Source organism: Urocitellus parryii, chromosome 1 (assembly GCF_045843805.1).
Source record: "Urocitellus parryii isolate mUroPar1 chromosome 1, mUroPar1.hap1, whole genome shotgun sequence".
Lineage (NCBI taxonomy): Eukaryota > Metazoa > Chordata > Mammalia > Rodentia > Sciuridae > Urocitellus > Urocitellus parryii.
The window spans coordinates 255,566,067-255,638,155 of NC_135531.1; the positions used below are offsets into that span (position 1 = coordinate 255,566,067).

The following is a 72,089-nucleotide window of genomic DNA, read 5'->3' on the forward strand; positions in this document are numbered from 1 at the left end:
AGATTAAATGACTATCATTTGTCTAAGATTGTTTACAGTTTTAGCAAGAAACAAAGCTCTTGTATGTTGTGAGCCAAAGAAATGGAACTCTAATTATGTAATGTCAGGTTTAAGAAGACAGAAGGGAAACAGGAGACTATGCTTGTTGGTGATCACACACTCCAGCCACTTGGGAAGCCTAGCACAGAGAAAGTGCACAGCACAGGGTCAATGCACAAAAATATTTTCTGTATCAGCAAAGACCAATCAGTACATCACTTAGTGAAATGAAAGTTCACAAGTTGTATACCATAGACACTTTGTGTCATTAAGGGCCCTCTGGAGTTGTGCATAAGACTCATTAGAGTAACAGAAGAACATAATCTACCTGTAGAGAATTTGCTTACTCCCTGTGAAAAAAATTAAAGTTAAAGTATTTTTGAAATAAATGTTACTCTGGCTGAAAATTTGCACACTTGGTAAACGATTCACTCTATTAGGCAGAAATAAGCATAGAGAGCCATTGACTATCAGCTGCTTAGAATTAAAAATAGGAAGAAGTATGAATTTCTATGCCCAATTTCTTGCATTCCTCCAAGAAGAAGATTCTGTCATTTCAAAGTAAAGATATATGTAGTCTCTAGCTTTGAGGGAGTTTCTCTTGAAGCTATTGATGATACCGAAAAATGAGTGGTCTGTACGACTGTGGACAGAAGCCCTATTGTGGAGGGCTAAAGACGTCATAATCTTTGTAGAGAACAGAAAGGCAGGTATGTGCTGTGTTCTTGAGCATTCATTACTTCGGGAGGACACTGTCCCTTGTTCCCTGTAATTACCCTGATGTGCCACCAAGCAATGCTAATAGATCAGTAAGGCTCTCACCCTGGCTCCAATGGTCCATCAAAGTCGGATATGCTTAACTTTGCTGCTTTTTTAGTGGTTTTGTGTTTACTTCACTCTTTTCCCATCTTTTATGCATGCTTCCACGTGACACTTATTGATATCACTGTTGCTAAGTTTGGGCATGCTGCCAGAGAAGCTCGGATTTGCTCTTCCTTTTGCATCCAATAAATTCATCTGTTAAGCATTGGGAGAAGAATTCTGGAAACTCCATCACTAGTTGGCAACTATCACATTTCTTAAGAGAAGAAAAATCTTCAATCTAGTTGAAACCATATTTCTTGTGCTGGAATGGATTTAAGACCAAAAAAAAATATTACACATTTGGGCATGGACCTTGATTTTTCAACATACATCTTTCATGTGTTAGGAACTGATGATGCACTTTTTTTTTCTTCTGAGGATCTTCCTTTACTTAAGGCATTAAACTGCCTGCGCAGATGAAAAAGGATCTACCACCTTGAATGAATGTGCGGATTAGGAATGTTGAAATTTATGTACATTACATTGAGAAGGAAGGGGAGATTAAAATCCTATTCCATTTATGTAATTTGAGTTTTAAAAAAAAGGAAAAAATAAGTTAAAGTAACTTCTTTTGACCATCTGATAATTTAGAAATTAAAGTGATGCATGTATTGCCCAAAAGGAGGTAAGCAAACTGTCATAACTCTCCAGCAGATATTTCCTGCAGTAGCTTTTAAGCCTTGCCACCCATGAGCACCTGAGAAAGCTCTCATGGTTAGTCTTTGTATTTGCCCATGCCTGTAATATTCATCTATCCAAGTACAGCATAGCTCACCTTGTAGATTTCTACTACCAAACAGTTCTTAAACCTTAGCAAGTCTAATGATTTGCGACATTTCTATTACCTAACTCAGAGATTCTCCATGTATATTCTCCACACCAGTAGCATCAGCATCCTGGAAACTTGTTAGAAATGCACATACTTGGGTACACAGTTCCAGTCCTACTGAATAGCAAATTCTGGGAAGATGCCCAGGGATGTGTGTTAATAGGCATTTCAGGTAGTACTGAAATATGCCCTAACCAGAAAGGACTTGCCTCCTAACTTGAAAATGAGGATGAAAAGTTGGTTCTTTAGTTCTCATCCAAGGTGGCAAACAAGTAACCACAAAACAAATATTAAACCCATCCTAATCAATGAGGGATAATTCCTTGCTCTTGAGGGTCAGTCAAGAACAGTGTCACCCCAGACACTGTTTCTGAAAATCAGCCAGTCCCTAAACTCCAAAGCTGAAAGTCAGCCTGCTTCAGAGTCTGCAAATCTGTGAACCCCACACTTCCTAAAACTCTTTATGATATTAAGTCTGGCTTTATTCAGAGATTGAGATTTATAATACTAGCTATTCATTGCTTAGGAAGCAATATATTTAGCTTCTTTGTTTCATCTATATGTAATGGAAAGTTTTACCCTTCAAACAAAGTTATCATTGTAGATCTTGAAAAAGTCAAAATTTATATCAAGAGAGGTTTTCACCAGCACTTCAAAACTCTTGTGATGCTGACTTTAAGAAACAAGATATGTCTTGTCTAAGATAAGAGCCAACTATAATTTAGAAAATATTTATTTTCTAATAAAAGGACAAATATATAGAATGAAATATAATTGTCCATTGCTATACATACATAGTTATAAAGTAAAAAATGAATTATCACTTCAAAAAAAGCTGTCACATAGTAATATCAAAACAACAGGGAGAGAAGAAATGAAGGCATGGGATTGATATTGATGCTACATCCTAATTTCTGTAACAGAAAGCCAGAATAAAAAAGAGACAGGAGGCAGAATTGGGAGTAGATAACAATAAATGATGTCACAGTGGACATCAATTAAATTTTAATGCAACTCAAGAAATATTTGCTAAGCACATACCTTGTACTGTTATATGCTGTAGATAAAGAGATGGAATTGTGTTGGAAGAGATAGGCTGTAAGTAATTTCATTGCAATCCAAAGAAAGATCAATTGAACTCTGTCAGTGGTGATGGTAGTGAAAAAAGCCTGTCAAGAGGAGGTCACAGGAACTAAGACTTCTAAGGTTGAGTAAGTGTTTTTTAGACTGAAAATAGATAAGGCTTTGTGGCATAAATGGGCAAAGTCAAAGATGTCTGAAATTGGGGGTGGAATTGGGGAAGTGGTGATTTGGAGAACTGTCTGGTAAAAAAGGCTAGAAAAGCAGGTTGGGGCAGGATACAAAGGGTCTTGAATGCCACAAAGAAGAGCTTGGATTGATCCTCAAGGCATCATTTTCATCTGAAGGGAGTCATGCATTAATGCCTTGGCATAACATTGAGCTGAAAAGGACTAACCCTTGCTGTTTTTAATAGGGTGTCTTTTGGACTGAATAGTGTCTCCCTCATATATTGAAACTCTCACCCCAATATTACTGCTTTTGGAGTAAGGAAGTAATTAAGATCCAAGGAGGTCATTAGGATAGAACCCTAATCAGATAGGATGAGTGTCTTTATAAGAAGAGACCTTAGAGATCTCTTTCTGCCACATAAGGGCATAGTGAGAAGGCAGCCATCTGCAAGTCACAGAGACAGCCCTCACCAGAAGCTGAACCCTGTCAGAACCTTGATCCTGGAATTCTCGCCTTTGGAATTATGAGAAAATAAAGTCCTGATGTTCATGCTACCCAGTCCATGGTATTTTGTTATGTTAGTACTGACAGATGAAGAAAGGATACTACTGGAATTTTGGTTAGAACAATCCTTCATTGTGCAGGACTATCCTACATGCGGTAGGATATGTAGTATCTCGATCTTCCACTCTGAAATATTAGTGATGTTTCTCTGTCACTATGACAATGGAAAAATGCTCCCTTACTTCTCCAAATGCCCCCAAAGTGGAGAGCAGTACTGACTGTCCCAGTATAAAACACAAAAGGTGGCCCATAAGAAGATTACTATAATTGACATAGTATTTGTCATATTGATTCCTGGTCTCTTAGTGATTAATGGTAGGACTTTTACTATTGTGAGTAAGGAATGTGGTATAACAACAGCAAAAAATGTCTTAATATTCTTCTCAAAAATCTACATGGTTGGGATGGGGTCACTGATTCTCAGAAGCAAAAGTGATCTCTAAACTGGCTACCTTGGTAGAAAAAAAAAACTGAAACAAAAATCCAAAACATAAAAAGCTCTTTACATCCTGAGATAAATGAAAGCAAAAGAAAGGAAAACCAATAAAGAAGCACTGTTTGATACCAGTCTTTAAAATAAACAAAACCTTGAATACTTCTATTAGGTTGCTAACTATTTAGAAAAAAGTAATCCCTGAATTTGACAATACTGAATTTAGCAGATATATGATAAACTTGGAGATATGATTGTGTGGGGAAATTGTTGCTTTTCTCATCCTGAACTTAACCATACTGAACTTAGCCTTGGTAACCTCATGGAGTTTTTTCGTCCAATACCTGCAGTGTCCTTTATTTGGAAAGTCCAGTTTTTCTAAACTCTTTCTAAAATCCTTCAAGCAAAGGCACTTGAGAACATTTCAAACTCAATAGAAATTTCATCGTATCCCTTTGCAATTGTCTTCTGATTTATATCAACTTAGGTACATTTTTTCTCTTCTCAGACTTCATGGAATCAAGAGCCATTATTCCTTTGACTGTTTTTTCTTGTTCAGCATGTTTTTGAGACCTACTCATATTGATGAGTGTATTTGTGGTTCGTCTCTTTTTGTTGCCGAATAGTATTCCCATGACTGAATATAACACAATGTGTTTATCTGTTCTTTTAAGGGATCTGTTGGTTGTTTCCAGTTTGGGGCTAATACAAGTAAAGCTGCTAGAAATATTATTACAAAAGCCTTTTTGTGGATATGTGTTTTCATTTCTTATCTATGTGTGGAATTATTAAGTCACAGAGTAGATACGTTTTTAACTTTGTCAGAAAATGTTTTCTAAAGTTTTTATGGAATTTTACACCCCACTGAAAAACCATGCGAGTGTTCTGGAAACTCCATATCCTTGCCTTATCAGTCCTTCTAAATTTTGCCCATTTTAAGCAGTTGTAAAACAGTGTCTCATTGTGGCTTTAACTTGTGTTTCCTTTACAACTAATGATGTTAAACATCTTTTCATATGATTATTGGCTTTTCATAAATTTCTTTTAAAATTGTTTTGTCTAGTTTTAGCTGGGTCATTTGTCTTTATATTATTTATTTGTAAAGAGGTTTTTATATTTATGGATAGCATTTTTTTTCACATATGTACATATATACTCTCTCTTTGCTCCAGTCTGTGTTGCCTTCGTTGTTGTTGTTTTGTTTTGTTTTTTTTTTTTTAGCATTGAGGGTTGAACCCAGGGCCTTTTGCATGCAAGGCAAGCACTCTACCAACTAAGCTATATCCCCAGTTCCTTGATGGTGTCTTTTGATGATGAAGCCTGTCTAATGTTAATGAAATCCAAATTATCACTCACACTCTTTCCTTTTAATGATAATGGCATGTGTTCTAAGAAATCTTTGCTTAATATAAAGTTCTGAAGATATTCCTTCATGAGTTCTGTTAGAAGTTGTGTTGGTTAGCTTTCTCATTTAGATCTATAATTCATCTCCAATATTTCTTTCAATGCGGAGCAAGGTAGAGGTCAAATTTGTCATAGCTTGAGTTCTTCATGAAACAGAATTTCATGTAGGAAGTTTTTTGGGGGGGCAGGTTCAAAGGAAAAATATTTTTGAAAGGCTCAGAAAGCAGAACTGGACAGAGGGAGAAGTTGAACTATGCTGCAATAAGGTCTCAGCTGCTCCTTTGGGGAACATGATACTTGAGATGGTCCTTTTGGTACTGGGACATACCATCATTGCTCAGGGAAAGAGGCTAGGCTATATGCTTGTCCACAAATATTCAAGGAGTAATTGGGAGGAAAATAGGTTTTATTTAAAGCCATCTTTGAAGGTAGATAGGTAACATGGTAGTATTGTCCCAAACAATGTGAGAGAGCTGGACTTTGGTACTTTAATTGGCCAGTTACTGGATTCTGGCTGCTACTAGGGACAGGTTATAACATTGGTTGGCCAGAACAGTTCCTGGACAGGAAGAGGCTCAGCTGTGAGCCATCAACAGCTGCCAACACTCCCATGACTGAAAAAAAATGAGTCACAGCAAAAGTGAGGGTGAAGTGGGGTGGGGCTGAGGGAGGGTAGGGGTGATGCATCACAGAACTCATGACAAGGTTCATTTGGGGTTTCTTTTTTCCATACAGATATAGTTTTCCTCCCCCACATTTGCTAAAAAGACTTTTTCTCCATTGAATTGTCTTAGGGCCTTGGTTAAAAATCAATTGTGTGAGTCAATGCTTCTAACTGTATATTCTTTTTCATTAATCTATTTTCCTCTCCTTATGGCAATATCAAGATGTTTTTGATGACTGTATTTTTATAGAAATTATTTATATTGAGTTTAAATCTTCCAAATTGTTGAATTTGTTCATTTAAAAAAATTATTTTGGCTCTTCTCAAATATTAGCATTTCCAGAAAACTTTTAGGACCAGCTTGAGTTTCTTTGAAAAACTTGGCTGAATATTTTTGGATTATGTCAAGTCTATAGATGAATTTGGGGAGAATGGACACAGTAACAATATTGAATTTTTCAATTAGTGAACACAATATATATATTCCAATTTATTTGTTTGTTCTTTAATTTTCTAAGAAGTCTCTTAATTTTTAGTTTATAGTTCTCACACATCTCACACAAAATTTCTAGTTATTTGATCTTTATTTTATTTTTATTTTTTTAATTGATTTTATTTTTTAAATACATGACAGTGGAATGCATTACAATTCTTATTACACATATAGAGCACAATTTTTCATATCTCTGGTTGTATATAAAGTATGTTCACACCAATTCATGTCTTAATACATGTACTTTGGATAATGATGTCCATCACATTACACCATCATTGATCTTTAGATACTATTAAAATAATTTAATAATTGATTTCATTTTCCAATTGTTTATTGCTAATAAAAGGGAATACAGTGGATTTTTAAATTGATCATGTATCATACTGTGTTGCCCAATTCACTTTTTAGTTCTAGTATCTTCTGATAAATTTTGATTCATGTTTTACATGCACAATCATGCATTTAATCATGTAATCTACAATAGTCAATTTTACATTTTTCTCTCCAATATTTATGCTCTTTATTTATTTTTCTTTTCTTATCAACCTAGACTAGATTTAGTACAATTTTAAATAGAAATTATAAAAACACCCATTCTTGTCTTGTTCCAGATCACACAGGAAAGATGTCTACAGTTTTATGATGTATAATATTGCCCATAGATTTTATGTATCTGACCTTTATCACATTGAAAAAATTGCCATTTTAGTCTTCCTTTGCTGAGAATTTTTATAATAGGCAATGAATTTTATTAAATGCTTTCTTTTTAATTATTAATGTAATTATATTTAAATTTTTTACTCTTTTACCATCAATCATTGAATTTTCAAATAATAGCTTTATGTTCCTAAAATAAAACCCACAGGGTCATGTTTTTTATGTATTGACAGATTCAGTTTGATAGTATTTCATTAAATTTATTTAAAACTATGTAGGGTATTGGTCAATAATTTTAAAGAATACTTTTGTCAAGGATTGTTACTGGGATTATGCTAGCATGATAAAAATTGGAAATGTTTATTCCTCATCTATTTTATGAAAGTTTTATTTTTAAAAATTTTGGTAGAATAATGAAATTGGAACTTTCTTTGTGGGACATTTTGATTGCAAATTGAATTGATTTACTGGATATTGAGTTATTTAATTTTCTGTGTCTTTGAATCACTTCTTGTAAATTGTATTTTTCAAGGAATAGGAATTTGTCCAGCTAACTTATTTCATATTGGGAGACAATTCTCAGGGTCTGTCACATTTCTGTATGTCCTGTGAGCAGAACATTGGCAGCTTTTGTACCAGATTATCTTTCCAAGCTGTTTGTGTGTTGAATACTCTTGGAAGACAGAGATGGTTTCTCTGACTGAAGAAGGAGAGAGGTTTGTTTGCTGTCCAGTATAATAAATATGACGTCTCCCACTGGGGCAAAGGTCAGGGAGGTTTATTTGCAGCTCCTTATTGAAGACTGGGTTTTCTTGGCCTTGAGATTTCTCAGCTCTGACACAAACCAGCTGTGAGCATGACATCCACCTGGACTGCTCATGTCATCCCATGGGACCTGAGGTTTACAGGGGAGCTGACTGTAATGCGAGGCTCATGCTGTGTCATGAGTAATAAAGTACTTAGTCTCTGACCCAGAAGTCTCGTGTCTTGGGCCAGCATACCTGACACAGGCAGGCTAACCCTTAAGCCTACAAACAAAGGGAAGTCTTCACAGGTCTTGACAATCCAATACATTTCCTGACAGTTAGCAGGAGTGTGTTTATCTCTTATCACCTTTTGAATGTTTATAGATCTGCAGTGGAAACTGCCTCTTTCAATCTCTCTCTCTCTCTCTCTCTCTCTCTCTCTCTCTCTCTCATATCTTTGATCAGTCTTGCTAAATATTTACTAGTTTATTGATTTTTTAAAATAAAAGCTTTTAGCTCCATTTTTTTATCTGTTTTCTGTTTCATTCATTCCAATTCCAGTATATGTTATTTCCTTTCTTGTACTTGCTTTGGATTTAATTTTCTCTTTTTGTTCTAACTTCTTAAGATACAACTAAGATTATTGATCTGAATATGCCATTCTTATCTTCTCGTGTAGGCATTACAGTAACAGATTGCCCCCTAATATTGCTTCAGTGTATCTCACAAATTTTGATAGGTTGTATTTTCATTACCATTCAAGTTAATAATGTTTTCTAATTTCCTTTCTGATTTCTTTGACCATTGGTTATTTAGATTTGTATAACTAACTTGTTAAGTATTTGAAGATGTCCTAAATGTTATATTATGATCAATTTCTAACATAATATGGTGGGCAAAGAACATGCCTGTACTCTATGTTGAATATTTGGGCATTTGTAAACAATGTATCTTTTTGATATGGATATTGGGTATTTTCTAAAATGTCCATCAGTTATAAGACTAATACCAGTTTTCATACTTTTTAAGTCATTACTGATTTTGTCTGTTTTATCAATTACTAATAGAGGGGTGCTAACATTTCCAACTTTATGAATTTTCTATTTCCCCTCTTAAATCTCTTAGCTCTTGTTCCATTTATTTAAAAACTCTTATTACATAAATGTTCATTAGAAGATTGTTATATCTTCTTGTAGACCTAACTCTTTTTATCATTAAGTAACGTCTCTCTTTAACTCTGGTTATGTTCTTGATCTTGAAATCTACTTTGTCTGATATCTCTGTAGTCACACAATCCTTGTGGTGTTTATCTTAGGTCATGTTTTTAGTTTTCATCTATTTGTCTTTATATTTAAAGTAAATTTCCTGCAAAGAGTATGGAGTTGGATCTTAGATTTTTAATACAGTTTGGTAAACTTTTATCTGTTAAATGGAACATTCAATTAACTTAAAACTAATAGAATTAACTGGAAAGGTTATGTCTAAATCTACTATACTGCTATTTAGTTCTCACTCCCGAACCTAATGTTTATTTCCCTGGTCCTTCTTTGATGAATTCTACTGCATGATTGAATATGATATTTTAATTAAAATTATTTCCTCTATTGATCTTTTAGTTGCACTTTTTGAGCATTTGCTCTAGATATTAAAACATGTCTCTTTAACTTAACATAGTCTACCCTTGAATAATATTTAATTATATTGCCCAAAGAATAGGGCCCTTCAATGATACAAGAAAGCTGATTCCTCCTCCTACCCTTTGGTCCTTGTGGTTATCATTTTTATTTCTACATATTCTAAAAGCCCCAAAATACATCACTATTATTTTTTGCTTCAGACAATCGATAATTGTGTATCTCTATATAAACTTGTTTACTATTTCGACTGCTCCATATTCTTCCCTACAGATCTTCAGAGGTGACTTTTCCCAGTTCTGCTGCCCTGTCTCTGACCTTCCAAGAGCTGACCCCATAAACTTAGTGAGGAATTATGGGAAAGAGTTTCTAAACTGGCACAGACTTGTTCTGTGGCTGGAGATCCTTGCATTTCAATTCCATTGTGCTAGTGTATCTGTGGATATTAAAAGTTCACTTCCATCTTTATCAGTATTTGTATGTGTGTGTGTGTGTGTGTGTATGTATGTGTGTGTTATAATAGCCATTCTGCCTGAGGTGAAATGGTATCTCATTGTAGTTTTGCACTGAATCCTATGAATAGGTATGCCTAAAACATGTTAATCAAAATTTTTAGAATGAAAATTAAAAAGTTTGTAATACAAAAAAAAAAAGTTCATTTAGATTTTGTCTGGCTTTTCCTTCCTCCTGTCTACATCAGATTTTCCTTCCCCACCACTCTGCCAGTAATGACTACACCTAGAATGCTCTTTTCTCCCTGGGAGGGCTTGCCACTCAGAAACTTAATTCATGCAGGTTTCTTTGTGTCCTTAGTTCTCTTACAGATTTAAAAAGAAAACAAACACCATCACACCCACAACTGTGGTTTAGTAACTTCTCTGGAGTGTTCTTGTTGCTACCATGAAAGCACCAGGCTCTTGTGACATTTTACATCCTTCGAAGAAGTGGAATTCTCACTAGGTCTCCCTAGATTTATCTGTAGATCTCAGTTCCTGAATGGAAGCTAATATAAGCCCCATGACATTTATGATCATTTTTAGTTAATAACAAGGTCTTCTAGTCAGTAGTCCAAATGTTTGATCTGATTTAATACTAGACACTTCCCTGTTGTCAGCCCCAGGCTACCTGTGGGCTGGACTCCAGCCATGGAAGAGGAGGACATCATCTACCTGTTCTTGTGACTTCCTTCCATTCTGTTCTCAGACCATTACAGGATGGGAACAGTGGGAAAGAGAGGAAGTGCTGAAGCTGGAAATGCCTCCTTTGACCAACACTGATTTGGTGTGAGCTGTGGGAGTTTGTTTGGTTTTGTTTTAAACTCACCTCTTCCTTGAGATCTTTCATGGATTCTTAGAGTCCTGTGTCCCACATTTCCCATTACCAAGAAACCTCTGACTTTCCCTCCATGAAGGTAGATCTATCTCTATTACCACTTACCTTTTATGCCTTTCTCAGTCCTTGTCTGTTTGCTGGTGACTTCAGCTTTGGGTTTGCTCAGGTTTGCTCAGGTGTTCCCCTTAAACAAAACCTAAGACACTTCACACTGTCCTTGCTTGGGATCTTCCATCAGTCCTAAGGAAATACTTTCACAATCTCGGCTGCTATGAACTCTGGCTCCCCTGTAGCCACCTCTACTTGACTTCTGAGCAGCTAGCCTAATCATTCAGCTAGCCTGGTCATTCAGATTTTCATGGTGGACTTTATGGTTTCCAGAATTTCAGGGCTTACATATGAAACTCTGGAAATTTCTTCCATTGGTATGATAAAAAGGGCAAGGATGCCCAGTGCTCATCCCCAAAGTGATGAGATTCGTTGCACTTTGCCAAATACTTCCTAATCCCCAAGCCGCACCTTCTTTGTATCCTTGGTGAGCCGCTGAAGTCTCACAGCTGGTTTTCCCTCTGCTTTAGAAGTATATGATCTTCTATCCCCCAGATCTTAGTACCTCAGTGGAAGCTTGCATTTAAACAAAAGCAAACAAAAAAAAAAAATGAACAACAACAAAAAATCCAGTTCCATTTGCCATCCCTCCCCTAAAAAAAAAATTGAGAATAATCTAAAGTCCAGCAATATGAAGTTGGTTAACTAAATTATGGTACAACTAAGCACTAGAATATTCTTAGTCCCCCTGCAAAGGGAAACCTCCAAAAGACTGAAGACTGTCTTTATTTGTTATGAAACGATCCCCACAATATAATATTAAGGGGGAAAAGCAAGAGTATATATCTGCAAGATGATATTGCTATTTTTAAAAAATGTGGGAATTCATGTTTTTGCTTGTGTTTAATAAAATATCCCTGAAAGGATACACAAGAAGCTGGTTGCTTCTGGAGGGAGACATTTGATAGCCTGGGATAACATTTTGTACAATTTTTAAACCAAGTGAATAGACAACTATATTTTAAAAGAAGACAATATTAAATTGGGAAAAAAATAAATGATGGAATGAAGGTCGCAACTGATTCTTTCAAGGAGTCTGACTGTGAAGGAAAGAAGAGAAAGAAGAAGCTAGTGCTGAATGCAAGGCAGGGGAAAGATGCTTCATTTTTTCCACCATCCCATGACTATTCCCTGGTTTGTGTAACACTATTCCACTGAGTTGTGACATTTTTCCCACACCCAGTTATTTGTTGACACTCATAGATTTATAGGAGGCTGAGGCTCTTTCTGGAACATCTTGCATTACAATTACAATAAGGGTGTAGATGTGTATGAACATGTCTACCCAGTGTGATTTAGTTTGAGGTGAGCAAGTAGAGACCAGATTATTAAGGCAGGATGAACTCCAAGGCAAAGAAGTCCAGGAAGTTGCATTCTGGGTCCATCATTCACGTAGAAAGCAATGTGCACAGTGCCCCCTGGAGTTGTGCAAGGCACCAGGCCTGTTGAGGCCATGCTTGCTAGTGGGTTTCTTCATGAAAATGAAGGCAGAGGGGTAGGAGTCATTACCTTCATTTATCTTTTTATCTCAGTTGTCTAGGCACCATGAGGGTGGAGATTGGTGGAACTAGGACCATTAAATGGAGAATACCAGTGGCTACAGCCATCAGTAGGACTCTACATGGAGCCCCCCTAGTTAAGCTGAAGTGAGGTCAGAAATCAGGAATATTGCTCACTCAGCTGGGATCATTAGAGGCAGCAACACCATAACTCTCTAGTGGTGGTTGATGGAATCTCAACATGGGGGATTAGGAGGGCTGGGAGAGGTGGGTCTCTAGTAAGGCAACAGTGAACTCAGTTTTTAAATAAACTTTGGGGGCTGGGGATGTGGCTCAAGTGGTAACACGCTCACCTGGCATTCGCGGGGCACTGGGTTTGATCCTCAGCACCACATAAAATAAAATAAAGATGTTGTGTCCACCGAAAACTGAAAAATAAATATTAAAAAAAATTCTCTGTCTTTCTCTCTCTCTCTCTTCTCTCTCTCTAATAAACAAACAAACAAACAAACAAACATTTGGTTCCCTTTTCTTTGGCAATACCCAATATATATCATTCACATATAATTCTATGTGAATGATGAACACTGGGTTCATCATTCACATAGAAAGCAAGAGACAGGAGAGAGGCAGGCTCGGTTAGAATAATCAGCAAGGTGCTTGAGAACATTTGTAAACTGATGTTTGTTTTCCAGTCTGCTCCAAATTGGATTTAATCTAGAGGCTGATAAAGCCTGAGAACATTTAGCTCACTTTAATTATTTGTAATTTGCTTTTTATGTTACAAGAGGCTTACATATGTTTCTTAGATGGGGCTGAGTAGTTAAGATGAATAGCTTGAACCTAAGAAAATAAAAGTGAGGGAAGAAATAAGTTAATTTGTCAAGGTTCTGGTCCCAGCTGAACTAGGGATAAGATTGGAGGAAGGGTACCTTCTGTTCTGAGTCAGGAGAGAAGAAGCTGAGATGAAGGCAGATTTTAAAATGTGGAATGGACTACCTTTCTATAGTCAGAGGTTATATCAGCCACTGAGTGTGAGTGAAGTGAGAACAGGGTAGGATCTTAAAAGGAGCTATGAAGTTTTCACCACTCATCTGGGGGAACTGAGCTGGAGCTGACCAAACATGATGAAAAGATCACTGAGCTGTCCCCAGGGCCACTGAAGTCATGACCATGAATTTGAAGTGGCAAAGCCTTCCCTGGCCATCTAAACCTTAGAGTCCTCCTTTGCCCATCCAGTGCTCTGTCTGTGCTGCCACTCTAACAATGTTCATCACACTATATGTGTCTCTTTAACTCTATGTGCTCCCAACCAGTTAGACTTTGTGTGTGTGTGTGTGTGTGGTACTAGAGATTGAATCCAGGGTCTTATGCATGCTAGGAAAGCTCTCTACCAACTGAGCTATATCCCCAGTCCCTTCTATTTAGGCTATATGCTCTGAGAAAGATCTTTTCTTTCATTTACTGATTTATCCCTATGAGTCTAGCATATAGTTTGTTGCATAATGGGTGCTCAATAAATATTGGTTTGTTATGCATCAGAAATGTGGCAGTTGTAAGGTTTCACCCATGGCTCTCAGAAGCCAGGGTGGAGAACAACAGAGGTAGTTAATGTTAATAATGATCTACAGAAATCAGTGGATTGGCAGGGCAGGTGTAACAGGGAGTGAAGATGTTAAGGGTGCTGGCAGAGCCTTGTTGACACATGCTGCATGAGGGCTGGGTTAAATAGGATTTGAGAAGTGTCCAGAGTGTCCAGATAAGAAGGTCTGGGTGGGGTGAGGTCGTGGGAGTGGAATGTTAGTAGAGAGCACTGGGTTAAAGGAGGGCTGGCCAAATGTCTCTTTAGTCTCTAAATTCTACTTCTCAGTGAATTCCTGTAGATCCAGTAGGACCCTCCCATCATTAAGCAGAGGGAGGGGACCAGCATTTAAACAATAAATAAATTCTACTTGAAAAATAGTTTTGTGAGAGGAAGAAACAGAACTTAGAAATTGGCGCTTAGATACTTTGGATTAGACAGAGGGGAGTGAAGGGAGGGGAGGGGGTATAGGGGTAATGAATCAGACATTATTATCCTATGAGCATATGTGACTAAATAATGAGTGTAATTCTACATCATGTACAATCGGAAGAATGAGAAGTTGTACTCCATTTATATATGATGTGTCAAAATGCATTCTACTGTCATGTATCACTAATTAGAACAAATAAAAAAATAGTAGATCAAATATTGAGATCTTAAGTGCAAATTGCAAAATACAAGCAATTAATACAACTAACATTCAAGGAAATAAGTTTGCCCTATTTCTTTAAATTAAAAAAAAGTAAAAAATGTTTCAAAAATATCTATGGATAGAGTGTCAAAGAAAAGGACTTTCATTCCCATAAAAAGCAGGAATGACTAAAATGTATTTGTATATTCAAATACAGTGGACATTTATGTTTATCTACTCAGTCATTGTTTTTATTAGTGAAAAGTAAAAGAAGTAGTAAGCAAAACTTCTCAAATCTCTTTAAACAGAAGAATTGAACCAAGAAAAACGTGTAACTCCTACTCTCATAGTTGTGCAGTAACAATGTCATGCTTTCGTCAAGGCTGAGTCATAGGATTTCTCTGAGCACATCTGGCTCAACACTATTCAGCTTGATGTAGAGGTTTGGACTTAAACATTTCTTATAACTCAGCATTTAAAACATTGGCTGTCATTATCATGAACTTTTTCATTTAGAGGTAATTTTAGTTTTACAGAAGACTTCAAAGGTAGAACTCATATGTACCCTTCACGCAGTCTCTCCTCTTGGTAACATGTCAACATTTATCAGAGCTAATAAATCATCATGAGTATGTCAATATTAATTAAACTAAATATTTCATGATAAAATGCTATTTCAAAAGAGCTTTCCTTTGATGTAGCATTCTTTCATTAAAAACAAATACATTGGTCAGAATGCAAATATAAGGAGAGTTTCTGTAATAATTTGTACTTGTTAAAAATTTTAAAATTTGTATTCAACATGAGAAACCTTGTTCACACATCTAATTAAATAAATACTTATATTAATTTCAAAAAAGGAAATTAGATCTTAAACTGCAATATTAAAGTTAGATGTTTACAGAATTTTTTTCCTTAAAGCAGTTGAAATGAGATTTGCATAATTATGTGGTTAAACTTTGCAATTCTCATAACTTTAGGTCACTATAATTATCTGGTTTTGAAAACAGGGACAATATCTTAAGTTTCTTTCTGAGCCCTGCTCCACCCCCATAAGGGATTCCTGTTCAGCAGGATAATGTCTCCCTGAAAATATCTCTGAGTCTTCAGTTTCTTATTTTAGTAAGAATTAGAACTGTTTCCACAGACATCCTTGGTCAGTTAAATTGACATGTTTATTCTAATGGTTTCACTTTGACTGTACGCTGTAGGTGAACTCTCCGAGAGTCTTAGTTAGTATTCACTTAACTATTCTCTCTATTCCAACAAGTATCTATTGATAGACCTCAAAAATACTGAGTGCTATCAATAAAAACTGTGAAAGGCCATGAAATGGGCCACAAAGATTATGGGCATCTCCTGTGATAACAACTAGACAATGTCTAAAATACTATTTATGGTTATCTCTTCCAATATCTTCAATCCATTTTGCAACTCTGGCACATTGAAAGAAATGAACAATAATCCAAATTGCACTTTTCCATAGAAATACGAATGAATAGTGTTCAGTGGGGTGCAATGGATTACCTTTTAAACTATTTGTAAATTCATCACAACATTTCTTATTGCCTGTATATGTGGTTCTTTGATTCTCCTTTGAAGTGGTTGTAACATATTAATGGGTCTCTCCTTAACTGATTTATTAAATAAAATCTTAGACCCTTGTTAATTTCATGTGAGAGTCTCAATTTTATATTTTTTAAAAAGATCCTTTTACAGGATCTAGTAAAATGTGCCTACAAGTAGTTGGAGGCCTGGGAGATGTGCCAAGGGGCAGAAAACCACTGCAAACTACATATGAAAGAATCAGGGCAGGAAGTCAATTTTATAATAGTTTTCACTTTGCCACTGGATTTGAGAGGGAAAGAAGATCAGGTTTGGAATAACTAAGAAGCTTCCAGAGAGGAACTAGGATTTCATAGCTAAGACTTCAGAACACCTGCAGGAGGTGGAGCTAGAGCTGGAAAAAGGGAGGATACAAGCCAAGATAAAAGATGGTGGAGATCGGTGTGGTCTCTTCAGAGATCTATTCTTATTCAGAGACAAGGCCTGAATAAGAAAAATAATAAACAAGGTTAAATTCTACTTGGCATCCACAATATACAAGGCAATGGGTGCCAGCGGTTCTACCCCTGAGTGCCCATTAGAATCCTCTATGGGAATGCCAGGATGCTGATTCCAGAGCCCCATCCCCCAAATTCCAACATGATTGGTCTGAGGAGACAGGAGTCCAGGGAAAGCTCCCCAAGTGACCTAATATCAATCCAAATTAGTGAACTGCTGGGCTATGCAATTTATGTGTGGGTTTGGGTTTAAGGAACCCACCCAGGAACCCTGTGATCCAAGTATTTTCACTCTTGGACATAAAAGAAGACTAAGTGATTTGTCTAGAGATGCCTCTGTGACTTGCTGTAAAAGAAGACAAAAGACAGAAAGTGGGGTGAGGGTGGGTGGCTGGTGGAGAAAATTTTGCCATTGCTATTATTTTTGTGTAAATACGAAAAAAGAAGTCACTCATGCAGCAAATGTTTTCCAGACACCTACCATGCCAGGATCTGCTCTAGGGACTGAGAGTAAAAACAAAGAGTCCACCCAGGATGAAAGGCAGAGGGAGATCTTCTACCCTCTCAAGGAAAAAGGCTCCAACTGAAAGAACAGCAGAAAGAACAGCCAGACACCCACTAGGGGGTGAAGGAGGTGCCAGCAGGAGGAGACAGGACCCATGGTGAGCAAACAGATAGATACGAAGTAAGGAAATGGAATGGCCTGGAGGGTCTAAGAGTGGACAGTGCCTCGTCCTGCTGCTGCTCCTGGTTTCTGGCCCACATTTCAATCCCAGATTTTAGGTATTAGCATCTTATCCCGTTTTGACTGGTTATCTTCAACTGGGTAATTCATAAAGAGAAATGTATTGCTTACGGTTCCAGAGGCTGAGACTCCAAGATCAGACACCTGCAAGTTCTGTCTGGTGAGGGGGCTGATTCTATTTCACAGATGATACCCTCTTGCTGGGTCCGTAGGTGGCAAAAGAGGCAACACACTCCTTTTTGTCTCTTGATGGGCACTAACCACATTCATAGGGTTCTGCCCTCATGACCCAATCCTCCCACCCAGATGCCTTACCTCCCAGCATAACTGCACTGGAGATTATGTTTCAAAATATGAATTTGAGGTGTGGGGTGCGGGGACACATTCAGATTATAGCAGATAGAGATGTCAGTGAAGATCTTTCTGTGACTCCATTTTCTGTAGTTGGGGGTAAATAATTAATCCTACTCTGTAACGTTTGTTTGCACATCAAAGTATAGTGTCTTGGACATAGTAATTATTCTATCAACTTTATTTATAACTCCATCATTTACTTTAAATGTTAAAAAGACTTTCCAGTAGAGTTACAGGGTACCCTTCTGGGGAGTTAGGAAAATGTGTAGAAGCAAGCAGAGCTGGGGAAATTGAGAGTAAATGATGTTCCCCCTCCACTGAAAGTATTTCCAGGAATAGAAATAACAAGTAAGAATCTTGTAAAATCTGGCTGGGCCCAATGTATAAATGCGGATTTGAACCATCTGAATATATTTGGGTTTATTAAACCCCATAATAATTTTAGTAGCAGTTATTTTTCTATGTATGAGATTAATTCTTAATTTATGAAATAATGTAGGAGTCTAATTTCTATCCTTTTATAGAAATCGTTTTAGAGATATAGGGTAAATTTACAGGAATAGGAATATATGAATTACATTAGATTAGGGATATTTTTATAGAAAAAGTCAATTATGCTGGAAAGTGTTATTACTTTATAAACAGAGCTAGAATGAAGTAGATTATATATAGCTGATTTTAGTAGCTAAGATATAGCTCATTTCAAACACATGCTGCATTTCAGAAATATATTTTTTCCAATATATATATATAAAGCTGGGAAACTCCATCCATTCCCTTCCCCCTTTTGGGAAAATACTCTGGTGAACTTTAGGATAAGATCTTTTATGTTGAAAGAGAAAACAGGTCTACATTTTCTGTTTGGGGAATTTGGTTTTTCTCTTTTGTACTGTGTGGTTACTCATGTTGGAGTAACCCTGTATAGAACTATAATCTAGTTACAGATCATTGTTATTAGTGTCAATGATAATTACACCATATAGCTTGATGGTTTTATAGTTTTTAGAGTGTTTTCCCATATTTTATTTAACATGCTCTGCAACTCTGAATGGGGGCACAAGACAGGAGTGTGTATATGTATACACACACACACACAGAGAGAGAGAGAGAGAGAGAGAGAGAGAGAGAGAGATTGGGTTTTTTTGTTTGGTTTATTTAAACAAAGAAAAACAGGTAATGTTTGCCCAAAATCACATAGATGATAATTGGAACTAGGATGCAAACCCCCATTTTGGATTTCTAATCTAGTGCTCTGCATTCATCCCATCTACCCTCAGCACTGAGGTTCTGACAATGAATGTCATAATATATAATAATCTTTCTGAATATATTCGATAGAAATGAGAAGGTGTGGGGCAATGAACCTGGACCAAAATACAGAGAAGGGAAGGAATCCTGTTCTCATTGGGATGCCTTCCCTTTAAGTATCTGAAAGATGGATGGAAGCTGACCCTAGAATGATAACCAACTTCATCAAGTTTTCCTGGGTGATGATCTCCAGTGATGAATCAGAGGTGTTTTCTCTGGAAACTAGGTGGTGGCTGATGCCAAATGAAATATTGTTCAACTGAGAAAGAGATGGAAATGCATCCATTAGCTATTTCCAAAGCTGATTTCCCTTCCTGTCATCTGTATCTATCCCTTCTCCATGCTCAGCCAGGTTGTTGGGGGTTCTGTGCAAAAGCCAGGCTCCCCTCTGGCATCTCCTCAGCCTCCTGATCTTCCCACTTCCACTCTTGGCACTTGAGAGCATGCACTCCTTCTCTCTTCTTCTTCCTTTCCTGACAATCCTGTACTTTAACCCCAGGGTAGGAACAAAGTTTATCTTCACAAAAAATTGAGGACTCTTCCCACCACACAGTCATTGTGGACAGATTAGACAGGGCAAGAAGGCAGTGAGATAGAAAGCACTTTCTTTCTTATTTTCTTCCCTTCTGTTTCCTTCTTTTTGCTTTTCTTTGCTTAGCTAGCTAGTCTGGTGTGTTCCTCAGCTAGCATGTGATTTTGGGGTAGCTTGCTGGCTGTATTTTGAAAGCTTGCTAAGGCCTGGCCATCTAGGATTATCCCTGTTATTTCCAAACTTCACTTTTGCTTCTGCTTCTAATTATCCAGACAGTCTAAAAAGATCACTATGACTCAATATGAATTGCATTTATTTATTTCCATTGCCCTGGAGCCTGGCTGATATATTGGTTGGATCATTTGAAAAGCAGATACCAAGATAGAGGTAAAATTGGAAGAGATGATGGGAGCAGGATATAATCCTTGGGAGAGATAAAAGGGAAAGAAAGCAAAACAAGGCAAAAAAAATTAGGTATTAAGGGCACTAGACTGTGGTGCAGCTCCCCGAAGAGTTTTCCTAATGGTGAGCCCTTGAACCACTTCTGTGCTCATTCATTGATCGGGGGTATTCAGGTAGTGCATAATCTCAGTTTGAATACTTAGTAAAATTCTGAAGACCCCCTACAGACAGAGATGGGCAGTAGTTTTAATCTTGAAGATTGATCTAAATTGTGCACTTGCATAGCTACCACAGCTGGGCAAAGGGAAGTAGATGGTGACAGCAAGCTAAGTACCTACACTATATGTGAGCGGCTAGATCAAGTGGATTCATCCATGCATCTTTCCATCCATTCATTCATCCACTCATGTATTGCTTTAGATGACAGCAGCAATCTGTCAAAACTTCTGTCAGAACCTGTTGTTAGAAATCAAATCTAGATTTTGCCTCTTCTGCTACAAAGACCACCATCTCTGAGCATCAACCAGTATGTATCTCCACCCAATCTGCCTTCATCCTTTCTTGTAACCGTTGATCAATCATCGGAGACGAAGCCCTTAATTATACCTTCATTGCTGCTAGTCTGACATACCTCTTGCTTGAATCCTACTAGTACTTTGCTCTCCTAGATGGATTATAATTCAGGTTTTAGGCCCTGTGATTCAGTGTTCCAAGCATAAAACCTACACAGCAGGTGATGAGGTTTATTGCAATGTCCTTGTGTTCAGGGTCAATGCCAGCAACTAAGGAGCAGCAGAGGCAGTGAACTGATTTGGCTGTGTGCCTTCTAGTTCTTAAGTCCCTGAAGTTGTTTACCTTCCAAATGACCCTGGCCTTTGGTAATATCTCATAGCAGCCTCTCTCCAACTAATATGGCAACCAGCCATGCAACTTTGAGTCTGGAGAAATCAGGGGTATTATTTTGAGAGCACATTACTTGAGAGAATGAAGATAGTGGAAATGTGTAGGAATTGGCAGATATTAGGAAGAAGTTGTTTTTTAAAAATAAATATTTCTGCCAATTAGAATCTAATCTTCCTCTAAAAGTCTCTAAGGTCCTTTCATTTCTTTCAGTCCATTACTTAGATATCAAAGAACACAGTCTCACCACAATAGAGACCAATTCCTCCCCACCCCCCCTTTTTTTTTCCTAGAATGATGTTTATATTTTGGCAGGCCTTCTCTCATGTGGCTTAAAGAACCACATGTGTTTGGAGGCATTCAATCAAGTAGTTTAAAGAGCATAAAACTTGCAGTAATATTTTTGGGAGTAAATTTTATTGTTATGGCTTTAAAACACAATCAAATAAAAACAAGAATTCCATTAGTAGTTGAATATTGCAATAATAGAGTTGAAAATAAATTTTATAGCTATAGGAACTATAAAACAGCAATAATAAAAAAACACTATTATTGTGAATAAATTGTATTGAGATGACTAACTAGAAAGCTATAAAACACAACGATAAGGAATAATCTAATCACCAGGAAAGATGTGATAATAATTCACCCTTGTTAGCAAGGAGCCCATGGTTACAGTTCATTGGCCCCAGTGTTCTGGGTTACCGCTTGCATTCCATAAGGTTATAGAAAGATAATCTTTGGCCAGTGGGGTTGGCAGGAGACCACATATTACACTGAAATTGGACATGGGGATTGAGGAAAATCCAATTATCAGTGGCTGTTAGGAAAAACCCCATGTAATAATGCCAACGTCCTCACAACACATTTTAAAAATTATTTGCAGTTTCCTGCTGACCATTTGTATGTATTATTTGACTGTGCATTTCATGTATTTTTATTTTTGTTCCTTTGTCTCATAATGACTGTATGGAAGGGCATTTGCTGGAGGTGTTATGGTAACCTTGCTTTTTATTTAGACTATCCATATATCCTTCTGCCCTGAGTCCATCTTGAGTTTCTATTCTAATGAGCAGGAAATGAAAAGAAGGCACCCTCAAACTTAGGTCCTACTCCTTTATGTGGAACTGACTCTCCATTAAAACCCTTGCTCCAGAATTAGTACCACTCAGATGCCTTCATGAGGGGAAGGGTGCTGTGGGGGGTGCATTTTACTCCTTGTTCAGAACATCAAGGTTTAAATTCAAGATTGCTGAATTAACTATATCCTAAGAAGATGATGGAAGATTGGAGAGTGCAGCTTCCCTTGGGGAGCTTTGTCTTAGGTAAGCTATTCGGAGTTACTGCCTTCACCTTCTTACTCCTCTTTCCTTCTGTAACCAGCTCCAGTCAGGCTTTTGCCCCTGTGATGTGTTTACTGAAATAGCTCTAATCAAGGTCTCCAGGACACCTGATGGAGTTAGTTCTAGGACTTTGTCTGACTCCACTTTTTAGCATTTGACCCCGTGAATAATTCTCACTTTCTTGAAGTCCTTTCTTCACTTGAGTTCTGGGGCACAGTGGGATTCTAGGTGGCAAAGGACTTCATTTAAATCCTCTACCTGTTCTGTATTCAGGTTGATCTTGCTCAAGTAGATCTTTGGCTGCAAACTGACTTGGTTTTTAATGGTCATTGGTTTGAGACTTAGGCATGTCTGAAAACACAGTGTGGTGTCTAATAGAGTCCTTTATGTGAGACAAAGGAGGGGGAAATCACCTAAGGAATTTAAACTGTTTTCACTGTTCACATCTGGATAGACCTGGGTTTGCACAAGAAGTGGTCCATCAGAACACGAGAAGGTACTTGATCCTGAACAAGCCTTAGATTGTGAGAAGGAGTGGATTCTGAATAAATGACCATGCCCACCATGACAAGAGTAAAAGACACTCCATCTCCTGGGTCCAGCAGGCCTGCATGGAAGGAGAAGCAGTAGTAGTGGCTCCTGAGCACAGGCCACAGGGATTCTTAGAAACACAGATGGGACTTTATTTGTCCCATATTGGGTTACATAAATGCTGAGGAAATTTACTCTGGGGTCTGGTAGAATCAAGAGCTTGTATAAATTGGCTTCTAGAGGAGAAATGAGATATAAAGTGGTAAAGTGTTTTCCACGGTTCAAAAATGTGTTTGAGGAGGACATGATGGAGTTAATGAAGCAATTGCTCAATTGTTTCTGCTGAGGTATCCATTGACTGTTATCTTATCTTGAGCCAAGGTCTTGCTTGATGCATTCTCAGAGACACTGAGTTACTGACCAGAAATAGAGGCCCAGGATTTTCTAGCTCTGTCTGCAGAAGAATGAAGCTACTTCTTGGGACCCTTTACCTTTTGGGGATGCTGGTTCCTAGGGGGCTGGGATATGATAGGTGAGTGTGAAGTGGGAAGAGGGACTTTTATGATTTAGACTGTCTAAATGGAAATTTTTTTTCAAGATCTGTGCAGCTAGATTCTTCCCACTTCTGATGTATGTGCACCACCAAAATAACAGTGATTTGGGGGTTCTATCATGGAATATTACTCTAATAATTCTTTACTAAATAAATATCTCACAAACATTTCCTAGAACAATTTATGACAAATACCAATAGCTATCTCATGTTTTATGATTGGAGAGAGGAAATTATAATAAAAATTTTACTTCTCCTATTTTCATAGTTTCTCAACTGGTAAATCACATTATTCTAATTATTAAGAAAAGTGTTTATAATTATCAAATAATTTCACCTGGAATAATTACTGTTAACATTTTGGATAGATAGATACCTAATTATGTTTATGGTACTATTACTGAAATTTTTCAGTTAAATTCCTTTGAAAAGATTTTCCTGTGGTATTTGTAATTAATTTAATAAAACCTTCTGCAATTGCTGTTTTCTCATTAATTTCTGTCTTCTCATTTTTACAAAGAATGCCATGCTGAGTAACCAGCTAAATAATTGTTTAATTTCCAAATTTTTATTTTCCTAATATGTTATAAAAAGTGAAATCACTGGGTCAAAGTGAAAAATATCCACTATTGACTTTCTTTGTACTTTGTTGATTTTAATCAGGTGAAATACTTTGTCTTATTCATTACTCAGTTTTTTGAACTCTATTTGCCATTCACGTCATTTGCCCATTTTTGGTGCTTTGCCTATTCTTAAGGGATCATAACTTCTCTAAATATATAACAAATGTTAATCTCTCTCTCTCTCTCTCTCTCTCTCTCTCTCTCTCTCTCTCTCTCTGTGTGTGTGTGTGTGTAGTTTCATTAATAAAGTATATTTTCCCTTATTCATACATAGCTCATATTTCCCTCCTTTGCCATATTTCATGAACTATGTGTGGTTCATGAACTATCCATGGTTCATGATCAAAGTAATCTTGCAACAAACTTATTCTCACAGAGAAGGGAAACCCACCCTGAGTTTTGCCCCACATGGGTGACCTCAGACAGACTGATTTAGAATATATATAAAGAGAGTTCAGGATGTATGTGAGGCCAAAAACCTGTATACACATTTCTGTCTCAGTTCTTACATTAGTTGACTTGCTTTCATATATGTAGTGCATTTACCTTCCTTTCTGAGATTCTTTATCCATCATTCGAGACCAAGACTCTTATTTCTTTCACAAGGAAAATATGAAAAAAATTAGCCTGCTTAAAGATATCAAGAAACTTAAAACATACATCTCTTGATGTAATGTCTCTATGTCTGGAAATCTATACTGAGGAAATCAACTAAAATATGGAAAGAGTTTTACACATGGAGATGCAGCTTTATTTTAATATAAAGATTATAGTATTTGAAAATTACCTAAATGTCCCATATAATGGTTATATAAATGCTGATGTATGATATATGACAATGAAATATTATTCATTCCACTCAAAAATAATATTTAAAAAATTAATAGCATGAGAAAATTTATGTTTTATGCTGAAGAAAAGATATAAAGTACAAAATAAAATTAAATACTTAAAAATATATGCCAAAATGGTAATTATTATTTTAGGTAATTTTTTCCCCTTTCTTTCACTAGTTTTTACTTTGAAATATTACATAATGAACATACATAATACTTTCATTTAAAGAAAAATATTGGCATGTCCAAGTCAATTAGTTATTAGGCTCAGGCAGAAGAACATAGAACACAGAGTGTCCACTGGACAACTCCTCTGATTGCATTCAGTGAAGATATTTCAAATATTTTTTACTTTGAGTATTTTTATTTTTGTTATTATTTGCTGATATAAAATAATCTTCACCTTCATGTTACTTTTACCAACTCAAAACCTATAGGTATACTGCAAGTTTCAAAACTCTCTATTCACTACAATATATACAATGATAGTCTAAAACTAATAGATATTACAAGCTTATACTTGTTTATATATATTTCATACTTCCCCTAAAAAGTCTGCATCTATAAAATCATTTTGGATTTAACCATATGAATCAAATAGCTTGAAAATGTTTGGCCTCTTTGACAAGGGAATAATCAGAAATGAGAATAAATATTTATACAAGAAGTTATTAGCTGCATAATTATTTATAATGACTACTCCCTCAAAAGAAATAGTTTAATCTAGCACAGAGAAGATATTGAAATAAATGATACTATGTAAAATATATTAATTGTAAAATATTATGCAGTTATTAAAAATAATGCTTAAAAAAGAGTTTACATTGGTTCAAGGAAATGTCTCTGGTAAGAAATGGAATTAAAAACAGTAAATTCAAAATCATACAAAGAGATCTAACTTGCTATAAATATATGCAAGACTGAAAGGAAATACGTCAAAATATCAACAGGGATTCACTCCAGGATGTGGAATTATTGAGATGGTTCCTTTCTTCCTTTATCTATTTTTCTACTATTATTTATAACATATACTTAAAGTATGTTAAATTTGTAAGCAGGAAAGTAAAAATTGGAAATATATTGCTACATGAAATATTCATGTGACTGTTTCTTCACTAAGTATTTAAAACACAAAATTTGCCTCAATATTCATTATTTTCAGCCTCTTTATAAATTCCACTGAAAATTTTATTCAAGCAATCTTTGATCTGTAGCATTTATTAATAATGCACCCCAAAGGATCATTTTCTCTGTTAAACATTTTATGAATTTCTGTTCAAAAAGAATACACAAAGTACAATAATCTTTTCATTTGCTTGGTGAGAAGAGACTAGTGATTATTTGGGGGATTAGCCTGCTTTTTCTTCTCCTTCCTACATGTATTATGCATTAGCCAAGAAATTGCCTAGAAACAGGGAACAGCCTTTGTAAGTAAATGGCTTAAACATTCACTTGAACTAAGTATTAGAGTTTCTGGGGTTTAAGTATTGTTTTAGTTTCAAATAAAAATGATAAGCACTTTTAATATTAGTGGTTTTCACCCAAATCCCAGCCTGTTATGTTTCTGGCATATTCGATGGACCCAGTCATTCGAAGCTGAGTTTAGAAAACAACACACTCACATATCATGAATATTAGCTGGGGACAGCCAAATGTTGGTGCTTGAGGGCTTCCCCTGCTTTAATTTATTCCACTCTGTGTTGTGACATTTCCAGGGGATCTCAGCCCACTTGAAACAAAAATCCTGCAAGTGTAATCCTGCTTTTTAGTGTATCATTAGCCTTCCCTATCTGTGGATTTCACATATACCAATATAGCCAACTACAGATTGAAAATATTTGGGAAAACAAATTGTGTCTATTTGCAGACTTCTTTTCTTATTATAATTCCCCAAACAACGCAGTATAAAAATTGTCTATACAGCATTAGGTATTATAAGTAATCTAGAAATTACTCGAAGTATACACAGGAGGATGTTTGTAAGTATTATGCAAATACCACAACATTTGATCTAAGGGACTTGAACATCTTAGGGCAGGGGGTGCTCCTGGGGAACCAAGGGAAGACCACACTCCCTTTACCACTCCACTAAGCAGATAACCGTGATAAGACAAACCCCAGACGACTGCTCAACTCTGTGAAGGAACCAAGAACAGCTACCACCCTCGTAAGCAGCACTGCTGTGCAAGTGTCTCCAGGGACCTTGTTTCCTAGAAAGAATGACAGGCAGAACAACCAGGGTGAGGAACCAGGTTCGAGAAGAGGCTAGAAAGATGGCATTCATTTGCTTCATTTCCTCTTCTCCCCATTCTGAAAAGGGTTAAAAGTATTTTCTAGTGACATCTAAACAGGGATACTTATTGTTCTCTTTGTAGTTAAAATCAAAAGTAGCCAAATTAGAAATGGGCTAGTAGACATTTCAACTGATATTTTAGGGTGTAATACAAAGTAGTTGAGCCTATGTATTAAAGTCTTAAGAAAAAAAGAACATAAAATGATAGTATTCGCAGTCAAGATCAAAAGGTTGTTATTAAAGTTAAATGAGTCATATAGACAGATATATAGATATAGATACATAGATATCAAGTTCTGAAAACAGTTCTAGTAAAATGTTGGTGGTTGCTGTTATTGGCTAAGCCTGAGCTTGGAATTCTCCCTTTCCTGACTTTTATACACCTTGAGCAACACTTAATTGGTAATCAGGTACTTGTTTATTACATCTCCTATCTTGTTATTTAATAGCTAAGTTAGTTTTGCTTTTCAAAGTAGATTTTAAAATGCAAGAAAGAAATCTTCTATTAATACTACCAATTACTACTTTCATATAAAGTAATAAGAAGACATACCCATTGGTCGTTGAATAGATAAATTGGATGATATAAAGCACTTTGACCAGCACCCTGCATATGGTGCTCAGTAAGAGTTAACTAATGTTATTGTAAAGTATATTTTCTGATTAGTTAATAGACATAAAATGTGCATTTAAATTACATTTAATTGTAATTGAATTTTTATAAATTTGAAACACACTAGGGGGTATATGTATTCTTCCTTCTAAAATGATACCTTTTAGAACAATCAGTGTCAACATATTACTTGAACCTATACATATATGTGTGTGTGTGAATAATAAACATTAGAAATGAATCTATGAATAATATGAATAAGCACTTTGCTCCTCAACTATTACAATTTAAATAATATTTGTTTCTTTAAGTCTTTTAAAATTTATTTTCATTGTTTTAGCTAATCATTTAGATAATCCAATATCTTGATATTTTCACTTGGGAAAGCTAAATATTCATTCAACAGTGTAATTAAACATTTACAATTTTGAGGACAAAGAGCTTCTGTTAAATTAAAATTATTATTTTAAGTATTATTAATAATTAAGAATAATTAATGCAACTCCAAGTTTAAAGTAATGAAATTCTGTGGAGAAATCAATTTCCATTAGAGTAGTTAGTTGTGGTACATACTACTAAATGAACTAGGTAAAAAAATTAAAATATAATTTATCTATTTGTTGGACTTAGATAATGGTTAGAATTCGTGTTTCAGTTAATTATATCAAAATATTTTGTAGCTTGGCATAGTTTAAGAATAATACTAATTAGATGGCTAAATTATTCTTAGTAAAATTTTTATTTTTAATAGCATCGCATCTAAATGTGTTTTTTGCTTTGTTTTGAATTATTGTGTTCTAAAATTTATAATCAATTGATTTCATAGAAATTTTGTGTTAATTGTTAAACATGGATTAATTTATTTCACCCCTATAAGAATCCTTTGAGAAGATGCTGTTATTTTCTCATTTTACAAATAAAGAAATGAAAACTTAGATATAAAGAAGGGACAATACCATAAAAGTTTCTCATTTTTTGATAGTGGAAAATCAGATAAAAGTTATTGAAATATTAGCTCATTAGATCTCTGACACATTCTCTTGCAATTCAGGATAATGTACAAAAGTTTGCATCACAGCATCATCAAAAACTCATACCCCTGTTCCCTTGCCATAGTAATCATTTACTGGGCAAATGAATTTCATTGTATGCTTTTACAATGAAATCATAACCCAATTTCTTGCTTAAACAAAGCTTTTTCGCTAGGATCTAAAACATTCATCAAATGTTTGTGTGGTTTAGAGAGAGACTAATAGTTGTATGACTTACTGGCTCTGGGACTCTTTGCAAGTGACTTAATTTCTCCTGGTCTTACTTGTAGAATCTAAATAATAACACTTCAGAGGGCTGTAGGAATTTTTAATGCAATATCTGGTACAGAGGAGGAACTGTGTGGTCTTATTAAACTGCTAAAAGATAAATCACAAGTAGATAGTTGGAACAAGCCTAAATCTATTAATGACAATGAATATATGATTATTAACCCTCTCAAACAGAAAGCATCACAGAAAGTATCACATCCAGATGGGTACACTGATTAATTCTCCCAAATATTTAAGGAAGAAGTTATACTAATTCTCTATAGTCCCTTTAGAAGTTAGAAGCCCAAAGAATACTTCCTAATCCATTCTATGAGACCAGAAATACCCTAAAACCAAAATCAGACAAAGACATTATAAGGAAAGAAAACTACAGAACAAAATCCCTCATAAACAAAATCCCTCATAAACATAGATATAAACACAATATTGGAAAATTCAATATAGTTATGTATAAAAAGAATTACATACCATGACCAAATGGAATTTATCCCAGTTATGCAAGTCTGCTTCAACATTCAAAAATCAATTAATGTTATCCACTACAACTACAGGCTAACGAAAGAAAATCACATGATCATATTGATAGATGTAGAAAAAGTATTTGACAAAATCTGATACTCATTTATGATATAAAAAGAACAACTTCAACTAGCACCCTAAGAGAACATATTTACTCATAGTATATAATTACGAACATAATAAATACATAGAGAACATAAAAACCCTGTAATTAATGGTGAAAAATTAGAAGGGTGCCCATTAAGATCAGTCAAAAAAAGAATATTGTCCTCACAAGTGTTTTTCAACATTCTGATGGAAGGCCTTAGCTAATGAAATAAGACAAGAAAAAGAAATAAAAGGTATACATATTAGGAAGGAAGAAATAAAACTGTTCTTGTTTGCAAATGACATGATTGTGTGTGTAGAAAATCGGAATCAGGAAACAAAACACCTCCCAATACAAATAAGTGATTATAGCAAAGTTGTTGGGATGAGGTTAAAATAGGAAAATCAATTGATTTCCTATGTACTAAGCAACGAATAGGTAATTTTAAATAAAAAGAAAACATGTTATCATTTATGTTAATGCCTGCCAACTGAAATGCTTAGGCATAAATCTAGTAAACCCAGCATACCTATAAAATTCTTATGAAACAAATCAGAGAAGAACCAAATACATAGAGGCATATTCTATGCTCATAAATGAGAATATTAAAAATTGTCAAGATATCATTTCTTCACAACTTTATCTATAGAGTCAATGCAATCTCAATCAAAATTCCAGAAAGTTATTTTGTGATTATCAACAAACTGATTCTAGGGCTGGGGTTGTGGTTCAGTGGTAGAGCGCTTGCCTAGATTGTGTGAGGCACTGGGGTTCGATCCTCAGCACTACATATGAACAAATAAAGTCCATTGACAACTAAAAAATATTTTTAAAAACTGATTCTAAAGTTTATGTGGAGAAATAAAAGTCACAGAATAGCTAACAAATTGTTGAAAGAATAAAGTCAGAGAACTGACACTACCTGATTTCCAAACTAAATATGAAGCTATAGTAATCAAGACACTGTAGTATTGGCAAAAGAATTGACAGATCAGTGGAAGAAAACAGGGAACTCAGAAATAGATACACGTAAATATAGCCAACTTATCTTTGACAAAGGAGCAAAGATAATACAACCGAGCAAAATATTCAACACACAATACCAGGATAATAACTAGACATCCAGACACAAAAGAGTGAATCACGATGTTAATTCAATAATGTATCATAGGCTTAAATGTTAAATGCAAAACCATAAAACTCTAGAAGATAACTTAGGGTAAAATCTAAATGATTTGGGGTATGGCAATTAAATTATAGATACAACAGAAAAGGCACAATATATGAAAGCTGAGCTTCATTAAAATTAAAAACTTCTACTTTGCAAAAGCAAATGTGAAGACAATGAGAAGACAAGCCATGAACTCAGAGAAAATATTTAGGAAAGGTAGATCTGAGAAAAAACTTGGGTACAAAATATACAAAGAACTCTTAAAACTCATCAATTTTAAAAAAGACCAAACAGATTTTAAAAATGGACCAAAAAAATCTGAAGAGTTACATTACCAAAGACAATATAGAGATGGTAATTAAATGCATGAAAAAAATGTTTTATATCATCTGTCAATAGAGAATTTCGAATTAAGAAACAATGATATACCATAGCATATCTACTAAAGTGACCCAAATTCCAAACACTAACAATACCAAATGTTACTGAGGATGTGGAGCAACCAGAACTCACATTCATTACTGGTGGGAATGCAAAAGGTTTCAGCAATTTTGGAAGTTAGTTCCTTACAACACTTAACATACTTTACCCCATGATCCAGAAATTATACTTCTTAGGATTCACTCAAGTGAATAAATGAATCAAAAAATGTCATCACAAAAACCTTCACATGAATGTTTATGACAGCTTTATTAATAGTTGCCAAAAACTTGGAAGCAATCAAGATGCCTTTTGATAGATGAATAGTTAAATAAATTATTGTGCATGCAAGTAAAGGAATAGTATACAGACCCAACAAAGAGATGAGTAATCAAGTCATGAGAAGACATGGAGGAAATGTGTATTAGTCATTGAAAAAAAGCCAGTCTGAAAAGGCTACATCTTGTATTCTTCTGACTATATGATATTATGCAAAAGCTAAACTATGGCAACAGAAAAAAATAAGTACTTGCCAGGGGTTGGGAGAGTGAAAGCTGAATTAGCAGAGCACAGAGAATTTTTAGAGCAGTAAAACTATTCTGCAGGATACTATAATGCTTGATATGTGTCATCAAACATTTGTACAAACCCGTGGAATGTACAAGCATGAACCCAGGTATAAACTTTGGACTTTGTGTGATGATGTGTCAGTTTATGTTCATTGGTTGTAACAAATGTGCCACTGTGCTGTTGGATGCTCATAATGGCAGGAGGTTTTGCATGTGTGAGAAAATGGGGTGAATGGGACCATCTGTACTTTCCACTTAATTTTGCTGTGAACCTAAGAGTGCTCTAAAAATGTTTACTTAAAGAAAAGATAAACCACTGCATAAAGATTAGTTCTCACCATTATATTCAGCACAGTGGTTAATATTACATGCTCTTTAGTCAGTCTGTTAAGGTTTAAATCCCAATAACACTTTCCAGGTGATTCAGTTTCTTCATGTCTGAAATAGAGATAATAAGAGTATCTATCTCAGAGTGTTAGAGAGAAGTAAATGAGATTTAAATTGCTTAGAACAGTGCATGTCTCATAAAAAGTTTGAGTTCAATAAATCTTAGCTATTATTTCTTTAACAAATTTAAAAGTGTGTTTTATCTGCACTGTCTTATTGAATCATTCTAGCTTCCCTGCAAGGTTGAAATGATTGTCCTCACCCTACAGATAAAGAAATTACAGCTCAGAGTGGCTAAATGGTTGCCCAAGATCTCACAATTAGTAAATCACAGAGCCAAGATTCAACACTGGTTTTTGTACTTCAAATCCTGTGCACACTGATTTCTGCTACCTTTCTGATCAACTTTCTAACCTTCAGAATATCCTTGTTTCTTCACTGCATTTGATCCTGTGTTCTTCCCTTTGCAGATCCTTAGCACAACACAGAAATCAGGTTGTGGACAAGACAGGGAGTCCTTGGAAGAACCTGGAGACCTATTCCTACAACAAGTACCACCCCATGGAGGAGGTGAGCAAGGACTTTACATGGGGGAGGAGCCGGACGTCATGATTGTTTTAAGGATGCACAAGAGAGGTTTCTTTGTTAATATCCATGTCAAAATAAGGAGTTAGAAACCTTAGTTTACATGTTTGGGGAAGGGCATAACAGGGTTTTTTTTCTAATCTTAGAACATAGCAAAAGATATTGTTGGTGCATTAGTCTGCTTTTCATTACTATGATGAAATAGCTGAGGGAGATAGGCTTAACTTTATAAAGAAGAAGTTTATTTTGCTGAAATAAATTTTAAGCCTGAAAAGTCCAAAGAGCATGGTGCAGTTTCTAGTTTAGCTGCATCGGCTCATGGTGGGTGGCAAAGGCAGGATCATATGTGGGAGGAAGACATTACATCATCAAACAGGAAGCTAGAGAGACTAGGGGTCAGGCTTAGGCTTTTGTCACCATTCATCCCCAAGAGAGTTCCCTTCAGAGAAGGGTTTTCCCTTCTTAGGGTAGAGCTCCCAATAACCTAATGACCTCCCACTAGGTCACACCTCTTAAAAGTTCCACCAGCTCCCACATCACCATACTGGGGATCAAGTCTCCAATACACATGAACCCTTGGAGCACAAACAACATCCAAACCACAATCATTGGGATCCATAAAGATGGAAGAAGGACCCACCAGATAAGCTGAACCCGAAATTTCTGGCTTGACTATGTGCCACAGGAAAGCAAATTCTAATGATGGTGAAAAGGTTGTGTTATACATTGTCCCTCAGTGTTCCTGGTGGATTATTAAAGTTGTTAATTCTCAATTACTTATTCATAAAGGTAGTTCAGCAGGGTGTCCTAAGACTTGTAGGCAGAGTAGAGTTTTAGAGAAAAAGGAAAGGTGGGAGAGAAATGGTACACGGGTTTGGTTTTCTGTTTTGTTTACAACAGTGTACAGTTCACTGTCTTTGTGAGAGCAAAGGTTATCTTGGAGGTAATCCAGGCTCTTCCTATTGATAGCCATGGTCCTCCTGGGCTGTTTCAGATCTATCTGTGGATGAGCCAGATCAGTGAGAAGCATGCAGAAGTGGTGACACAGCATCTCCTGGGAATGACATTTGAGAAAAGGCCCATGTATTACCTGAAGGTGAGTGAAAGGGCCAGAAGGGCCTTCCTTGGAGAACCCCTTCTCCGTCTGAGGGTCGTGTTGACGACTAAGGAAGGGCTCTATCAGAAATGTGGGAGAAGTTAAAAGGAGCAGAGCAGAAAGTCATTTTCCTTTCCACTCCAAACTGGGCTTTTGAAACTCCGAACATATTGATGTGTCTGCCTTGATCATGTGGGTGGGGCTAGAGAGGTAGGACTAAAAGCAGCAGGCCCCAGAGGCCGCCGTTCCCCACTCATGCCTCCGCCAGAGCCAGTTCACTTGCCATCTGCATTTTAAATGTTTTCTAAAGTGTTTTCTCTTTTTATAAAAAAAAAAGAGAGAGAGAAATTTTTTTTTCATAAAAGTATTTTCAAGTTGCAGACAATCTTCATTATTATTTCTTTCATTTTAAATTTGAAGTTACAAAGATCAAGAGAAGCAAGGTGACTTTTTTAAGGTCCCACAGCTGAATAATTCCACAGCCAGGGGAACAACCAGGTCTCCAGGTTCTCCTGCCCCTTTTGCATGTGACATGGTGAAAACTACTTGGACTAGACAGCCACTCTTCCACAAGGCCAGGACTTCTGGGCTCCCAGTTCTGGACCACCGGTTTTCTATCCTGGCTACACATAATAATCGCCTGGAAACTGCTGAATAATTTGTTGCCTAGGTGACACCTACAGAGATGGGGCCAGGCATGCTTTGAAAGCTCCCCAGGTGATTTCAATCTGTAGCTGAGTTAACAACCATGGCACCCAACCTGTGGTTTTCAAACGGTGGTCTTTGCACTCACAGCATCAGCATCACCTGGGAATTGGCTAGAAAAGCCTATTCTCAGGATGGATTCTAACCACGTGTGTTTTAATAATCCCTGCTAACCCTGATGCACACTTGATTTTTAGAACTACAATGTGTTTCTAACAAGTACCTCAGAGACATTGATATTGCTGGCCAAGTCCACTCTTCAGGTACCTCCACCAAAACAGTCTGGCATTAAGAAATAGTGTTATTTATTTTGCTGCTTTTATACTCCTTGTACAGATAATGTCAATCTACAAAGCAAAACCTCATATGGAGAGTGTCACAACTACTGTGTGTGTGTGTGTGTGTGTGTGTGTGTGTGTAATCAGAAATAAAATTTATCCAGGGATGAAGTAATTGGTGATGTGGAAGAACGGTGCACCTGCCAATCTGATTTTCAATAGACCCTCAACTCTGAACTAAGACAACATGACACAACATCCTTTTCCCAGGGCATGTGATAAAGCATAGAACGAGTATATAATAAGGAGGCAATAAAGGTAAACTTATAATTAACACACATGCTCTGATAAAATAGGGCAATTATTCAAATTAGGAGGTAAATTAGGAGTTGCCCTGGAAGTTTTGAAAAAATAGATGAGGTTAAGGAATTTGAATATGATTGGTCCAGCCATGTATTTATCTCAATTTTTAAGTATCTCCTGGAGGGAGAGAGCCTTCACCAGCCCAGCTTCCAGTGATTTTTCAATAAAAAGCACTGGTCTAGGCCACTAACAAATGTAAAACAGATATGACTGTTAAAGCATGGGACTATTCACAGCCCTTTCTCCACAAAGGAGAATCCACGATTGCTAGTTTAATTCCTATATGCCCACTCCTCTGAAGAAGGAGGGCATCTTTCTTGCTGAAGTGAACGGGGACTAATGTCCAAGAATAACAAACGTGCAGAGAAGAAAGAAGGTTGAGCTGTCTGGGCCTGGAGGAATCTCCAAGCAAAAGGAGAATTCCATTAGTGTTTCAGGAGATTGTGTATTTTGATGTCCTCACGGTTTCAGGAAGGTTAAGATTGGGATTCATTTTAAATCCTTTTGATTCTTTAACATTGTCTTTTGTGAACTTTGCTACTCTGAATGAACTCTATGTATAAAACTGTCATAAGGTTTATAGGAATTTAGCCTTTTGGCTTGTGGTTTGGGGGACTTATATGTTTGTCCATCATTAGGGAATAACTTAGGGTGTGGAGAAGGCCACTTTTTGGGTGGGTGTACATGGTCCTGAGAAGAACTACCAAGGAAGTCAACAAGCAGGACACAAAGAGTAGCAGGGGGAAGGGTCACATTGTTGGATGACTCCACAAACGATGTTGTCACCTTCTTGAAACCAGATGCAATAAGAAAGGGAGATGCAGGGGGATGAACACGAACCCTAGTTCATGTTCATGAATGAACCCTAGTTTTTCACCCTGTAACAGTGGCTTACAATAATAAGTGACTATTTGGTAATCGAGCATGGATACTCCCCCTCCACAGATCAGCCAACCATCCGATAACCCCAAGAAGATCATTTGGATGGACTGTGGAATTCATGCCAGAGAATGGATTGCCCCTGCTTTTTGTCAGTGGTTTGTGAAAGAAGTAAGTGTGTTTAGTTTCTTCCTAATGGTAAAATACTTCTTAAAACACCTATTACTTCTTGGCAACTTAGAATCCATGCTCCTTTCACATGTTAACAATGAAACTCTTCACGAAACTAATCCTTTACCTCAAGTGAAGTAGAGTTAGGGGGGCTAGGGATACAGCTCAGTTGGTAGAATGCTTGCCTTGCTTGCACAAGGCCCTGGGTTCAATCCACAGCACCACTACCAAAAAAGAAAGAAAGAAAGAAAGAAAGAAAGAAAGAAAGAAAGAAAGAAAGAAAGAAAGAAAGAAAGAAAGAAAGAAAGAAAGAAAGAAAGAAAAGAAAAGAAAGAGAGTCAATGAGTAGCTTTTCTGAAAAGTTAGTATCCTGATCTCTTTCTAGTACATCCAAAGTCACTTTTATTGGAGGATATACATATCTAACTATAAAAGACGATACATCTTGGGAGTCATAGATGAGTTTGAACCCTGGGTCTGTCTCTTTTAAATAGTATTGGGCAAATTTCCTACACTGGGAACCCTAGTTTTTCACCTGTCAAGGGTGTATGAAATGACTATTTCATGGGTTTGCCATGTGGATTAAAAGATTTGGCATATGGAAAATACTCAGCACAATGAATTTTTGTATATTATTTATACCCCTCCTTTAGGGGAGTAAGAAACCTGTAAAAGTAATCTGATACTTTTTGTGTCAGTATTTTCAGAAACCCAAATATAAATACATATTTATAATTTTATATATTTATGTGATATATAATATTTAAAGTATTACATATAATATTTTCAATTTATTTATATATGTATAGAAATAAAGTAGCACACAGAAGTACTTCTTGAAATGTGGCCTCCAAACCAACAGCATCAACATCAACTAGGAACTTGCTGAAAATACAAATTCTTGGCTCATCTGAAATTTAGTAAACCAGAAGCTCAGGAGGAGAGGGAGGTAAAAGGAAAGCAGATAAAGCCGGACAATCTATTTTACAAGGTCCTCCAGGTGATTCTGGTGCATGATAAAGTTTGAGAACGACAACTATGAACAATAAGATAACTAAGGAGGGGTGGAAACTGGAGGGTAGAGGTGTACTATGCAGTGATAAATTGAAATCCACAGACAATCGTGAGGAAAAAAACTTCTTAGAATCAAATGTTTATCTCTTAAATTTCCAGATTCTACAAAACTATAAAGATAATCCAAGAATAAACAGGTTCCTTAGGAATCTGGACTTCTATGTGCTTCCAGTTCTTAACATAGATGGCTACATCTACTCGTGGACAACTGTGAGTACCCGGAGTTTGGTCCTGGATGCATTCATGAAGTGAAGCTTCACTCAGCTTACTACTCCAATCTCCCCTGTTCTAGCTATAAAAATACGTGGTACCCATGTAAATAAAGAAAAACCACATGGGATAAAAATCAGCTAAACATTTTTTTTAATCAAAGAGTCAAAGTCAATTTTAAGATTGAGGAAACCTACAGCCTTCTTGGAGTTGAAGTCTAGCAGGGAGGGTATTTTCTTGGTTTCTGACACCTTCCCAATTTTCTAGTCCAATTTTCTCCTTGACTATCTTCATGATGTTTTTGAATTTCCCATCACCCAGTTAGAATTATATGGATATAAAACTTATGTACCAATCTACCTCAGATCAGTACTGGAGGCTTAAGGAAATAAATGATTAATAAAAACTAAACAAAGCTATATTTCTCCATGTGATCATTCATGGAAGGGCAAACATCCCATGAGGTCTTTTTGTGGAGTAGATCATAGACAGCTTTGTCCTGACAATGTTTCTAAAGCTTGTCACTCCCTCTTTCTAGAGAGCACTCTTCCTCCCTCTGCTCCCCTCCCCAAAAGTCCCTTGGGGCGGGAGGGGTCTCTGTCTCTGGAACAGACTTTCTTGCCTTTGTGTGGATTGAGTCCCTCCCTCTGAGCTTGGCTGGTGAAACTTGTCTTTCTCTCCATCTCCCCTCATCAGTCATCTGCTTCCAGAAACGTGCAGAGACCATCTCTGATACACCTGGAACAGCCTTTTTCCATCTGTCAAGCTATTTCCCTTTCATCCTGTATCACTCAGCCCTTAAAAATGACTCGGAGACTTGCTCTGAGTAAGCGGGTCACGTCCACAGGCGCAGCTGATCTGCTCCAGAGGAAAAAGCCAAACTACTTCCTTCAATTTGATTGTTTACACATTTGCATGCTTTTGGTTGTACAGATGTTTCTATGATTGGGGGTTGCTAGTCCATCTTCCAGACTAAAAATTACATGCATAGGCTTCGCCATGTTAAAAGCAAGTTTTTCCAGATAATCCTAGGAAACATTTTTCACATTCAAGGACCACCTGTCACCACTAACACTGTGATTTATGAAGCCTTGGAATGGCAACATCCTTTTTGGTTCCTCTGTTACAGGATCGTCTTTGGAGGAAATCCCGTTCATCCCACAATAATGGCACATGTTTTGGATCGGATCTCAATCGAAATTTCAATGTGTCCTGGTGTAGTAAGTACATATCTACTGGATGAATTGATGGAGGGGAAAAAGAGGCGAGAAACAAGGAGTGAGGTGAATTACTAAAGATATCATTTTTAAAAATTTTGTACCGCTTTCTGAGCATTCTGTCCAGTTTTATTCCAAGAGTTGACATTATATGTCTATAGCAAGAGTCATTGACACTCATGTACAGGACTCTCTTCAAGTGCAGATAGTTAAACAAGGACAAAGCAGACCTAGATCAGTACAGATATATCTAAAATTCTTCACTTTGTTTGAAGATATTTAGATCATCATAAAGAAAAGAAAACCCAGAGCATTATCCTTGGAGATTATTGTACAGCAGGGAGGTGGCAATAAGCAAAGCAAACATTTTCTTCTCCTTATGGCACTATTATGTTTCCAAATCTCAGTCTGCCCAAAGAATTGGAAGCAGATAGAGGCAGGAATGGTTAAGAGCATCACCACTCACCAGATGGCAAGGGTTAATATTCAGACTTGGCAGCTGAGTGGTCTTGGAAAAAAAAAATCACTTCATCTTTCTGCTTTAATTTTCTCTTATGTAAAATGTGAGTCACCATAATCCCACTTTATCAGAAGGTCACCATGAGGATTAAATGGGATGCTACATAGGAGAGGCTGGGTGCAGACTGAGCATGTAAGAGGTGCTCAACTTGATTGAGTTTTATTAATGAGCTTTATTATTGTTAATAAGGAGGACTCCTTACATCCTTGCAAAATAGCTCTAATGAGACTTAAGCCAGTAAGACACTGAAGGAGCGACTTAGGCCAAGAAAATTATCAGAATCAGACTTAGGCACTTGGAGACTGATTCCCAAACATTTGTTTCAGGCTCCACCTCAGGTTTAAGTGAAAGATTACCGAAATGCCATTTCATTTTTGCACTCTCTCTCCTGGGCCATGGACTTGGTTTCTAAATCCTAATGTCAGGCCTCCTGCCTTTCTGAGTTGCTTCTTGCCTGATCATCCTCGGTGACTACCCAAGCCGACTGATTTACTCGGGATTGACTTAGTCAACCAAGGTCAAGTTTTAATACCACCCACAGATGCCCCAAGCAAGGATGACTCTTTGCCTTCATTCATTTCCAGACGGAGATCATGAAGGCTTCTTTGTCGTTTCTTGTACTTTCACAGGTATTGGTGCTTCCAAAAACTGCCAAGATTTAACATTCTGTGGGACAGAACCAGTGTCTGAACCAGAGACTAAAGCTGTCTCCAGTTTTGTAGAAAGCAAGAAGGAAGACATTTTGTGCTTCTTGACCATCCACTCTTACGGGCAGCTCATCCTCACTCCGTATGGCTACACCAAAAATAAACCAAGTAACCACAAAGAACTGGTAAGCCCACAGCACAGCCCTATGGTCTCCAGAGAAACCCAAGGAGGCCCTCTGCTTTCCTTTTCCTCGTCTCTTTTTGCAAGGGAGCCTGCAGCCTCCCTCGTCTTCTCTCTGCTCGTCCTTATTTTCTTTCTTTCTGTGTTTCGTTCCTTGCCAGATGCCTGCTGAGAAGGCTTTGGGTTAAATGCTGCTTTACCTACATTAATTAACTACCTGTTTCATAAAGTGTCAAGTTGGGAGACATCTTAGGTATTCGCCTATAATATAAATGAGATGATTATGCTAATAATCTGCAGAAACGAGCTTTCGTTTCTGTAAATTCTCTTGAAGCTCCAATCGGCAATTACAGCTCTTGAACCAAGCTTTAAAGAAGTTGCCAGCTGTTAGTGGAATATGGCATATCTGGAATAACACGGCTAAATAATATCTGCTCTCTTCTCTGCTAAACACAATTCTCTATTTTCTTTTAAACTCTTTCTACATCATTTGCCGGGGAATATCTGTAAGGGGAAGTACCAACAAGAGGCAAGCTGGTGCAGGAAAATTCTTTTGTGTTTTATCCACGTTCCTTTCTGAGGCAGTTTACCCAAGCCCTGGTGGGCAGAACTGCTAAAAAGAAGTGGATTTTTTGCTCTTTTGTAAACCTGAGGACAATAGTCACAAAACAAAGGGAGGGCACATACACAATTGTTGTAATATTTACTATTTTTATTTTTAATTCTTTTTTTCAATTTCTAATTGTGATAAAGTACACTTCATAGAAAATCTACCATCTTAACCGTTTTTTTAACTGTAGAGACCAGAGTATTCGCAGTGGTGTGCAATCAATTGCCAGAACTTTTTCATCTTGTGCAACTGAAGCCCACTAAACAACAACTCTCTGTTTCCCTCTACCACCAGTCCCTGGCTACTGCCATTCCACTGTCTGTTTCTATGAGTTTGACTATCATAGATTCTTCATATAAATGGAACCATGTAGTATTTGTCTTTTTATATCTGACTTATTTCACTTAGTATAATGTCATCAGAGTTCATCTGTATTGTAGGATGTTGTCAAAATTTCTTTTCTTTCTAAGGCCAAATTATATTTCATCATATGTATAGGTCATGTTTTGCTTATCCATTTATCCACCAATGGACACTTAGGTTGCTTCCGCTTTTCAGATATTGAAAATAATGCTACTATGAGTATGGGTATGCAAATATCTCTTCAAGACCCTGCTTTTAAATCTTTTGGATATATATCCAGAAGTGCAATTGCCAGATCATATAATTCCATGTTTAACTTTTTGAGGAAACACTAGATGGTTTTCCATAGCGGCTGCACCATTTTTATGTATCCACCAACAATGCATAGAGTTCACTTTCTCCATGTTCTTGCTAATGCTTGTTATTTTCTGTTCAAGAAGCCCCTCATTCTGTGCAAATGCTGGAATGGATGTGAGATAGCCTTATCTCAGAGGCCTGCTGGTTATGTTATGCTTCCTGACCCTTTTTTACTGGAAGATGACCCATAAAACACAAGATCTGGATACAAAAGGAAAACCCACTACAGATTTTTATTGGAGGGAAACCTTCTACCACCAGTTAAAAATATCCAGCAATACTCCAGAACCTTTTGTACAATAACTTTTCCTCCCTTGGTCCAGGAAAACTTGTATTGCAGTCATTTTGTAGACAGTGGAAGTAACCCACATTTGACTAGATCTTTACTATTTACAAAGGGATTTTACAGCCACTATCTCAGTTGATCCTTATAACAACAAAATAATCTCAGTTTGGAGATGTAGAGACTGAGACCTTGGGATAACTGTATTTGCAGACCCCTATAGACAGGAAATGGTGGAGGCCCAGCTGGACTCCCACGGCCACCTTGGTGCCATTATTCTTACACTGTCTCTCTCTATTCAGAAAGAGTTCACAACTTTTAGCAGCAATGATAATTTAGAGTCCCAGTCAACTATGTGCCATTTCTTCCTCATCGATAAGCCCTGGAAGTTTCTTCAGTAAAGAAATACACAGAGCAGAGATTTCAGTCAAGAAGCTCAGAAACTTCTACATCCTCAGTTTCTGTGATTTTAGTTGTAGATTTCTACTTTCTCCTTCAAAGGAGTTGTGACAAAGCCAAGGGACTCTCCAAAGACATTATAGATCCTTAATGGGAAGGGGGTCTTCACCAACAGAAAGATCTTTGGTGGGAATGGCTTTCCACCAGCATTTATATACCCCAGTACTTTTCTTCCTTCTCTTTTTGGCTCAGGAAGACAGATACTACATGACTATTTTGCAAGGTCTATATTCAAAGGTTAGAAGGCCTGTGTTACTGACAGGTTATCTGGTTAGATCCCAGTGACAAAGGCTATAGAGTTCGTAAGAAGTCAGGAGAGACTTGGGGCAATCATGCTGACACTAGAGGTGGTAACTCTAAGACAAGAATGATAGCAAATCCTTAGTACTAAACATAGAAATTGGAAAATTCTCTTGTATCTCTTACAGTCCCAGGTGCTGAAGAGTTCACATAAATGTTTAATCTAAGAATTTTCCATAATTCGTTTTTCAGTGTGAAAAATTAGCAATCATGCTTCAACCTTATTGAAGCCACTTAGTGGTACTTTTATGTTGTCAGGGTAGGTAAGCTTTGAACAAAGACACAGAATCAAGCCAACTGCTCCAAAGAGATTTTCATTTCTAACATTATTTACAATCACCAAAGACTAGCAATTAATCTATCTGTATTTACAAAACCAAAAACTTTTGGAAATCATGGTAAATATTACACTCCATGACAGACATTTTGGCAATCACTATGTAGGGGAAACATTACTATATATAGCTCCTTTTCTAAACTGCTCTGGCAATTAGAATAACTCTAAGAATTCTAATGTTTTACATGCTTCCATTATTTCCACTTTAATTATTTTCATATAAACCTCTTTATAACATCCCAAGCTCTGGTTCTTCTCTGCACATGCCAGGTCCTTAATCATACACCTGCCTGTGAATACATGCTTACAGGCATTTCTCTAGGCCTGGAGAAGGAATTGCCCATCAGGCTATAGAGGTCTTTAGAGTGTATATCATGTTCTACTGGCAAAGGAGTTTTTATCATTTTTACCAGGAAATACTTTTAAACTGAGAAGGGCCACAGAGGTATTGAATCTCTATGGCCTTGCAATACAGGAGAGAGAAGTATACTCAGAGCTCCACCCTAGAGACGGAAATTGAAGTCAAAAGTCCAGGGGATTCCACAGCATCTTCTTGGAAATCACCTGATTTATAAGCTGAGGACCATTTCATATTTGTGGGTACACACACACAAACACACACACAAAAATATATATAAACACACAAACATATATATACATATATATGTATACAAACATATATACATAAATGTATATATATATGAAACATATAATATTATATGATATATATTTTTAAATATGATATATGGTATAAATAAATTTTATATATATATATATATATATATATATATCTCCCTTATCTGCTTTCCCATAGTAATTACTAGTGGAAAATTCTTTTTTTAAAAAATAATTTGGAGCTTTAATTCTTTTTTGAGAGAGAGAATTTTAATATTTATTTTTTAGTTTTTTCGGCAGACACAACATCTTTGTTTGTATGTGGTACTGAGGATCGAACCTGGGCCGCACGCATGCCAGGCGAGCGCACTACCTCTTGAGCCACATCCCCAGCCCGGAAAATTCTTTAAAAAAAATAAAGTCCAAAAGTTTTGGGTTTTTTGTATGTAAAGATGGGGGAGAAGACTATTTCTGGGAAGACTATTTCCTACCCTACAGCCAGGATTTGAGGAAAAGGAACTATAGAGAATAACATAAGGCTGGCAATGGAAAGAAGAAATGATTGTCTGGGGTAAGCTCAGGGTGAGGGGAAGTAAGGAATCATTTGGATTGAAAATGTAGCCTGGGGCTAATCCATGAATCCCAAGTGAAAGGTAAGGCCCACCATGGATCAGATGATATGGAGTTTCATTCAAAGAAACAGGACACACATAGGAATTAAAAATAATTGAAAACAATTTATATCACTGCTAGACAACTCTCAAGGAACTCAGGAAAGATGTCATTGGTAAAAATCACAGTGGTGCTTCCCCAGGCCTCCTGCTCTCCCCTGCATCACACAGCGGCTCCCGCATCCTTTCCACCCTTCACGGTCATTTCCTTGCTTGCGTTTTTCTCCCTAGAGATCTCTTTCTGAGTCTCCCCTCCGTCTTATAAGTTTCTCTTCTTTCTACACTGTAAGCGATTAAACAAGCTTTATACCTTGTAGATCTTCAGCCTTTCCTACCCATTATCTGAGTTTTAGGCAACACGAACCCAGAAGTTGGGGCAGACTCAGAATGATGGGGGAAAGAGAGAGAGATAGCAGGTGCATGAGCAAAGGTAGAATTCTCAGGGGTGAGTGGAGAAAAGGTAACAAGTTTGCAGAGATGCTCAGGTTAACATGTTTTTAAATTTTTCTTTTAATTTAGCCAGACCCAGAAAGTTCCCAAAGGATGCTGTCCACAGCTGCTGCATACGACACAGACACACCACGACCACCACCAACACCACCACTGACTGCCTTTTTTATTCTTCCTTTTGAATTTTCCTGGGTTTTTCCTCACTCCACCCAAGTACTCCTCTGTCACATCTTGGCATTCATCTGGGCAGTGCAGAGCCAGGAAAGGAAAGTCAGCATCTCAAACTAGGCCCAGCATTAGTGAGAGTCAGGAGAGCTGATGCATCTATAAGCACAACTAAAACAATGGTGGATCATAGTACAGGCAGGAGTGACAAGGGATTGGTGGTGTTTTTGTAAAATCTAGAAAAAGTATTGGGATGCACCATTTGGTGGGTGGAATATAACATGGAGGAATCTGGGGTGGGGAATACTTAGAGGGTCTGAGTGAGGACAGATCTATGCAGTAGGATTTATCAGAATGCCAATAAGCACAGCCAATAGACTCAGACCTCAGTAACTGATCTCAGGAAAGGGTCTGCAGGGAATAAGGTTGAGACCTTAGAAATCATCTGTTTCTAAGGAATTTCCAGTGAAGTAAGGTGACATGGTGGGTACAGGGACAAATGTGCCTTCCAGCTCAGAAATTTTTATGAGAGATGTCATCAAATATCTATAAAGAAAAATAAGAGGACTCATAAGAGAGGTGTGGACAAAAGGCTTTGGGAGATTTGAAGTGTGGAAAGATGAAATCCAGTTGGGGTGACCAGATAAATCTCTATGGAGAAGTTGGCATCTCGAAAGCCCTTTGAGGTTGAGTAGAATTTAAACAGATAGAGATCCCAGAGAGAGGGAACATCCTGAGGAAAAGTAGAGAGACTGAGGAACCCAGGGGAAATTTGAGTTTGACTATACTCTAGGGTAGATGTCCAGAAGATGGTGTTGGAAAGCTGGGTTAGGGCCATACTGTAGAGGATCTCAAAAACTAGACTAAGACATTTGTACTTAATTCAGTGAGCAATCTGGAGTTATTAGGAGCTTTTCAGCAAGATCATGATCATGACTCTACTCATCTGGAAGCCAGGTGGAATAAATTGGGATAAGGATTGATGAGAGAAAGAGAAACTTATTAGAAGAAGCAACAGACCAGTTCAGGTAATGAGCCTGACATATGGTCATGGTACTGGAAATGAAAATTGGTAACTGAGAGAAGGAGAGTCAAAGATATTGCAGGATTTTCTGTGTTTGTTAAGGAGCATGCAATGCCAGAAATAGTAAAGTCAGAACAGTCTTATTGGTGGGAGAAATGATGAAATTGAAAGTGAGTATTTTAATCTGAGATACCAACAGGCTACCCAGATGTTTATATTCAATGGGAAGTTGGAAAGATGATCTAAAACTCTACAGATCGATCTGGACAAAATACCAAACGCTTGGATTGTCGGATTTATTTTTAACACCAGATATCTGTCTCTGCATTTCCCACCTACAGATTCAAGTTGGACAGAAGGCAGCAAATGCATTGAAAGCAAAGCATGGAACCAATTATAGAGTTGGATCAAGTGCAGATATTTTATGTAAGTATCTTTTTTTTTTTCCTTCTCAGTAGTATCTAAGGCACAAAAGAAATCAATGGAGTTTGGGTGGTGAGATGGGCAGGAGAGGAATAGAAGAGCTCCTAGGATCAACAGGGAGTTGTACAAATAAAAATGACCAAGGATAAAAGGGAACCTCTTCAAGTCCAGAATTATACCCTCTAGGGATAAGGTATGAACTAAAGAAAAATAATACAGTCTCAGACCAGAGACTCTCTGGCTCCAGTTAAAAAGAGCTGGCAAGTTAGAAAGCACAGGAGTTAACAGTATGGATATTGTACACTGACCCTTGGCCAGTTAATTCAATTCCATCAAGCTAAGAAAGCAGAGCAGAATGAGTCCTGGAGAAAGAAACTAAAAGAAAAGAATTTAGTTGCAAAAAGAGGGTATTGCTTCTCCCAGCCCCAACCACCACTTCCTCTGCCCTCTGGCATCCCACCTACATCATATTGCATCATAGTTTTCTTGTGGGTCATTTTACTTCTGTTCCCATCAGTTCACTCTTGCCTTTTGCTATGAGATTAACTAGACTCTGATTCAGCTAAGAAGCTCCAACCAAACCTCTGCTATGTGCCAGGTGCAGGGCCAGATTATGGGAGCAGACGGGCTAAATAAGACACAGTCCCTGCAGTGTAGGGGCAGCCCATCAGGAGATGGAGAAGACAGATCTCCAGGAACTCTTAATGAAACCACTCCCTTTTTATATTGACTGAGCTCTTATTCCCTAGGAAATATGTCCTTTACAAGTGAGATTTCTACTTCTGTCTTCATGTTTTCATTTACAGATCCCACATCAGGGTCTTCAAGAGACTGGGCTCGAGACATCGGGATCCCCTACTCATACACATTTGAGCTGAGGGACAATGGTACCGAGGGGTTTCTTCTGCATGAAACTCAGATCCAGCCCACCTGTGAGGAGGCCATGGAGGCTGTGCTCTCGATCCTGGATGATGTATATGCAAAATACTGGCTCTCCAACACTGCTGCAAAGGTGACATCTACCACTGTGTTGCTGAACCTGCTGTGGCTTTTCATATCTCTTCTCTAAGTGCGTCCTACTCAGGCCTGCTCAGCACCAGTGATGTAGATGTGGTTAGAGGGAAGATGTGTGCAGTTTTAGAGAAACCAAACCTCTAAACTATAAATACCGAATTCAATAAAGAACAAACATATTTGCCTTTAGTATTATTTTACCGGTAATTAATTTTTATTAATCTATAAGAGTTTGTTATTAGGTCGCTACAATAATGATGCAAACCCCTCTAAAACTCAGCAATGTACACATCTATAGGCCAGCAAGGAAGTGCTGCCATCTTGGCTGTGCTCATTACGTGTCTATGGTGACTGCCCAGGTAGCTGGTTGAACTTTGGAAGGCTAACTCTTTCAGCTGGTCTGGGATAGCCTCAGCTGGGATGAGGAACAATAGCTATGTTTGATGTATCTTCTCCTCCAGAAGGTTAGTCCAGGCCTGTCCTCATGGCTATAGTGAAGGAGAAAGCAAAAGGAGAGCATGGGCCAGTGTGCAGGCACTTTTCTGCATCCATCATATTTGCTAACATCTCATTGGTCAAAGGAAGGCACATGGGGCAAAAAAAAAGCACGATGCAAGGAAAGAAAATCTAAGGGTCATCAATGAAATTACTCTATCTGGTGTTTAGTGCCATACCCTTGAACTTCACTAGTTTAGCATTTACAGTTGGGATGACTGAGTTAAATTGGATGATTCAACGAGGTTATTATGAGTCTTATCCTGCTTTTAACCTTGAAAAGTCTGTGAGTACCAGCAGAACCCCACTGCTCTTGAAGTCTAATTAAAGGTCACATGATGAGATTCTTATAGGATCTTTCATGTTCTACTAATTTTTTTCTGATTTATGATCTCAATATTCACTAAGGAAAATGAAATAGGAATAGATTTCCTGGGTCTTGGGATTTCTTTTTTTTCTCATCTAAATTCTTTCAATTTTTTTCTTATGTCTTTGAATCAGGTTCTCCCTTGATTTTGTATTAATGATTAGCAGCAGCATTCAGAAGATAAAGTTATATGATGTCTCTATATAGGTGTTGCTCTCTTTTTTTTGGTATTTACTTATTAAAAAATTGTTTTGAGATTCTACTAGGTGCACTTTCCTTGGTCCTGAGATGACAATGGTAAGTAAGGTAGGTATGGTCCCTGTTTATTTGGAATTTATATTCCTGTGCGTAAGATCCAGAGTAGCAGTCGTAAATAATTGGGATGGATGCTCTGCCTCCTACCAGGCAAATCCCAGCTCGAGGGAAGCCACACCAAGCAAGAACACAAATAAATAACCTAAGTATTGCAGGTTGTGACACACGCTATGAAAGAAATAAAGAATAAGTAGAGAGGCAAGCAAGGGCCAGATTGTTTATGGATATATAGGCATTTAATTGAGCTATCTCATCTATTAAATTTTAAGTGCTCTTAAAGTAACATCCATGACTGTCATTTGCTATGTATCTCTATGTGACACCTTGAAATGGTGCTAAGCACTTGTCAGGTTTTGAACAGATGTAGCTGTGACTAGCTGACAGGACATCCTTGGGTGTTCAGTCACCCATTTCCAAATTTCCTTGTTGGTCACAGTCACAATACACTTCTTGGTTTGTAACCCTTTTATTACCTCTCTTTGTCCTCTTTATTTCTTCATGTCTTGCTAGTGTGTGGCTGATAAGGGTCAGAAAGGAAAATGTCAGGGGCAATAGGGCTTAATGAATCAGAGAACAGCTATTAACATAAAAATACCAGCTCCACAATTGTGGCATTGTTGGGGCATTGTCAGGGAAAATGGTTAGGTTTCATCAATGGTCAGCCTAGAAAAGGAAACTAGCAGGACCACTCAGCGCCATATTTAAGAAGAAAGCAGGGGAGCTGTGCATAGAGACATGAATTATTAATTTTAATCTACCCTGTGCTTTGGCTTCCAAGGTCTTTTTCTTTCTTTCTTTCTTTCTTTAATAATTTGGGCCTCTGCGTACTAAAAGAGCCTTAACTACTAAGTTTATTATTTGATGTCTAATGATTGAGCTAATGGGCAAAAAATGTTGGAAGAGAACAGATAGACGCTCAAACCCATCACCTTGCTGAAACTTCCCACATGAATTTTTTCTGACTTCAGGACACAACCTTTGCTTCCAACTTTATACCCTCTGAGGGTTCAGGGTATTGGGGGACATGACCAATTTTTTTTGTTTCTCCTGATGTTTTATTTTTTTCCTTTTTCTTTTCTCTCTCTCTCAATGTAAAAAAATTCCTTTAAGAACAAGGATAGAAAGGTGAATGACCACACTTGATCTCTCTTAAGGATGTTTTCTACTTTCTGGTCTAAGATAGTTATCATTTGGGAAAACTTCACCACTAATCCAACTAATCAATCTTTAGAATGTCCTGTTCTGTGCATTTGTCTGGGATTTAATATTACCCTACTTCAGCTTGCTACAGTTTTATGGATGTAGCAGAAGGCATAAAACTCCTGGGTCAGAGTAAATGGACAGTATTTCTCATGGCACATTAAGCATCATAAACCCTGGTACATCTACTTTGGTTCCCTTTGCTCCCAAGTTCCAAAAGGATAATGGAAAGAGCTCAAATGCCTTGTGTATGTTCAGAGAAGTATGTGGCAAGAGAGAAACATGAGCTTGGAAATCCACTGCTTTTATAGCAAGCAGTAGGCAAGCCTAACCTTTATTCCAGAGACAGAAACTTCCTCTTCATGCAAGCTGGTCTGTTTGCAGCAAACAAAACAAAATTCCAGGTAAGCAGTGGTCAGAGTCTTGCATTCTCAACATGGCTAGCAGGATGTGTAGAAGAAAAGGAATCCATAAAGAACTGGCTCCCAATAGACTTTTTGTATCAGGTTGAATGATATGAAGTTACTGTTTTTGTAGCTCAAAAGGGTTTTACGAACTGGTGACTTTTATATGGTTCAACTTAATGTTATCTCAGTGCTAATAAAATATTTCTACAATGCCTTTTTTCTTTTTCTAGGAAGTTTTATAAGACTGTGTTTTCTGTTACAATTTCTTTCCACCAAACTCTGTCAGTGCTTTTTTTCCATAACTAATCTTACAAAAGATCTAGGTCTTCCTGACCTATAGATGAATTAAGAATTTAAAATGATGCAAAATGAGAAATTCAGATGTTGTTCATGCTTCTAATTTTTCCTAAAGTGGAGTCAAAACAAGTTATAGGGGTTTTTCTACTATGTATTACGAAGTTCTATTTTCTTTTATTTTGTGTATATAATTTGAATCTCTCAAATTTATTATGGCACTAAGAGAAGCCCATTGACGAATTTTAAATTGTGATACTAAATACAAAGGAGTTTAAAAAAATAAATTTGTAATTATTCATTTCTTTTGCAATGTACACTGATTAAAATATTGTATGTGTTATATTGGGTGATATTCCTTAGAACCCCAAATTAGGTATTTCTGTATGTTTGAGGAAGAAGCTGGGTCAAAGAGAAGTTAGTAACATGCCTGTGGTCACTATTCTTAATAACTATTGATTGACTAGATTATAAAGTGGGATGAGAATTTTTGGTTCTAGGCCATCAGAAGTATTCTTCAATGGATGCTATGGGTGCTTTGACAAGACTCCTTCAAGTCCCTTCTCCTGTATCCCTTCCCATCCTTGAAATGGGTTTTTGCCTCCAACAGTTTACAGCTGTGTGACTCTTTTTCTTGGGATAGTGCATGAACTTTACTTGATGCCACAGGAAGCCAGAAGTATGTGGGAATTATACCTACCACCATAACCTCCAGCCCCTGCCTGGATGGTAACTGATAACACCCAGGAATATGAAAACCTAGTTCCCTTGCAGTGAAATATGTAATTTATGTTCAGAGATTCTGTGGGATAAGGTGAAGGTTTCTCTCCAGAGAACTTTCTGGAAAGTTGCAAGTGTGGCTTGCTCCCTTCCCCTGACCTGCTTCCCTGCTCCCTTACCAGTCTCTCTTGAGAGCACCTTCCTCATAAAGCACTCCCACATGAATCCTCACTTCTGCAACTGCCTCTGAGAAGCCCGACCCTCTTTGGAATTATTGCCAAGGCATTTTAAATTTCTTAAAGTGACCTTTAATACAACTATCATTATTACTTAATATCCAGAATATGCCTGGGGATTCCAAATATTATATGGACAGAAATATTTCTATGGTGAAGATGTGATCATTCTAGGTCAGGAGGTGCCTTGTACTCAGAGAAGCCTTTTACGTAGAGAAAACAGTTGCATTTTCATTTGGGCTGCTCATTGAAGACACAGTAAAAAGAAAGATTAGCCTTTACGGACTTGTAAATGTTGAAGTAGTTGGCATCATAATAAGACTTTATGAGAAAATAATAGCCACTTATTAGAATTTTTTCACTCTGCTGTAATTGAGGCTACACAGTCTTTTCTTAGCTACTCTGAAAAAAAGAAATCTTCTTTCTTTCCAAGGATTCATTCATTTAAAATAATAAAAATGAATAAATAAATAAACTCAGAAGAGCTGTAATGGGGATGGTGCTCACTCCCATCCTGTGGCATGGTCCTTCCCGATGGAGCTCTTATGGTGTTTCCTGAGGATTTTTTTTTCCTTTTTTTTTTTCAAACAGATTTGAGAAAGTCAGTTCTAAAATAATTTTTCTCATCATGGTTGAACAGTGTCCTTTCTTTTCACATATATAGTGCAAAAGTAACCCCAGAAATCTAGAAGAGATAAAGAATCATGTATATTCATGGGTTTGAACCCACCCAAACTCAATCATCTAGGAAGAGGATCTGAGCAGGAGAAGCAGCAAGATAGGGTAGAAGCAGGGGGTTGAAGGTCCTGGATGCCAGATAGGAGTCTACATATTATCTCTATAGGTCACGAAGAGCATCAGCACTTATGTACAGGGGACAGGGTTAGACACATTTCTGTAAAGACTAGAGTGAGATAATGGAGGGGGAATGGGCAGCAATGTTGTTAAATGTACTGTGGACACGTAAACTGAATAAGACCTAAGTTGACTTGGTACCCCTAGACATGAAAACAAATGGATGAAAACCACAGACCTTATTTAAAAAGATTTAATGTGGCCAGTATTTGAATATGGAGATGTGAAAAAGGACGGTTCAAATTATTGAGAGTCACTGATTAGAAAAACGGTGGTATTAGAAGATTGTGAGAACGTCTCTTCAGTCATCTGTGTTTCATCTCTGACTGGAGAGGTATAATCATGTGGAAAATGGACTTCTAGATCCATGGAAGCCAGAAGGAGAGCAGGATGGAAAAAGAAGAAGACATTTGGCTTCAAATAGAAAATAGGAAATGCAAAATTGCCACCTTAAATTGTCAGTTGAAAAGCCAGGGTTGATTTTGTATCTTTAAATCAGGTGTCCTGTCACAGAAAACCGTCATTTCAATCTCATATTTCAAACTTCATTCAATAGGGAAACTTGGCAAAAGCTTTTTTAAAAGTTAAAAACTATAATCACTACCAGTTTCCTCTTGCACATACGCTGATTTACCCTATGACATTTACTTTCTAATTAGGTTTGCAAGTCTATCACTTTAAAGGTTGACTATTTTCTCTAAGGCTGTTGCTTCAAAGATTTGTTTTACAGCAGACTTTTTATTTCAAATAAAAATTTACCTTGAAGTATGATATATACATCAGATTAAAAACAAAACTGTCCTGCCTTATTTGGGAAGAAGATTTGGGTGTCAGGACTGGGGATAATTCCTCTCCCCAATTTTCCCTTCAGTTATGAAGTACTTAATATAAATGTGATCTTAGCTAGAAGCTTGGTAGTAATTCCAATTCTCAGACATTAGAGCTTTCCTTTAACAAAATCCCTAGGTAATTTGATGCTCTTGAAAATTTAGGTAGCACTCTTTTAGAGTATATAAATAACCTGGAAGTCTTTTAAAAACATGAATTCTTGGCCAAATCAACAGGTCAGTGGCAGGGCATGAGATTTTGCATGTTTGACAAGCTCCCAGGGGATGTTGAACCTGTGAGTCCTCAGTCTACTACTGAACATCGAGCATCAAGAAGCTAGAGCAACAGCTTCCTAACATTTGTCACTCATCTGGAAAGGTTTGCTTAAACTTGAACTATTCCAAAGTTTCTGATTCAGCAGGTAGGGCCTGAGGCTGTGCACACCTAACAAGTTCCCAGGTGGTGTGGATGCTGTTTCTTCAGGAAACAGTGCCTTTATTTATTTAATTAGAATAAAAGGGTTTGTAAAACACAAGAAGAAAGATCTCTTTCCAGGAGGATCTTAAAATCAAATTTAAAATAGAGATAAGAAAACAAATACTCCACACAGTAAATACTGAAATGAAGACCATGTGCATGGAGCTGAAAAGAGCCATTGGTTCAGCCTCTGTGGGCTGGTGGGAGGGGGCTAGGGAAAGGGTCAGCTGGTTCCCTAAAACTTGAGTAGAACTTGGAAATGTTGACTGCCTAAATAATCTGTGATCCCTGCAAAACACATTGTTTAATTTGAGATTCCGATAACAGTTATGGATTCTCCACTCCATCATGAGGGAGGTCGGGTTGCAAAGGGAGTAATAGAAGAGGGGAATAAGCCTGAACAAAACTTCCTTCAAACTAAAGAAGACACTGAAATGACAGTTCGGCCAAGCAATGCCTAGTTGTTTCTGGCTCTTCACTAGTAGAAAGTCAAACAGCTACTGTTCCCAGTTACAGGAGGAAATCCTCATAGCCTCACTCTTGAAGAAACGAAGTTCTCAGACCCCAGCCTGAAGGATGTACCTGCTTCCAAAAATCCATAAATGTAATTGGGCATAATTTTATTGTAAACAGGGGACTGGAACCCCCAAACTGAGTTAACCCAAAAAAGAGCAATGAATTTTTTGGTTCATCTAACCAAAAGGGTTAGAGAAATAGTGAGTTTCCAAATTTAATTTTTGTATCTGTTCCCTCTCCGATGTTAGTTTTATTGAAGCAGTGTCCTTCTATGGGTAACTCCCCTTTACCAGCTTTGGGTCTTGATTCTATCTTCTCTACAACCCTGGAGGAAAAAAAAAATCTCTTTTCCATTAATTCTAATAAATTTCCCACAAAGAGACTAGATGGGCCTCCTGAGGTTAAGAAATTAGAATATGCAAGTGTCCAGGTCCAGGTCACAGGCCCACTCATAGACCAGCTCCCCCAATCACACAGACTGGGACAGGAAATTAAATCAGGGTGTTTGCATTGGAAGAAGAGTGAGACAATACCAGTCACTCAAAAAGCAACAGCTGCCTACTAGACCAGGAAAAACTCAAGGTCTTTCCTCAAATCTCAAAATCCCTGCTAGCTGATTCAGAGAGTCATATTCTCCAAAAAGAAAAAAAAGTAATTTATTTCTCAACTGTGTGCTGGGCATTCATCCAAAATTAGGTTCAAGGTCCCCCAAAGCAGAGCCAAAGTCCTCTATTCATGGCATCTATTTAATTGCAGCAACCAAGTCTCTGTGCCCTTACACAAATTCTTCAGGGAACTATTTTCATGGACTATTCCAAGGTTTTGTGTATGTCCAAGACACACTCAGGAAGTGTCAAACAGCAAAACTTCAGAAGCCATGCTGCCCAGGTTCCAAAGTGCCACTTAGTCCCCTCATGGTTATGTGATGTGGGGCAAGGTAATGACACTGTTTGTCACCAGCTCTGGGCCTTGATCCTACAATCCTTGATTCTCTACAATCCTGGAGAAAAAAAGGAAGTTAACATTTGTAAAGTGTTCTGAATAAGATTGATTTTCCAGGGCAAAGTCCCTGAATGACCCTGGACACCTCCACTAGCCACAGAGTAACTATAATTCTTATCACCACAGCATCATTTCCTGTCCCAGCACCAGCTCTATTGAGAAATGCTGTAATACAGGAGGAAAACTTTCACCAGAGTGAAGGAAGGATAAGAAGAAAAGTGTTCTGGAGGATGCTCACCAACCTCTCCTATGTGGACATGCCTTGCTGAGGTCTGATCTGATTGTTGGTGACCAAATACTCCCTCTTCTAACTCCTGGTTTTCCCAGTGCTCAGTTATTCTGGGGTCTATAAGGTGTCTCACCTTGGCGTCACTGAAGAGGTGTTTGTCCCTGCAAGAAAGACACCTGGCATGGAAGACATCAGTCCTCCCCATCTTGGCTGTCTGACAGGCCTCTGGACTACACTTAGACCCACATTTCACTGATGTCACCAGGAGGAGAGAGCAGTGTCCTTCCCCTTCTAAGAACCTTCCATTATCCCTCTCCTTATGGTCTTTTCCCTAGGCTGATCCCATAGCTTCTTCTGGTCTTCATGGTCTGTCTTTCCATTTCCCTCTGTAAGACAAGTTTTGTATCATAGCCATGAAGCACCCACATATCCAGTGAGGAGCAGAGAGCAGGTTCAGTAGGTCCTTTGAAGTTATTTAAAGTTAGGATAACATGGAAAACAGAATGAGTGTGTGAGGTTATCCAAAAAATTGCTTCCAAAACAGGCAAACGAGGGAGGGCTGTAAATCCAGTAGAAGGCACTAAATGTCAGGGGACCCAGTCACCTCCCTTGGACAGTGACCTTTCTTTTGGTCTTCACTGGCTTTTTGCTATAGGATCATCTGGATTCCTAATCTTGACAAAGGTCACCATCCAGTGAGATTATCTCTGACTGGCACCAGCTGTCTCACTCCAGGTTGAGGTCCAAAGTTACACAAGATAGATTATCTGATCCCTGACAGGTGAGGATTTCTTGTATGTTCAGTTAATTACTCTTTATCTATTGCCTGTTATTTAATGGCAATCCCATTTGTTCTCAAGGTCATGTTGAAGCATCGTCCCAGTCCCTTAGTTTGTCTTCCTCTGCGTCATTGAGCCTGCGTCTGTTCTTTTCCTGGTCCTCTTGAGGTCAGACGCTGCCAAGAGAGGAGTGTTCCTGATGTCTACAGGTAGGCATGATATTATAATGACACATCTTCCAAATTATTGCTTTAAGATGACTGTGAATCTAAAGGCTTTTGACACATGACAATACAGATATCTCAGAAGATGAGATGAGGTATTCTGTTCATTTGCTCAAAAACAGTGAGGATAAATATGAGCAAATATGCTGTAAATAGTGAACACTGGAGATTGTAGGTTAAGGTGACGGCAGTTCCATCTTTCCTCTTGTGGCCCATTTCTTATTCTTCCACCATTTCTTGTTTATAGCTTTCCTTACTCACTCTCATTCATTTACCTACAATAATCAAACTGAGCTCTTAAGATCACAATAGTAGCTCATTGTTAAGTCCTTGTTGATACAACATTATAGTTAAGAAGTGGGATTTTTAAGTCAGGAAACACTGGCTCAAAATCCAACCACACCCCTTAGCTAGTTTGGGTTCTGTTCACCCTTCTCTACATCCACTTTTGCCATGCCTTCATCTTAAGCAGGATATTGTAATTCCCCATTCTTTAATTTGGGGTTCATCCATATGACATGGTCTGGCTAATTTCACATGGATGTTGTGCTAGTTCTAAGCCAAGATTTAAGTAACCTCATCTGCCAATTTGAAGCTGTCATCATGGGAAATAAGTACATGGCCCAGTTGGCCTAAGGAGAAAGAGAGATGCATGGAATTGAGCCTCCACTGAGTTCAGCTCAATGTGGCCAGCCTCCTGGAAACCACTGGATGTGTGACCTAAAGAAGTGCTTCTGCGGATGCCTCTGAGAATCTGTGGTCCTTTGTTACACAGCACTACAACAATAGCTAAATAAATTGTCTCTCAGTTTCCTAATCTGAGAATAAAGGATCATAACTGTAATAGGGTTTGGGGAGGAGTAGGTGAGACAATGCTTATGAAGTGCTAAGCATAGTGCCTGATGTGCAAGAATCAGTCAGCACTTAGGCTATTATTATTGCTGTGTGCTTGAGTTTATATTCATTATTTCCATCTATGTTTCAGTTCTTCCCATATAAAAAATGGAAATCCAAAAATATCCATGAGACCAAATCGCTTCTGCCAATAGATTAGGAAGGAAGACAAAAGGCATCTTTCCAGGAATTGATGATAATGATGCAAACAATGGACCAAAGACAAGAGCATTTGGTTAAAACCTGGGTCCAAAGGTAAAGGTTCTTGGACCCTGGAATAAGTCCTATGGGTCTATATGTTACTACTATTTTAAAGTAGTTTCTGCAATTCATATCACACTCCGTGCCTTGTCACACTTTTTTCATTACTGGAGTCCCCTGGAGGTGTGGGGCTACCATCATGACATTGTCAGAAAGGTAATGTCGGATGCTCCTGTTGTGAGGAAGGCTGTGTTCCCAATTCCTTTCATTAGGATTTCTCTCCAGGGGTAAAGACAAAGGACACTCCACACAGGTGCCACAGCAGAACCCCTGCTCCGGCTTTGTTTTCCTGGAGCCAGGCTGAAGCCAGGTGTTATCAGAGCTTTTCAGCTGTGTGCCTCTGAAAGTCCAGGGTTTTTAAAGGATGAACATTGAAACTGCTTTCAATATAAGGCAGGGGGATGAAAGAGAAGTGGAAGTACCCCTGGATGCTCTTTATAGGTGCCCAAACCAGAGCTCTGCTCATTTGCAAATATTCTCATGGCCTTTCTCTTTTCCCCAAGTAGCCAGGATGCTCCAAACTTAATTCCAGGCTTACAAAGAAGTCCAGCTGAAAAGGGCATCTTTAATTAAATGTTAAGATCAGTTGGATTTGGTGAGGTAGTGACAGGGTTTCATGGACTATTTTAGACCATAGGAAAAAAAAATTTGTGTGTGCTTTTCTAAGGAAAAAAATGTATAAATTTTCAAATTTTAAAAATAGTTTTTGAAGGGTCTACAACTTCCCTTCCAAAAGATAAGAGCTACCAACTCAGAGGGACACTAGTTGAACTTAAGTAGTCTGGGTAATTAACTGATATTTAATTCAGTTAGTGAAAATATTTTCTTATTCATCTTTAAATAGATAATCCCCCTTTTTTTATTTCTAAGGAAAGTGGTTGACAGAGAAATCTGTTACCTCATTCTTTTCATGATAACAAGCCTTCCCAGATGGATTTGTTCTTGTGGCCCAAATCTGACCACTAACCTGCTGTAGCCTGCAAAGCTGTTTCTCAAAGACAGTTGTGTGTGCTGGCCTTTGGATGCTGTGAGTTTAAGTGGAAACCCACAGATGCTTTTCTGAATCTTCTAGTGCTTTCTTAAACATCTCATTAGTGATTTCCACATGCCTATAAAGAGGAATCTCAAGAAACAATTTCCATGGAGCAAAAGGGCCAAAGAGTTCAGAACTGTCCCCACTCCCACGCTCTGCATGTGCATGCATGTGACTTCTGCTCCCTGTCCTTGGTATAGTCCCTAATGGTGTAAATAAGGTTGGCGCCTCTTCCAGAGATCCCAAGGGCAGGATCCTATTGGTGCCAGGTTCTCATTTACAGTAAGCAGAGTCTGTTTACAGCCTCAGGAGCAGAAAACAAGAGTAATGATCACAGCTCTCTACACCAGTGGCCTCCCCGACCTAGTTGCTTGTTTTTAATTAAGAGGACTATGCGACACCTTTTGGTCTCCTTCAGGAATTGGTGCATTCCACTTTGGAGGGGCAAAGGAAGACAGTTCTGTGAGCCCAGGTCTCAGGTTCTAAACATAGAAAGCCATGATGCCCAAGTCCTTGTTTTCTTGGTGGCATTGGAGGAGGCATGACAGCAGGCGCCGCGTGCAGAGGGCTTTCCAGGAGATGGCAGTGCGCTCTAAGGCTGGATCCAGGCTGTGCCTGCTTCCCTATCAACCAAAGAATATTGTAATTGAGACATAACATTATAATGCATTCCAGACCACACAGCTTCCAGTGTCACCTCAGAATGCTTCTCCCCAGTTTCAAAGTCACTGGAACCAGGGTAGGGAGGTAGAAGTGAGCGGGAGGGAGCAGAGTAACAGGAGGGGGGCTTTGGAGACAAATCAGAGGAAGACACTTGGCATCACTGGGAGTGGAGTTTCACTACCGGAAGGCCAGGAGCTACCCTGATCCATATTTACGACTGTTCCCGAGTTCACCTCTGAAGACCAATAAAAGGAAACTGAAGGACTCGCATTGTCTGCATTTTAATTTCTAGGTTTACAAGAAATATTTCATTATTCTAACTCAGGGAGAAATAAAGCTTCTTTCCTTTTTAAATGAAAGGTCTCCTTGTTCAGGGTGAAGAGCATAGCAATTCAGTCTCTCCCCTGGGAGGCAGAACGGGCCCCAGATTCCAGGCAGTGAGGGCATGGAGACAGTGGGTGATGGGAAGAGAGAGGAGAAAGGACAACACTGGCCATTGACAGACTCTGTGAGTGTGTGTGTGTGTGTGTGTGTGTGTGTGAGAGAGAGAGAGAGAGAGAGAGAGAGAGAGAGAGAGAGAGAGAGAAGAAACACATTCAGCTCTACTACATTTCAGGTAGGAGACCCACACAGCGATCCCCAATGCCTGGCAGTGATAACCAGAAAAGACCCAGGGTTGGTAGAGGTCTTTCCCCTGAAAGGGGCCGTGGGCTAAGTTGCTGGGTTTTACAGGCTCATGTATAGGCATGAATGGATCCAATAGGATCGGAAGGGGCACTGAAGTGATGTTTCCATTTTGTCACATCATTTACAACATGTGTCCCTAGGTTGGGAATCTGAATTTCTATTTACAGGGTTCTTACTTGTTTGTTTTTGCTTATAGTTCCTTGGACTTGGCCAGAGATCTTCATACAGACAGAGAGAACACTGAGGTCAGCCAGGTGGACCACTTGGGAAATCTGTGTAAAGGAAACTGACATTTAAGAAAAGGAAGAGAGAGAGAGAGAGAGAGAGAGAGAGAGAGAGAGAGAGAGAGAGACAGGGTGGGTGGGGTCGGGGGTGGGGGGAGGCCCAGTCTTTAAATGTCTTTGAACTTCTCCAGAGACTGGGTGGGGTTTTCCTTTCATTTGTGCAAAGAACTAGTTGCTTTCTGTCTTTCTTAACCTTCTCACACTGAAAATGAGTTCTACATTTCCCGCTAGTCCCTTCTTCTGTGAAGCTCCATTCCACATTCATACCTAGTTCTAAGAGCAATGCATACGTAGAATACAGAGAGAAGTGTTTCTATGCTTTGCTGATAGTCCTTGAAATGTTCCTGCATTTGTCACAGCCAAGTGTTTTGGTTTTTTTTTAATTGGAAAACAAAGGAAAAAAATTAGTTTTGAGTGCTGGGGTTTTCTGTCAATCCTCTGCCAAGAAGTCAATCATTCCTGGAAGAAACCATGCTGCTTTCTAGACGAATAGGAAGAAGTGCCCATTTTGCAGAGAAGGAGAAACAATTCACCAAGGGCAGAATGAACTATTTAATGGGGATAATGGCAGCTCAAAGGAGTTCATCAATAATCAAGTGACAGAGTCAGGGAGCAGGGGGAGCCCGGGAGAATTAATGCAACAGTGCACATTGGTATGCAGACTGAGCAAAAAGCAGGAGCACAATGAAAACTGTTTTGGGTGGTGGGGGGGACACAATGTTTAGATCACCACACAACAAATTGCACAGAAGGAATGTAGCGGAGAACATGGAGGTGATAAAAATGATCAAGAAAACCTATAAACCTTTCTGGAGAGGCAGCAAGCTCCTCGGAAATGCACATTAACTTTCTGCAGTCTACACAACAACAGGAGTCCAAGCCGAACACACAGATAGAACTCTACAACATGGACATGAACCAGCCCTATGAGATGCCACCTACTTACCCCAGTGAGAAGAATGTGTGGTTCGCCCTCCGCTCATTCTTGTTTCATTCATCTGTGTGGGTCACTTCTGCTTACTTCTTATAATGTTTATGAATCTCCGTATTGAATTATTTTCCAAATATAATTATATTCATATCCTAATCCAAGAAATCAAGCACTTGCCTGATGCTCAAATATCCCAGGTAGTTCCTATTGACCATCTGGCAGGCATGTTCTATCATTAGCCATATTTAAACTCATAAATATCAGCCAAGAAGATTGAGGAGGTGGTGCCAGGATGATACAAATTATTCATGGAAAATCATGTCACCATTGCACAGAAAGGGCACAAACCTAAAAAGCACCTCTTTCAAAGTCAAAGAGTCAGGAGACAATGTTCCTTCTCTCTATCACAGAGAGACACATAAAGTGGGGTTCATAAGGGAACTCAGGTTCACATAGCTTTTGCCTGTGAGCAAGCTTGCAGCTTTTGAACACTTGGATATTAAGAAAGAGTTAAATCTCACTGTGTAGGAAGACTGGTGGGAAAGATATTAAGATATCTTTTAAGCAAGCGTATTACTGACCTAGGTTTCTTTGTGGTTCCTGTTGGTAACATTTGCCTTGAGTCAGCTGACGGAACTGCAAAAAAAAAACATTTTCTTCTGCTGTTTTCTAAGTTTAAAAGCACAGCATTAGGAGCAACCTTTGAAGTCATCTGGTCCAAACTTTAGTGTTTTAGCAGTGGAACTCTTTGTTAAAAAAAAAAAAAAGCAAACAAAAATAAACCTTAGTGAAACTTTATATACTTAGTGTTATTTGGTTGTAGGCAGAAGAAACTAATGAGCTAATTAAAGCAAAAGAAATTTACTGAAAAGATGTCAGTGCTTATAGATGATCAAGGGAGGATAGAAGCACAGAACATGCGGTATACAGGTAAGAGGAAGAGGAGCAGCAATGAATGAACTGTCTCCATTCCTTTTGCTCTTATTGTTCCAGGGGTAAACATCTGGAGAGAGAGTCTAAGTGTGGGCCCCATGTTTGGCTGTACCTGGATGGTGAGAAAATTCTGGTAGAAGAAGTCAATAGCCACTATGGCTGGTAATCAGGACATCTTGAGGCTGCATTCAATAATGGAGAAAATAATTCTCTGAATGGACATTAGGGTGATGTTAGAAAGGAAAAATGGGATGACTACTGGGAAGGGATTTAGGCTTGTGAGAGAGTTTTATGTGTTTAAGATGGAAGTATCCAGATGGGCACAATGGCGCAGGTCTGTAATCTCAGTGCTTCACTGGCTGAGGCAGGAGGATTGCAAGTTCAAAGCTAGCCTCATCAATTTAGGCCCTAAGCAATTTAGAGAGACCCTGTCTCAAAAAAAAAATAAATAAATAAATAAAAACTAAAGATGTGTCTTGTTCACTTGCTCAGTGGTTAAGCTCCTTTGAGTTTAATCCCCAATACAAGAAGGAAGGAAGGAAGGAAGGAAGGAAGGAAGGAAGGAAGGAAGGAAGGAAGGAAGGGAGGGAGGGAGGGAGGGAGGGAGGAAGGAAGGAAGGAAGGAAGGAAGGGAGGGAGGGAGGAAGGGAGGAAGGGAGAAAGAAAGAGAGAAAGAGAAAGAAAAAGGAGGAACGGGGACTGAGAAGTCAAAATCTCTCTCCTCTCTCTCTCTCTCTCTCTCACACACACACACACACACACACACACACACATACACACCACCACCATCACTCTCTGTGTACAGCAGATGACAGTAGTTGAGGAGAGAGGAGTGGGACCCAGAGCCCCCAATCCTCACTTCTTATCTGAGGCATGTCACAATACAGAATGAAAAACACTAACTGGCTTTATCTTCTGACAGTTTGATATTATGAGATCAAATTTATTATTCCCCCCAATTTTCTAGGTATTCTATTGTGGAAGACCTTAGTGCAATCCCATATCTGTCTTTCTTTCCATCTCCAGTCTTAGAAAATGATTGTACTTCCTCACCTTCTATGAAGTTCGGTGTGACCACGTGTTGGCCAAAGAAACATGAGTGAAAGGGATTTGTGTCACCTTCATGAAGAAGGTTTAAGAACCTGTAAGTGGTTAGCCATTTTCTGTCTGCTGCTGCTGGGCTCCTGCAAACACATGACGAGAGAAAGCCTCCACTGGTCAGGGTCCTTAACTATGGTGGGATGACTCCTTGCCAACCTTGCTAGAGCTATGGGGGTAAGCCACTGCTGTTTGAGGCTTGTTCATTACTGAATTCTAACCTAGACAATTATCCATAATCTATTTGATTTTATTCTTCCTCATAGAGGAAGAATATTTGGTCTGTTCTTCCACCCAAAAGTCCTACTTAGAATCAAAGTATGTTATATTTGGTAAAGATCTCAGAGATCATGGACTTAGCTGAGTAGCAAACTGAGGCTAAGTCCATGTAAATTAGTAACATGAGTGCACTAATCTAATATAACCTCCTCTAAGGCAAAATCAACCTGGCTGCATCCTACTTTGGAGTTAGATAGATAGAGGCAGGTTTAAATTTAGACTCTTCCACTCACAAGTAATGAGATCCTCAGCAACCACTAATCCCTTTACACCTCATGACCCTTATTTGTGAAATAGGAATAACTTTTTTTTCTGTTTTGCAAGACTATGGTGGGTATTTGAGACTGTGAATAGAAAGCACTTACCATGGAACCTGTTGTGTATAGCATGTTCAATTAAGGGCAGCAAGTATTGTTTTTAGCCCTTTGTCTCTTGTTGGGCATTTCCAGAGACCAGAGGCTCACTGCTTGGGAGCAAGCCCATTCTAATTAATAGCAGAGACCTTCCTCACTTCTTCAATAAGCGTAATTTATCAAATATCTGAACATGACTATTCTGTTCCTTCAAGAGTCTTCTCTCTTCTTCTCCAATATTCCCAGTTCCATTTCTCCTAAGATGTACTTCTGGACAACCCACTCAACATTCAAACCATATTTTAAAACTCTGCAATATCTTGTAATGAGTAGGTACTACATAAATCCACATTCCTTTACTTCCTGAATTCCTATTTGTACAGCTTTTAAAGGGCAGTACCCATAACTGAACATACCTGTGTCTAACAAGTGCAGAGCTCAGGAGGATTGACCTCTCTCCACTTCCTGTTCCCTACTCTGATCTGGATACTAGACTCATAAATGCAGCTTGAGATGGCAAAGCTTTTTTAAGAAGCCAAGTCATGCAACAAGCAGTTCATGGTCAACTGAAATTCTCAAAAAAATTTTTAACTAACCTTTGTCAAATCAGGTTTCTTTCAAACTAGTATCACCCAATCAATTGTTAACTAACTAGAGTCTTTATTAATCCCGTTACATATAATCCTATAGTCGTGGGCACTACGTTTACCAAAGAAATTATGAAAGAAAGAAAGAAAGAGAGGAAGAAAGAAAGAGAGTCCTGTTCTGTCACCTAACATAGTAGCTATCCCTTCTACTTTGAAGTGTCAGTATACTGTCAGTATAGGACCTCATCATTAATAACTGTGTTGATTGGGGAAGAGATGGAAGTCTTCAGGGAGATAGAGTTTATGAAGTGACACTCCCTAGGTACGCTATTTTCACTACTGTAATGGTCACTCGATGTGTCTGTCAATGGCCTTTCTTGGAGAATCATCTCATCTCTTTCCTAGTTCCCCAAGGGCAGGCTTCCAGGATGTGTTTGTGCAATGCCACCTCTGTCCCAAACCTTTGCTCCCCAGCTAAGACTGACTGGCCAAGGGCTTACTTGACACAAGTGAGCCAATTAAAATGCCTTCTCCTGGAACAAAACATTGGGACAATGGAGTCCCAGCTCATCTCCTGAGTGGAAAGGAGAGAAAAATTCAGGACTCTGTCATGACTCCGTTTTTCCTACCAAGTGGGAAAGAGGAGAGAAGAAACCGTAGCAGGGGCCGCTGTGGAAGGGGAGGGCACTGTGGTTGGCCTCTGCAGAGGCTGCCTGCAGTCCTCTGTAGCAACTTCATTCTTGGACGCACATCCTTTCTTTTATACTGCCACTTTAGTGGGAATAACTGTTACCTGAAAAGAACGGATCCCTAATTAATTCAAGTGCCTTCTAATTTCTGTAACCCTTTAGCCATTAAACCAACCTTAAAGGAAGGGGCGTCCCTCCCCCGACTCCCATTTCATCTATTTGTTCGATTGGACTTTGTTTTTCCCATCTACACCAAGTGCCCTCTGCTTGAAGTCAGGCTTCTTTAGAATAGGAGCCTAGGATAGAGATCCAGATGGCATAATTTACTGAGGAGGTACTTTTCAGGAAGCTGTCATGGCCCCAGAAACTGAAAAGGGGAAGGAAGGAGCTTGGGAGGAGGCGGTTTGGGGTGAAGGGTGAAGTCTAGACTTGGTCAGAGGCACAGGAGGATCAAAACACAAAGGGCACCACAGATAGGTCCTCCCTCAAGGAAAGGGGGCTGGATTTTTACGACCATCAAACTGATTGGCTGGGACAGAGAGGGAGGCTGGGCACGGCAATGCACATCAACCAACAGCATTTCCCTGGAGAAGGAGCAGCACTTCAAGCTCTTAGCCAATACTCCTAGCAGCTGGGGAAGGATCCTGAAGTCTGGTGAAAGAGAGATGTGGAGGGGGTACTAATAGGGTCTACAACAGTATTCCTTATTCTAACCTTGATCTAGCATGCTCTTTCAAGGACACTTTCTATCAAACCTCTCAGGACACAGAGAACCTAATAAATAATACCAGTTTTCCTTTCTGCCCTTTTTTGTTACATTTATCCTTTTATTATTCTGTGAAATACCCTGAAATTGGTATCAGGAGCAAAAACTGTGAGATGAAAGCAACCCATTTAGGGCAGGAGTGGGTGGTGGTACCTGTCATTCTTCTCCACATTATAGCAGGTACCTGGGACTTGGCTGCATAGACCCATTTCTCCCTCTTTCCTGATGACAGCATCCCAAATTTCCTTTGTGGAAAAGCCCCATTCCCCAAAGACTGGAAGAGATTCCAGTCTGTTCCAGGGATGAACTCTGATCCGATCAAGCTAATCTGCCCAAACCAACCACCTCTTCCTAGGCATAGCGTTGCCTTTGAGACAAAAACATGGCCCAATTTGGATCAGTAAAATTCAAGGAGACTTTTCCTAGAGGATTTGGAGAAAATGCTTCTTTAGTCCTGGTAAGACTAGGAAAGAAATATGTTTTCTCTCTCTCTGTCTCTCTCTCTCTCGACCAGAATGGGGGAAAGGATGTGATATTCAGAGCTGTGAAACCATTTCTGGAAACTGAGCCTGGGACCAGCCTAAAAATAAAGATCTGACACTTAAAGTGGACATAAGGTTTTCAGAACCATGGAGCCTCTGAAATTATGGTGAATCCCTGCCTTAAACTACACCTGAAGCCATATTCCCCTGAACCCTTGTGCAGTGAACCGACAAATTCCATTATTTGCTTAAGCCCATTTCAAACAGGTTTGTTTTTTGAAACATAAACTATCCTAAGTGATAGACTGCAGGGAGTGGGAGAGGAATGGATTACAGTCAGGGAATGTCACCACCCACTTGTTTTTGGCAAACTTTCACGTGTAAACCCTCCCCTCAGTCACATAATTTGTTCAGATTTAAAAGCAGGAACAGATGATTCGGCATCCGTCATAACCCCCCTGCAGCATCCTGACCTGGCTGTAAGGGCCTCGCCTTCCCCCACAGGCGTCTGACTTGAGGGTTTGGTTTCTGGTGTACCAAACCATCAAAATAACATCAGTTCCCTTTGGAAGACCTCCAGTGGTCAGCAGAGCTTTGCAAAAACATCTCCTGAAATGAGCGGAAAATGACCTCTCCCCTCAGGGTCACTTCTAAAGCTTATTTGTAAGATACTTGATTGAAATGGTGCAGCATGTCCTTCTGAAACTCCCTTGGAAATAGTCCAAGTGCTCAGGAGAGCTTAGGAGTTCCATATGTCCTGTTGTGCTGAGCCTCACACTGACCTAAGACTGATTTTAGGAAGAGGCTGGGTGCACGAGTCCCCTCTGAGTCATGGAGGGACCACTAGGAGTCATGATCTAGTCCATTTATCTTCGGCTTCCTTCCTCTCACAATTCTTCTAGAGCCTTCTCCTATGAGGGCTGTGGAATTTGCCTCATGCCTGGAGTTATTAGTGCCCCTAGATGATTTTTTTAAAAAATAATAATCTCAGTTATTATCGTGGTTAGATAGCTCTTTGTTTCTTTTCTTCATTTACCGTGCCTAATGCCATCTTTGACCAGATGGAGAATGCAATTAAAATAAATATAATGTAATATAAAAATAAAACAGAACATATTGCTTTTGCAGGGCAATCTGGGCCCAAGATTTTCTGCAGTGGAAATTACTGGCTAAATAAACCTATCTCCTCATTGACACGAAGCTGAGAAGAGAGATGGGTTACAACAAAAAGAAAGAAATGTGATTATTTCCTAAATCGAGGCAAGAGAAGTTTTGCCCAAATGGAAAATTATTGAAGTAGAAAGGTGATTTTTTTTCTTTTTCTTTTTACATAAACACCATCAGAAAATTCAATAACACCACAGTGCAGGTGCTACAAGGGATGATGAGATGAATAAGGAGAGTCATCTCCTTGAAGAAGCTTCCAGTTTAGTTAGGCGAGAATATACAAACCTGAAAAGAAAACAGAATTACATGGCAGGTGAACTGAATAAGGAGACTGTCATGACTATATGCTGGCCCTGGTCTTACTCGCTTGTATCACCACATGCAAAATTCGACTTAATGAGATGCTTCCAATACTAAGTGGATAATGACCTGGGCCACTTCATCATAGATACTACCTCAGTAAAAAGATTTTTTAAAAAAAAAATGTAGGTAATACACACACTCAGATGTGTGAAAATAAGAATTCGTTGGAAGGATCCGTGAGTATCTTATAGAACTTGACAACCCTTACTCGCTAGGGAAAAAAAAGAAATAGGAACTAGAAAATCAGAAAAACCTAGGGAGCTATTGTCACTCTTTCTGTGACAATGGGTCATTTGTCTCTACTTCTCCCCAAGTTCCTTCACACCAGCTTCTTTTGCACATGGTGAGCTATCACTGGCCCAACTCTAAAACCATATCATCTTCCAGTATCAAGAATCCTAAATAACTGATTATCACCCACACTCCCAGCAGAGAATTTCATTGGCCCAGATTGGATCAGGTGTTCATCTCTGTTCCTATCACCTGTGACCAGTAAAGGAGCTATTATTCCATTCAAATATAGTTACTAGAGTCCACCCATTTGGGGAGTAGACAATTATCAGAAAAGGAGCTGGGCAGATATCCCAAAAGATCTTCTACTACAAACCTAGTTTCGATTCACTATATTCATTGTTAGCAATTTACTACAGTCTTTCACTTAGAATATTTCTGTGATTGCAAGCTATAAGAGATGACTTTATCCTTATCTTTATGCTTTATCTCTAGTTCCTATTTCCAAAACAGGAGAGCATAATCAATCTAAGTATACATAAAGTCTATATTCTCAGGGAGAAAAAAGGCCTATTAATAGTCTTTAGTCTGTTTAACTCTTCCCTCTTACTAACCCATATACATACTAAGCATATCAAAATTAGTAGAGGAAAAGATTTAACTGAAGGATTTTAAATTCTGGATAAATAGGTTAAAGAGCCATATTACACCTATTTCATGCCTATAGGGATATCTGAAAAGTCATTAGAAAGGGGAATAAATAAGTGTCATGGAGAAGTTGATCAGAAGCTGAACTGTGTCATGGGTAGATATTTATGTTGATATCTTTAATTATACTTAATCAATTATTGATCTTTTATTTTTGTTACACTTGAAAATTCTGTCAATGCAGGAAATTGGAGATAACAGGTTCTAAAACTTCTCAAACATTTATTATATGCAAACCATTTTATGTAATGTAAGGATAGCATTTCATTCTTGTTTCAGTCCCATGAGGCAGATACTTTTGTTATTTCACAGATGAGAAAATTAAAGCCTAGGGAAATTGTATGGCCAATCATAATCAAACAGCTAGTAAGCTAATAGAACAAATGGAGATTTGTCTATGAGCAGTTTTGTCCACTGCTCAACATTTGCCTCCTTATATTGACATTTCCATTAAATTTAAATATATAGTATTTGATTTGATGGTTTCAGATCCACAGAAAGGATGACAAAATATATACAAGTTCTAGGACCTACCTATGTAATTAGTAGGTCTAACACTGCTTTCGGAAAAATCAGTTCATCTTTGCAAAAAAACATTTTCTTCATTTATGATAGTGGGACACTACACATAAGATTTTCCAGCCATGGGTGCTGTGTCAAAGTCCTGATACACGTGCAGTATCATGCAGCCTGGAAAGTGGCTTTTTCTTAGTACCCTCAAATTTCAATCTCCTTTTTTGTCATTGTTAAAGAATTAATGAATAAAATAAAACAATATTCTCAGTTTCACTGGACTTCTAATTTCTAAGGACAGCTTGGAAATTTCTGTGAAAGTTTGGTGATACAGAAGGGAAAAGTTAGCTCTATTTTTAATAACTTGGTATTTGGGCTCATGATTGAATCATCCTTTCTCCCACTACCAGCTCTTGCTTTTTTATGTATTGCTTCTATATTCCCTGCTTCTATAGCTAGAAGCTGGGCTGGGGTCAACTTCAGAGCAGACCACAAAGCTCTAAGCAGCCAGTGCTTTGCAGAGCACATCACTGCAGAATCTTGAACCCTAGGCTCCAGTCTTAACTCTGCCATTTCCAATGTAGTATCTGGGGAATAGATGCCATCTCTGGCCTTCGGTTGGCCTTTGAGTTGGTTAGTGAAAAATAATTATTGGGCACTTACAAGCTTTAGGGTTCACAGTCCTGAGTGAGGAAAGAACACTCCCTAAGGTTTGCCTGTTCTCTGCAAACCTTGCCAGGATGTTTTGGCACAGAGAACACTAAAATGGTTTTCTGCCACCCCAGTCCTTCCTGCTTTCTGAGCCTAACAGATGTGAGGTCAATATATAGGAGGGCTGCAAAGTCAGTGCAGAGCAGAGCTACTGATATTTGCATCCCACATGCTTGGCACATTTCACTGTGACATTTTGTGGTTTATTCTGCATGTTTTCCTGACTTCTACTCTAAAAAGACATGAACTTTAAGGGGCTCCTTTTCATAGACAATACTTGCATGAGGAGGGCCTCTAAGCTGTACCACTCCAGGTATGATATGAAGGAACTCTCTGGAACATGCAACCAGTAGTGGATTGGACACTCTGCAGCAGACTTTTATACCACTGTTGTCACCCTTATGGTCAGGCAATCAGAGGGCATGACCTGATCAGTACTTGGTGCAGGTATTTTCAATTCAGATATTTAAAATTATAGCTTCAATACTTATTTGCCATCTGATCTCAGACCATGTAATTAACCACTCTGTGCCTCTCTTTCTCATCTGTATGAAGAGGATAATATGCTTTTCTACTTCACAGGATTGTTATTGAAAATAAAATGGCATATTTCATAATCAATGCTTAACACAGTGCCTCGTACACAGAAACTCTTCAGAGTATTGCAGTTAATGTTGTTATTCCTACACATGCACGAACGCACACGTGCGTGCACACACACACACACACACAAAATTAGAGAAAAAGCAAAGTTTTGATTATAAAACACAAAGGCCAATTTCCCTATTACATAAGCAAAACAATTATGTTTTTTTATTTCTTTGAGTTTTCAAGCAAAACTATGGGTATAAAATTCAGAGCAAGGCCAAATTGAATTTCCAGGAAAGCAATATCTGAGAAGCTTTTAAGCAAGAGAGAGGTTTGTTGGCTGAAAGGCATAAACACATCTTAGCCTTGGAATCAGAATGGCAGCAGACAGCATGGCTGGCCTCTGACCACTTATTAATGAACTTCCACCTGCATAAAGACCAGGATATGCCAGTCAAGTTCCACTTCATTCCATATCTCGTCTCCCTGTTCCTTTCTTTCTTTTCTGGGTGCTTTCATGAAATAAAGATGCCATGGGTAAAATGGCAGGAATAGGGAGGATCATTTTGGATATTGTGAAGACTAATGTGTAAGATAATTTGCCAACATGCTGGGGTCACATACACAAATAGCTGTAGGCATCAGGCAGGTAAATAATCAAGTAAAATGGATTGGCATGGGACTGGGCAGACCAGAAAACATATACTTTATCAAAAAATACCACCATTACTCTGATTTAGACTACCACTGCCATGCTCAATGAAATACAATTATCTTTCCATTTATTAAAAAAAAAGTAGAAACCCTAGGTTTTCATATCCATGTTCTCAAATTTTTGTTATTGTTGCTGTTGTTGGGTATTGAACCCAGAGGCAATTTACCATTAAGCTACACTCCAGCTTTTTAAATTTTGTTTTAATATAGGGTCTCACTAAGTTGCTTAGGACCTTGTTAAATTTCTAAGGCTAGCCTCGAATCTGTGATTCTCCAGCCTCAGCCTCCTCAACCATTAGGATTACAGCCATCTTAACTTTTAAAAAATGTTTTTTAAAAATTTATTTAAGTTCTAATTAGTTACATATGACAGTAGGATGCTTTTTGACACATCATACATAAATGAGAATAATTTCTCATTCTTCTGGTTCTACATAATGGAGGATCACACTGGTTATGTAATCATATATACACAAAGGTTATTAATGTCTGATTCATTCTACTATCTATCCTACCCCCAGACCCCCTCCCTCCCTTCACTTTTCTCTGTCTAATCAAAGTACTTCTATTCTTCCCTAGCCCCCACCTTATTGTGAATTAGCATCCACATATCAGAGAAGACATTTGGCCTTTGGTTTTTGGAGATTGGCTTATTTTGCTTAGCATGGTATTTTCTAGCTAGCTCTGTCCATTCACCTACAAATGTCATAATTTCATTCTTCTTTAAGGCTGAATAATATTCCATTGTGTATATATACCACATATTCTTTATCCATTCATCTGTTGAAGGGCACCTAGGTTGGTTCCATAGTTGAGCTGCTATAAACATTGATGTGGCTACATCACTGTAGTATGCTGATTTTAAGTCCTTCAGGTATATACCAGGAAGTGGGATAGCTGGGTCA

At 38.2% G+C, this 72,089-nt stretch overlaps 1 protein-coding gene across 1 annotated transcript; it reads left to right on the forward strand.

Annotated features, from left to right (window-relative positions):
* Positions 1 to 23,378: 23,378 nt before the first annotated feature.
* Positions 23,379 to 47,360, forward strand: Cpo (carboxypeptidase O). Its single transcript, XM_026394603.2, has 9 exons — positions 23,379 to 23,446; positions 32,779 to 32,878; positions 33,888 to 33,989; positions 36,281 to 36,385; positions 37,559 to 37,669; positions 38,799 to 38,889; positions 40,036 to 40,238; positions 46,210 to 46,294; positions 47,098 to 47,360. The coding sequence occupies exons 1-9, from the start codon at positions 23,379 to 23,381 to the stop codon at positions 47,358 to 47,360; spliced, it is 1,128 nt and encodes a 375-aa protein (XP_026250388.1).
* Positions 47,361 to 72,089: the final 24,729 nt, after the last annotated feature.

What these genes read in the sequence shown, in the direction of transcription:
- Cpo (XM_026394603.2), top strand. Translation starts at nt 23,379, where the DNA reads ATGAAGCTACTTCTTGGGACCCTTTACCTTTTGGGGATGCTGGTTCCT. An exon ending in GTCAGTGGTTTGTGAAAGAA is followed by an intron (nt 36,386 to 37,558) that starts GTAAGTGTGTTT and finishes TTAAATTTCCAG; the next exon opens with ATTCTACAAAACTATAAAGA. An exon ending in CAAGTAACCACAAAGAACTG is followed by an intron (nt 40,239 to 46,209) that starts GTAAGCCCACAG and finishes TCCCACCTACAG; the next exon opens with ATTCAAGTTGGACAGAAGGC.